General features: G+C 39.9%; 2 long non-coding RNA genes across 2 annotated transcripts; one reads left to right on the top strand and one right to left on the bottom strand.

Moving 5' to 3' along the window:
* Positions 1-22242: 22242 nt before the first annotated feature.
* Positions 22243-23147, bottom strand: LOC129652811 (uncharacterized). The gene is made up of 3 exons (XR_008714749.1): positions 23032-23147; positions 22857-22909; positions 22243-22358 (listed from the first exon to the last, which is right to left on the bottom strand). It is a non-coding gene; the product is annotated as an uncharacterized LOC129652811 (long non-coding RNA).
* Positions 23148-23412: 265 nt separating this feature from the next.
* Positions 23413-50766, top strand: LOC129652812 (uncharacterized). The gene is made up of 4 exons (XR_008714750.1): positions 23413-23548; positions 24290-24486; positions 49439-49506; positions 50004-50766. It is a non-coding gene; the product is annotated as an uncharacterized LOC129652812 (long non-coding RNA).
* The last annotated feature ends 18144 nt before the right edge of the window (positions 50767-68910 follow it).

Here is a 68910-nt window from a genome sequence, read left to right on the forward strand (position 1 = left end):
TAATTTTATCAAAAATAAAATTTTAGCTGTCAACCTTATTGGCATTTTCAGCATTGCATTTCTTAATGTTTTGTTTTTAACTTTTATTGAGAATTCATTTTCAGCAAGAGGGCTCGGGGTTTTTTTGTTTTTTTTTTTTTCCCCTCTCTCTCTTTCTCTTTTCTTCTGTTTAGCATTTTGAAATTATGTGCCTCATGAAAAATTACAGCCTTAAGACATGTTTGAGCGAGTGAGTGCTGAGTCACTCAATTGTGTCCAACACTTTGTGTCTCCATGGACTGTGCCAACCAGGCTGCTCTGTCCATGGAATTTTCCAGGCAAGAGTACTAGAGTGGGCTGACATTTCCTCTTCCAGGGGATCTTCAAAATCCAGGGAGATATGTTTAGTAGTATTTTTTTTTCCTTATTTTATTCACTGATAGAAGTAAAATACTGACCTCAAGCATTGAGTTAACCTGAGGTCCCCATAATCCTAACAAGTAAATTAGCATACCAACCAAGAAGGAGCAATACTCATGTGATAGAAAAATTCCCTGTTCTCAGAGAGTTATCTCATATATGAACCCAGATGTCTGTTTTAGTTTTCTTCATATTTATAGTTGCTCTAACTTTAAAGCAAAGGGCAACTCACCAGGCTCCTCTGTCTCAAAAATCTTCTGCTCTTTGATAAGTGCCTTAATCTTTTTCAGGGAATTAATGTAGTTTGCATCATTTCTCAGTCAGGCCTCTTGGTGTCCCTTTCACCTGTCTGGACCGGTGTGAGTCCTGACATTTTATAAGGTCTCTATAGGCACAGCAATCTTACAGAAAAAATATACCCTAGCTATCCTGGCAGAGAATTGTCGTGAGCCGCATTAGGCATTACTGACAAAATGGAGGCATGGCCCCAGATCCCTCTCCTCATTCCACAGGCACAGTCCTGGGATGAAGGAGTTAGGCCTTATAATTCTGACATGTCTTTTCCTCTCCTCGGCTGAGTTGACTGAACAGGAATATTAAGGTGCTTATTGTTCTTGAGAGGAGCATGAGAGGGCACAAAGCCTTTTGCAGCTGTGCTCAGAGAATAATTCATAAAGTTAATCATTGACATTTGTTTAAGGACTTTTACAAAAGAGTGTTCCAGGATGAGCAGGTAGGCTGTGGCTTGAGGCCATGGGAGGGATTGCTATCTGAAGCCTATTTGTGAGGAGAATGTTTATGGCAAAGGAGTTTACTGAATTTAGGGCTTAGAAATAATTAAAACAGTTAGAAGTTAAAGATTTAAGGAATGTTGTAAAGTTAGCATATTTTACTATAGCTTATAGAAGTTAGGAATTTTTAGGGACGATATAGCTAGAAGCCTTTTTAAGACATAGTGAGCTCAGGATGTTAGGGGCAAACAGGATTTAGGAAGATAAGTAGTAAACTGAGGAATGTAGCATGAGTAACAATGTAATCACAAGTTAACTATGGGACACATTAGATGAGGTAGATAATAGATAATAAGGCTGATTCCCAGAGAATCACTGAAGCAGGAACTCTGTTTGAAGAGCAACAATGATTTATGGAGATAATAAATCTGGGAGAAGGGGAACTGAAAATATCAAACCTCTGACCTAATGCTTTTGTAAAAGTATAAAAGAGAATCATAAGCTTGAAATAAACAGGCAGTCCAAGAAAACTTAGAGGCTGTCTCATTACTCGCCAACACCATCCATCTCTTCTGGTTGAATCCCTGGCTGCTGGAGCTGGACTCCAGCAGAGAAGCACAAGTGATTTTCTGTTCTTCTTGGTCACATTTCTGTCTTATATCAGAATGTTTTGGTTCATAGTCTGATCAATAGAAGTGATATTTATTATGCCTTATCAGTTTTTATTTTTCACCTTAAAAATGCAACTAATTATACTTACAAAGTTACTTGCTCACATATTTTCTGTATTGAAATCTAATTCTCTATTGTTTCTCTTTTATATTTTGTTTTGTCTTTGGGAGTAATAATAATAATTATATTTACAGCTGTTAGATGTACCAGCTATTTTAAACACACACATATAATTTATTCTTCACAACAACTCTACCAAATAGATGATATTATGTCTCAGATTAGAACGACAAGGTAGGAAAAGCATAGTTAATCATTCCTAGGATACAGACCAAGTACATGGTAAACTAAGGATTTGTACTCAAGAAGCCTGATTACAGAGTTCATATTTTAAAATTTATTTTATATCTCACATAGCATCTTAACTACTTTCTTCATTAAAATCACATATAACATAAAATAAAACAAAGTAAATTTTTTTCAAACAACTGATGGTGTGCTTACTTGTTGACAGTATCAAAATTAAGTGATTTTCACAATATAAAGCAGGTTCAGTAAAGAGCAATAAATATGGGATTTTTGTTGTTCAATTGCTCAGTCATGTCTGATTCTTTGTGAACCTATGGACTACAGCATGGGAGAATTCCCTGTCCTTCACCATCTCCTGGAGCATGCTCAAACTATGTCAATTGAGCCTAATGCCATCAAAAAGTCTCTTTCTCTGTCGTCCCCTTCTCCTCATGCCTTCAGTCCCTCCAAGCATCAGAGTCTTTTCTAATGAGCCAGGTCCCTCTGCATCAGGTGGCCAAATTATTGGAGTTTAAACCTCAACATCAGTCCTTCCAATAAATATTCAGGATTATATGATGTCCTTATAGTCCCAGGGACTCTCAAGAATCTTCTACAAATCCACAGTTCAAAAGCATGAATTCTTTGCTTCTCAGCTTTCTTTATGGTCCATCTTTCACATCTGTACATGACTACTAGAAAAACTATAGCTTTGACCAGATGAAACTTTGTTGGCAAAGTAATGTCTCTGCTTTTTAAAATGCTGTCTAGGTTTATCGTAGCTTTCCTCCAAGGAGCAAGCATCTTTTAATTTCATGATTGTGGTCACCAATTGCAGTGATTTTGGAGTCCAAGAATATGAAGTCTGTCATCATTTCCCCATTGTTTCCCCACATATTTGCCATGCAGTAATGGGACTGAATGCCATGATATTCATTTTTGAATGTTGAGTTTTAAGCTGGCTTTTTCACTCTCGTCTTTCACCTTCATCAGTAGACTCTAATTCCTCTTCTATTTCTGCCATAAGAGTGTTGTCATTTGCATATCTGAGGTTATTGATACTTTTCCTGGCAATCTTGATTTCATCTTTTGTTTCATCCACCCCAGCATATTACATGATATACTCTACATAGAAATTAAATAAGAAGGGTGAAAATATAGCCTTGACACACTCCTTTCCCAATCTGGAACCAGTCCGTGATTCTATGTTTGGCTCTAACTGTTGCTTCTTAACCTGCATAGAGGTTTCTCAGGAGGTAGGTAAGGTGGTCTGGTATTCCCATCTCTTTGAGAAATTTCCACAGTTTGTAGTGATTCACACAATCAGAGGCTTTTTCATAGTCAATGAAGCAAAAGTAGATGTTTTTTTCTGGAATTCTCTTGCTTTTTCTATGATCCAACAGATGTTGGCAATTTGAGCTCCAGTTCCTCTGCCTTTTTAAAATCCAGATTAAATTTCTGGAAGTTATAAGTTCATGTAATATTGAAGGCTCACTCTGAGGAATTTGAAAAATACTTTGTGAGCATGTGAAATGAGTGCAGTAGTGTGGTAGTTGAACATGGCAATGCCTTTCTTTGGGCTTGGAATGAAAACTGACCTTTTCCAGTCTTTTGCCACTGTTTCAGATTTCCAAATTTCCCAAAGTGGAAAAACAAGTAGTGTGAGAAATAAAATTGCCTAGAGACACAGTGGAGCTTCCCTAATAGCTCAATTGGTAAAGAATCCACCTGCAATGTAGGAGACCCCAGTTTGATTCCTGTATTGGAAAGATCCACTGGAGAAGGGATAGGCTATCCACCTCAGTATTCTTGGGCTACCCTTGTGGCTCACCTTGTATAGAATCTGCCTGCAATGCGGGAGACCTGGGCTCGATCCCCAGGTTGAGAAGATCCCCTGGAGAAAGGAAAGGCTACCCGCACTAGTATTCTGGCCTGGAGAATTCCATGGACTATAGAGTCCATGGGTCACAAAGAGTCAGACACCACTGAGCAACTTTCACTTCACTTTGCTTCACTTCAGAGACACATTACAGATCATAGTACATAGACAGAAATCGCAGGCAGAGGACAGTGATATCCCTGAGCTAAGCATACAGGTGAAAAATCCACCTGTGATGCAGGAGATGCGGGTTCAGTCCCTGGGTCAGTATGATCTCCTGGAAGAGGTCATCACAATCCACTCCAGTATTCTTAACTGGAACATCCCATGGACAGAAGAGCTGGGCAGGCCAGGGCCCATAGGGTCACAAAGAGTCAGACGTGACTCAAGTGACTGACCACAGATATGGAACATACAGAGATTAAAGTTTAGGTGCACTGAGGTAGTTGTAAGTTGCAAGGCAGGGTTCAACATAAGAGGAATCTATATAGAAAAAGAGCACCGAAACTCTGCATAGCAATTGCTCTGAGTCTTCACAGAATATAAAACTACATATGTGTAAAATGAAAGTTTATGAGACTAGGAAAAAGAACAATAAGGTGATGACATAAGCTAAATAGTTCTCAGATTACATGAAGTGCAGAGATATTAAAGATAACAAACAACAGTACAGGAAACTCAACTGTCAATAACCTATGGCATTCAATAAGGTTCCCTGGAGGTTAATATTTTAGTAGAAAAACAATGACAGTAGTAAGCCTAATTTGTCCAGGATAGAAGCAAGATAATAATATTATTAATAAGAAGAAGCCTAAATTGTCTCCAGAAAAATATCTGTTTTCCACTCACTATAGCAATCCTTAAAAATAACTCCAGAGGAAAATCAACCTGAGAATAATGGAATTGAATTCTAGAACAAAAGTCAGGCTTATTTTCAAGAAAAAGAAATAAATTCTAGACTTTCAGCAATGTAGTAGGTATAATGTTCAACACCCAATTAAGTGTTTCCCTGGTGGTTCAGAAGTAAAGATCCTGCCTGCAATGCAGGAGAGGCAGGTTTGATCCCAGGTCAGGGTGATCCCCTGGAGGAGGACATGGTAATTGGTCACAGTAATTGGACATGTCTTACTCACTAAACCACCACACCATCCAATTAAGAAAATTTCTACACATGCCAAGAAACAGGAAAATGTGACTCACTGGCAGAAGAATAATAGTAGAAACGATGAGAGTACCAAAACAGTACTTTGTGTATTTCTGTGATACAGGATTCAAGAAATTAAAGGAAAAATAGAAAGATGAAAACATAGCTGTAAAGAAGTCACTGCCAAAGAGAGGCTATTTGATGATACTAAAAGCATATTAGATACTGCAGCAAAGATGAACACACTTGGAAAATATCAATAGGGATTATCCAAACTTGAGTGCAGAGACAGGGCTTCCCCGATGCAATAGCTCTGTGGTAAAGAATTCGCTTGCAGTGCAAGAGACACAGGAGATGCAAGTTTGATTCCTGTGTTGGAAAATTCCCTTGGAATAGGAAATATCCAACCACTCCAGTATTCTTCCTGGGAAATTCCATGGATAGAGGAGTCTGGTGGGCTACAGTCCAAAGGGTTGCAAAGAGTCAGACACGACTGAGCATAGACCAGAGTGCAGACATGAAAAATAGACCAGTGGTTTCTAGTGGGTAAGTGAAGGAATAGTGGGAAGAGACTGCTAGTGGGCACTAAGTGTCTAAAAGTAAGATAGTGTGTGATGGACAAAACTTAATAAGGCTTGGGATTATAATGTCCATGAGCAGGGCATGTTACTAAATTACTAATGAGAATTATACCAAACATGCCAGTGGACTACTAACAATTATTTCTATATTGAAGAGATACTATTACAATATCAAATTAAAATAGTTTTCAGATAAAAAATAGTGTATGATTATGCCCCATACTTTCTGCGGCTAAATGCATGATTTACATTATTTACATACGTTGTTATGGGAATGTATTTTAGACTAGGTACAGGTTTAGTTAGGTTTAAAGTAACATAGGAATTAATAAAAATCTGTATTACTCACCACCTGGTGAATCAGCTCTGATCATGCACTAGCTCTCACATTATAATTAGCCCACACTTTAATAGTTTTAACTACTGCCTGTGTATGCATCAGTGGATTTGAACTCTGTGGGGTTGCAAAGAGTCAGACATGACTGAGCGACTAGCACAATATCAAGGAGACTATAATATGGGCTTCCCTCGTGGCTCAGAGGTTAAAGCGTCTGCCTGCAATGCGGGAGACCTGGGTTTGAACCCTGGGTTGGGAAGATCCCCTGGAGAAGGAAATGGCAACCCACTCCAGTATTCTTGCCTGGAGAATCCCATGGACAGAGGAGCCTCGTGGGCTACAGTCCACAGGGTATAGCTACACTTAAAAAAATAATTAAATGCAAATACAACTTTGGTAGATTTACTCTGTGAAATAGAAACAACACCTGAAGTTACACATATATTAATATTATTATATTATTTTTTATTTCATTCAAAGACATGCAAATAACTTTAAAAGCAACCTTTATTTATCATGGGTCCTATACATTGAATTGGGCTTCCCAGATGGCTCACTCACAAAGAAACTGCTGCCAACACAGGAACACAGGAGCTGCAGGAGACTCAGGTTCAATCCCTGGGTCAGGAATATTTCCCTGGAGGGGGAAATGGAACCCACTCCATTGGGAAATCCCATAGACAGAGGAGCCTGGTGGACTACACAGTCCATGGGGTCACAAAGAATTGGACAACTGAGCAACTGAGCAGGCAGCAGAGCATACATAGAATTAGGTAAAAATGAAGATTTGAAGGAAGTCAACAGTATTTGTCAAGAGCAAAGGAAGTTTGTTTGTAATTCTCTAGAAAATTACCAGATGCCAGAGAACTAAAATTATAGTTTAATTGCATGCATTTTTATACAGCATTTTTGGATTTCCTAAAATTACTCACATATCATTGAGACAGTCTCACAGAAGCCTTCTGATACCTAGCCTGTATGCAAATAAAAAGAAAATAATGATCACTATCATAAGCAACATTTTATATATATATATATATATATATATATATATACACACACACACACACATACATATATATATTAAAACAAAGGAATCAAGTACTCAGGAGTGATATATACCATTAAAACATGTAATTGTTGAAAGTTGATTGGATAAGTTTTAGCCTTTTGCCCAGTTCCTTTACCAAAAGCTTGGGTATTAATTGAACCAAATAAAAAAGATGCGTGGAGAACAGCCAGATAATTTATTAACTCCTAAACTGGGCCATAAGTCTGTTCAAAGGCTAATTAGATCAATCTGAGAATGTATCAATCACATAATGATGCAGACTATTTATATTAGTCATATATAATACATTCATGAGAAACTGCTAATATCTAACCTTGTGGTTTTGCAATGATGTTAGTTCAATGAGGAAATGAAATCCATGTATGATTCACTGAATCAGACAAAAGAGGGCTTCTTAAAGCACATGTATAGATAAAGCACATGTATAGACCTTTTAAAGCACATATAAACCCAAAATTGGTGAGATGAAATGAGTTTTAAAATATTTAATTATCAAGGTTTTGACCCAAATAAACAGTACTAGATACATCTCCATTAGGAGGTAATGAATGATGAGGTTATTTTGTGGTGATTTCTTTCTTCAGAACTCTGTGTCTATTGATGTGTGAACGTGTGCATACATGTATGTGTGTGTGTACATGTGCATCTTAGAAGTTACATATGTATGTGGGTAATTATTTTTATCAGCAACATATATAAAATTCAGATGAATTCAATACATTTATTTAAAGGGCCTGTGACACACCAGGCATTAATACTGTTGTTGCTTAGTAGCTGTCATGTCCAACTCCTATGCAACTCCAAGGATGGTAGCCTGCCAGGCTCCTCTGTCCATGGGATTCCCCAGGCAATAATACTGGAGTGGGTTGCCATTTTCCTCCTCTAGGGGATCTTTGCGACTCAGGGATCAAACTGCATTTCCTGAATCAGCAAGTAGATTTTCTAACACTGAGCCTCTACAGAAGCCCGGCATTAATATTAGATGGTAGGAAACTATGGGTGAAAAAGAAGCAGTTGCTTGAGGACAGCAATAGAAAACTACATAATAATAAGATGCAAAATAACTTACACATCGTATTTCTACTCACATATAAAAGCAATATTCATTAAAAGTCAGAGAATAGTCAACACCGAGCTGAAGCTTAATGTCTACAGGCAGCTGTCAGAACGGGAAGACTGCAGGAGACTGGGAGCCCAGGGGCACCAGCTGAAACTGCTCTGCCACTTAAGTCACATGGGTAAGCAGATCTAATGGTGCTCGAAGCATTATTGGCAGATAGAGAGGTTGTTCAGTGCCACTGGCAGGTCCCTATAGGTGAATCACATTTCCCACCCTTAGGGTTTTGGAGCAAAGCCCAGACATCATCTATGGAAAAGGAGTGTCCTTTTGAACATAGCTTTTGGCTTGTTTCTGGGTCTTGGTAAAGACTAAAGCTTAACGGTGGCCCACCGAGTTACCATGCGTCTTGAGTAGTCCATCATGAGGCAAGATATTGTGACCTACCGAGGCACAAAGTCAGGCCTGTGTGACAGTGCTCCATTATCAAAAGGAAGTGGGGATGAAGGAGACAGGGCTCGAGCAGGGCTGAGGGAAAAGTAGCTTGTGTGAGAAAGTAGCTCACATGTCCATGGCTCCTACTCATATATGACATTCTTGAACCCAATAAAGACAGTACTGCATGATATAAAGAGACCACCCAAAGCTGACAGCTGTGGCCATCTAGTTTCTGTCTGGGAATACCTGTAAAGGACAGGGGTGAATGGAGACTTGCCAAGGAGACTTATAACAGAGCACAGCCAAGTGCAGACCTCAGCACAGCCGTACCTGTGAGCTATTACTCTGCACCCTGTCACCAGGCAACAGGTCCTGTTCAGCCATTTGCAATGGGCTCCTCCCCCAAGGAAGCAACTGTCAGTGAGTGACCGTTAGTGAGGACATTCAGCCAAGTTCACTGGAGCAGGGATTGTCAAGTGGTCAGTGAGGTAAGAGTCAATCCCAGCTTTCCCCCCAAGGTGCTCCACTTCATCCAGCCGCAGGCCAGTGGGTGTTCTGGGGGAGCAGGGGACATGTCGGGGGCTGTGTCCTGCTGACCTCCAGAGCCCTTACTGTGGCCCCTACTGGCCGGGCCCAGGCCTTGAGGAGGCAATGACCCTCTCCCCTCCTCTGCCACCTCCTGGCAGCCCCGTCTGCCTGGGATGCCATCTGGAGGACCTGCTCCCATACCTCCCACCACATGGCTGGCCTGAGGAGCCTGAGGGCTAGTTGGGTGGGTGCCCAGCTCCCTCAGCACTGACGGCTGAGCGGGGTCTCAGGACCCAACCCTGAGGGTGCTGCCAGCTGAGCTCTGACTCAGCCAGGACTAGACCCTGGAGGGTAAGTCCTGCCTCAGGACCTGCCCTTTCTTGTCAGAACAGAGACTAACACTCATGAGGTATTTATGCAAACAGTTACCTGACGTTGACCTGACCCCCGGCAAAAGGGCTCTGACACCAAGATGTTTATAACTCACCACACCCCTCTTTAACCTTCCTAGGAAAGAGTTTTGATGAGAGCTTTCAGGGAGTTTAAGGTTTTTAAGGCATGAGCCACTCCTCTCCTTTCAGGGCCCTCAGTACACCTTTCTGGGCTCCATAGCCTGACCTTCTGTTTAGTGTTTTTGGAAACAGGATAGAAAGATATTTTTGTTCCATATGAATTTGTTAAAAAGAGAGAGAGAGAGAGAGACTCACTGTCTTTGCCCAGTGACTCATGAACAAAGCAGCCCTGGTGACAAGGATGGGGTCAGCATGAGCTTAGCAACGCTGAATTCTACTCCTGAAGCTGGCCTGGCTATAGACACTGCTGAGTGTCCATATCCCAACAAGGGAGACTGACCCTGAGTTCTCTGAGGTAATTAGCCATCTACACGGTGGCACTTTCTTTATACAATTGGGTAATATCTTGGTTTTACTGGAAAATACAGTCACTCAGAAAATGAATTTGCTTTCCTTGTCCACAGTGCTTCCCCCCAGACTACCATGACTGCTATATCCACTGTCATCGTTTCCCACACAGCTTTGCTTCTGAACTAAATACTGCAGAATTCCCTTTCTAGTGTGTTTCTACATTGGGTAGGCTACAAGAGCTACACTCCTGTGAAACTTCAAGGAGGCTTTGAAAGAACTATTTTATAGTGCACATACACCTCCTAATGACTCAGTTACACACTCATTTTGCACTGCTCTGTAGGAATTTTGCAGCTGTAATTAAATTGATTTAATGAATCAGTCCTAAGCAGTCAATTTTATTGAAAGATATATCATCCTGGCTGGCCCAAACTTAATTAATCATAAGGTCTTTAAGAGAGGGTGTGTGCATGCTGAGTTGCTAAGTCATGTCTGACTCTTTTGTGACCCCATAGATGGTAGCCACCAGGCTCCTCTGTCCATGGGGTTTCCCAGGCAAGAATCCTGGAGCAGATTGTTATTTCCTTTTCCAGGGGATCTTCCTGACCCAGGGATCGAAGCCACATCTCCTGCATTGGCAGGCTGGTTCTTTACTATTGAGCCACCTGGGAAGCCCTGTTAAAAGAGGATCAATGAGTCAATGAAGTCGCTTAGTCGTGTTGGACTCTTGGCAACCCCATAGACTGTAGCCAAACAGGCTTCTTCGTCCATGGGATTTTCCAGGCAAGAGTACTGGAGTGGGTTGCCAACTCCTTCTCCAGGGGATTTTCCCAACCCAGGGATCAAATCTGGGTCTCCTGCATTGCAGGCAGACTCTTTACCATCTGAGGAAGCCCCTACAAGAGGATAGACCCTTTCTATGTCCAGAGATTCCTGGCTTCAGTTCATATAGTTCCAGCCATGATTTTTAGTTCCTGACTGTATGCCTCGCCAGCTTTCTGTTCTTTAATTAGCCAGCACAGATGTGTGAACCAATCCCTTGTAATAAATGTTGCTTCTTTATTGAATTTCTGTGCACAAAAGTAATACATTTTACCACACCACAAAAAAGTATTTTAAACACCATTTTAAACACCACACAAAATATTTTTATTAATTACATTTCTTTATTATTTATTTTATTTTTTACAACTGATGGACCAACGTTGTCACATGATTATTAAGTAAGCACCATAATTTATGTAAGGAGTTACTCTTTCTTTTGTACAGTTCTATGGGTTTTGACAAATGCATCATACCACGTGTCCACCATTATAATATTTTATGAATAGTTTTAAGACCCTAAAGACCCCTGGGCTCCACTTATTCATCCCTGCTTCCCCTCCCCTTCCACCAAGCTCTTCCACCAAACTTCTGGAAAGCCCTGATCTTTTTAACACCTGTAGAGCTTTGCCTTTTCCAGAATGTCATATAGGTGAAAGCATGCATTTTTATTCAGGCTTTTGAGACTGACCTCTTTCACTTAGTAATATCTGTTTAAAATTTCTCAATTTCTATTGAGGCTCAGTAACTCATTTCTTTTTATTTCCAAATAATAATCTTTTGTATGGATGTATCACAGTTTATTCACTTATTGAGGGAAAACTTGATTAGTTTCAATTTTTGGCAATTATGAATAAAGTTGCTCTAAACATCTGTGTGAAGGGTTTCATGTTTTCAGTGCATTTGGATAATTTACATGGAGTGTGATTGCTGTATTATATGGTAGGCAACCTATATTTAGCTTCATAAGAAACCCACAAGGTGCTTGTACCATTTTACATTCCAACAACAGTTAATGTATTGAGTTTCTCTTGCTCTGTATCTTCACCAATATTTGGTGGTATCTGTGTTTTTGGAGTTTAGTCATTGTGATAATTGCATAGTATTTCTGCTTTATTGACTATGCCAAAGCCTTTCACTGTGTGGATCACAATAAACTGTGGAAAATTCTGAAAGAGATGGGGATATCAGACCACCTGACCTGCCTCTTCCTATATGCAGGTCAGGAAGCAACAGTTAGAACTGGACATGGAACAACAGACTGGTTCCAAATAGGAAAAGGAGTATGTCAAGGCTGTATATTGTCACCCTGATTATTTAACTTCTATGCAGAGTACATCATGAGAAACACAGGGCTGGAAGAAGCACAAGCTGGAATCAAGATTGCCGGGAGAAATATCAATAACCTCAGATATGCAGAAGACACCACCCTCATGGCATAAAGTGAAGAGGAACTAAAAAGCCTCTTGATGAAAGTGAAATAGGAGAGTGAAAAAGTTGGCTTAAAGCTTAACATTCAGAAAACGAAGATCATGGTATCTGGTCCCATCAGTTCATGGGAAATAGATGGGGAAACAGTGGAAACAGTGTCAGACTTTATTTTGGGGGACTCCAAAATCACTGCAGATGGTGATTGCAGCCATAAAATTAAAAGACACTTAACTCCTTGGAAGGAAAGTTATGACCAACATAGATAGCATATTAAAAAGCAGAGACATTACTTTGCCAATAAACGTCCATCTAGTCAAGGCTATGGTTTTTCCATGGTGATGTATGGATGTGAGAGTTAGAGTGTGAAGAAAGCTGAGCACTAAAAAATTGGTGCTTTGGAACTGTGGTGTTGGAGAAGACTCTTGAGAGTCCCTTGGACTTCAAGGAGATCCAACCAGTCCATCCTAAAGGAGATCAGTCCTGGGTGTTCGTTGGAAGGACTTATGCTGAGGCTGAAACTCCAATACTTTGGCCACCTCATGAGAAGAGTTGACTCATTGGAAAAGACCCTGATGATGGGAGGGATTGGAGGCAGGAGGAGAAGAGGATGATGGAGGATGAGATGGCTGGTTGGCATCACCGACTTGATGGACATAAGCTTGGTTAGACTCTGGGAGTTGGTGGTGAACAGGGAGGCCTGGTGTGCTGTGATTCATGGAGTCACAAAGAGTTGGACAGGACTGAGTGACTGAACTGAACTGAACTGATCCCCTTTTAACAGAAATGTTGATGTATGGCCAAACCAATACAGTATTGTCAAGTAATTAGCCTCCAATAAATTTATATTAAGAAAAGCAAAAAAAAAAAAAAGAAAGAAATTGATTTTTCATTCTTTCTTACTTTACTTTAGACCATACTTTTGTATTTATTTATTTAGTAGTGTAGTGATAGTGTAGTACCTGAAAACTTTAATCCTAGAACCAGGTTTCTTAGATTCAAATTCCAACTCTACCTTTTACTGCTTGGTGACATAGGTTAACTACCTAAAATATGTTTCAGTAACCTTATGGGCTTCCGCAGTAAGGAGCTCAAGTGCTAAAGAATTCACCTGCAATGCAGGAGACCTGGGTTTGATCCCTTGGTCTGAATGATCCCCTGGAGGAGAGAATGGCAACCCACTCCAGAATTCTTTCATGAATCCAGTGTACAGAGGTTTTAGTCCATGGGGTCACAAAGAGTTGGACAGAAATGAATGATTTTCACTTTTATCAGTGATCTTATGGATAAGATACACCTTACAGAGTTGTTACAGTAATTAAGCTTACATTTTTATGGAACATATAAATAACAATGAGTATCTTGCCTGTACTAAACTCTTTTGTTGTTTAATTGTATAAAATAAATTCATTTTTATCAGAGGGAAGGTATTTAGAATGTAATCAATTCCAAATTGATAGAGTAATGGTAATTATTTTAATTTTAAATGACTGTTTAGGAAAACTCATTCACATAATGATAGCAATCTTCAATTGCTATATCGATACCATATTCAGCTATTAGTACACTATTTAAATTATAATTCAGTAACTTCACAGCCATAGGTCTTTTCACAAACCTTCAATATTAGGAAGGGCAACCTAAGGTATTTTTAATTTTTGTTTTGTTTTAATGAAAGGGAGAAAGATATGTTTTAACCACCACTATTTTGTAATTTTGTTTGGTCATGACTATGACTTGATGAAACTGAGTTCAGTACAATAAACGAAGTTGCATGTTCAAGATTTTAATCCTATATTTATTGTTACCTATTCAATAAACTGAATTCTTAAAATTTCAATTCTCTCTAGAAGATGCCACAGCTAAGTATCTTAATTTCAATATATAAGCAGATTGTTATTGGTACTCTGATTCACATACCACAACTGAATAGCCTGTGGCCTGACCCTAGGAGGGTACAAAGTTCAGAGACTTAATTATTACAAAGAGTATGTCTTCTGTTTTAAGTTTCTAGTGGAGAGTAACTCTAAGTCACTTATGCAAGGAACTGACTTAAGTTTCATGACTTTGAAAAATGCTGCTACCTCCATTTAGGTTAAAGGTCTAATAGCTTTGACCATTTTGGGAGAACTGTCAGTAGTTATATGTCCTAAATTTGGCCGGTTTCATATGAGCATTGTTAAGACATTACAGGACTTCCACAGTATTCCAATGGTTAGGACTCTGGATTTTCACTACCCAGGCCCAGGGTTCAGTCTTTGGTCAGGAAACTAAGATCCTGAAAGCCTCAAGGTATGGAGAAAAGAAATAAAGGAAGAAAATCCCACCTCCCTTCCAAAATATTATTAAACCCCAGAACTAAGTTGTGCTTGTCATGAGCATCATGATTAAGAACTTTTCTATCTCATCAAAATTTTTGAGACCTGATGTGAGCAGACTTGGTGACTGGGGAATTCACTGATGTTCTGTGCTGATTTCTGAAAATAGCTGAAAATTCTGCAGCTTAGCTGGGCCCCAGTCTTCTCCTGGATAGCATATTCAAAAGCAGAGACATTACTTTGCCAACAAAGGTCCGTCTAGTCAAGGCTATGATTTTTCCAGTGGTCATGGATTGATGTGAGAGTTGGACTGTGAAGAAAGCTGAGCATAGAAGAATTGATGTTTTTGAACTGTGGTGTTGGAGAAGACTCTTGAGAGTCCCTTGGATTGCAAGGAGATCCAACCAGTCCATTCTAAAGGAGATCAGCCCTGGGTGTTCTTTGGAAGGAATGATGCTAAAGCTGAAACTCCAGTACTTTGGCCACCTCATGCGCAGAGTTTTCGCATTGGAAAAGACTCTAATTCTGGGAGGGATTGGGGGCAGGAGGAAAAGGGGACAACAGAGGATGAGATGGCTGAATGGCATCACCGACTCGATGGACGTGAGTGTGAGTGAGCTCCGGGACTTGGTGATGGACAGGGAGGCCTGGCCTGCTGTGATTCACGGGGTCGCAAAGGGTTGGATACGACTGAGCGAGTGAATTGAACTGAACTGAAGTCTTCTCCTGAGAGCCTGCTGCTAGCGGGAAGCACTGTTTCCCTCTTCTGCCAGCTCTGCCCCAGAAGAGACAGGTGAAGACTGGTGGGAAGGTGAGAGCTTCTGTGACTAACAGAGTGGGAACTGCCTCTTCCTCAACCTGGACCTCAGCAAATGAACTGGCGTCAAGGAGAAAAGACAAGTATATCTTTTCTTATTGCTTTTCTCCTCACTGCCTTCAACCCCAATGTGATACAGCATCATGCTTAAGATCAAAGGTATGAGATCAAGCCCTGAGTCTTTGGAGTGTGAGCACTGACTCCAAGACCCTACACTACCAGAGAACTAAACCTAGGGAGTGTCAAATTGTGAGAACTCACACAAAGGAAACCAATTGAGTACAAGACCCAGTATCACACAATCACCAGTAGCACCCTGTGCAGGATGCCTCATTCAAACAACAAACAAGACAAAAATACAAAGCTAATCATCAGCAGACAGGATTACCACCTCACTCAGCCCTGACCATCAGAGGGAAAAAAAGAAAACACTCAGTGCAAATCTCACCTGTAGGAAGCTTAGACAAACCACTGGACCAAACTTCAGAGGGCAGAAACCAAAAGGAAGAAATAATTCAACCTTGAAGCCTGGGAAAAGGAGACCTCAAACACAATAAGTTAAAAAAAAAAAAAAATTAAAAGGCAGAGGAGTATTGCACAAATGATGACCAATCAGGAAACAAAGAATTCCAAATAATTGAAGAGGAAATAGGCAAACTACCTGAAAAAGAATTCAGAAAATGATAGTAAAGATGATCAAAATCCTTGCCAACACAATGGAGAAAATGCAAGTATCAATTAACAAAGAGCCAGGAGAATTAAAGAATAAACATACAGAGACAAAAGGATTACTGAAATTAAAAATGCTGTAGAAGGAATCAATGGCAGAATATCTGAAGCAGAAGAATGGATCAATGAACTGGAAGATAAAATGGTGGAAATAATTGCTTGAAGAGCAGAATAAAGTAAAAAGAATGAAAAGAACTGAAGTTAGTCTCAGAGAACTCTGGAACAATATTAAATGCACCAACATTTTATTATAGGGGTCCAAGAAGAGAAGAGAAAAAGAAAGGATATGAGAAAATTTCTGAAGAGATTATAGTTGAAAATTTTCCCAACATGGAAAAGGAAATAGTCAATCAAGTCCACAAAGTGCAGACAGTCTCATCTGGATAAACCCAAGGAGAAACACACCAAGACACATACTAATCAAACTAACAAAGATTAAACACAAAGAAAGAATATTAAAAGCAGTAAGGGAAAAGCAACAAGTAACATACAAGGGAAACCCCATATGTTTAACAGCTGATCTTTGAGCAGAAGCTCTGCATGCCAAAGGAAGTGGCAGGATATATTTAAAATGCTGAAAGGGAAAAAAAAAAAAAATCTACAACCAAAATTACTCTACCCAGCAAGAATATCATTCAAAATTGATGGAAATTAAAATGCTTTTCAGACAAGTCAAAGTTAAGAGAATTCAGTACCACCAAACCAGCTTTCAACAAATGTTAAAGGAACTTATGTAGTTGGGAAATAAAAGTGAAGAAAAAGATCTACAAATGCAAACCACAAACAATTAAGAAAATGGCAGTAGAAATATAATATAAATAATTACTTTAAATATAAATGAATTAAATGCGTCAACCAAAATACACACACTGGATCAATGGATACAAAAACAAGACACATATATATTCTGTCTAAAAGAAACCCACTTCAGACCTAAAGACACATATAGACTGAAAGTGAGAGGATGGAAAAATACATTTCATGCAAATGGAAAGCAAAAGAAAGCTCAATTAGCAATCCTCATATCAGACAAAGTAGACCTTAAAGAATGTTACAAGAGATAAGGAAGGACACCACATAATGATCAAGGGACAGATTCAAGAGGAAGACGTACAATTGTAAATATCTATGCACCCAACATAGGAGCACCTCAATACATAAGACAAACACTAACAGACATAAAAAGAGAAATTGACAGAAACACAATAATAGTAGGAGACTTTAACATCCCACTTACACCAATAGACAGATCATCAAAACAGAAAATTAATAAGGAGACACAAGTCTTAAATGATACATTAGATGAGATGGATCTCATTGATATCCTCAGGACATTACATCCAAATGCAGAAGAATTCACCTTCTTCTCAAGTGCCTGTGGAGCATTCTCCAGGATAGGAAACCCAGGGTCACAAATCAAGCCTCAGTAAATTTAAGAAAATTGAAATTGTATCAAGCACCTTTTCCGACCACAACACTATGAGACTAGATATCAATTATGAGAAAAAATACTGTAAAAAACACAAACACATGGAGATTAAACAATATGCTTGTAAATAATGAACCAGTTACTGAAGAAAGCAAAAGGGAAATACAAAAATTCCTAGAAACAAATGACAATGAAAGCACAACTCAAAACCTATGGGATGCAGCAGTTCAAAGAAGAAAGTTTATGGAAATATGATCCTACCTCAAGAAACATCAAATAGACAACCTAAATTTATACCTAAAGAAACTGAAAAAGAAGAACAAAACCAATAACTAGAAGGAAAGAAATCACAAAGATCAGAGCAGAAATAAGTGAAAAAGAAATGAAACAATAATAAAGATTAATAGAAGTAAAATCTGTTTCTTTGAGAAGATAAACAAAATTGACAAACCTTTAGCCAGACTCATCAAGCATAAAAGAGAGAATAGTCAAATCAACAAAATTAAAAATGAAAAAGGAGAGCTTACAACAGACAATGCAGAAATACAAAGGATTATGAGACTATTATTAACAACTAAGGGACATATTTTTAGAAAAGTTCAATCTTCCAATACTGAACCAGGAAGAAATAGAAATTATGAACAATCCAATTATGAGCACTGCAATCAAAGCTGTGATCAAAAATCTACCCAAAAACCAAAAGCCCAGGACCAGATGGCTTCACAGGTGAATTCTATCAAACGTTCAGAGATGAACTAATGCCTAGTATTCTAAAACTCGTTCAGAAAACTGCAGAGGAAGGAACATTCCCAAACTCATCCTACAACGCTACTATCACTCTGATACCAAAACCAGACAGAGAAAACAAAACAAAACACTACATGCCAATATCAGTGGTGAACATAGATGTAAAAATCCTCAAAAAAAATTCTAGTAAAAAGAATTCAACGGCATATTAAAGAGCTCATACACCTTGATCAAGTTGGGTTTATTCCATGGATGCAAGGATTCTCAGTATATGCAAATCAATCAATGTGATACATTATGTTAACAAATTGAAGGTAAAAAACAATATGACAATCTCAATAGATGCACAAAAATCCTTTGAGAAAAGTTAGCACTCACGTATGATTACAAGTCTTCAAAAAATAGACATAGAAGGAACCTACCTCAACATCAGTTCAGTTCAGTCCAGTTCAGTCACTCAGTCATGTCTGACTCTTTGCGACCCCATGAATCTCAGCATGCCAGGCCTCCCTGTCCATCACCAAGTCCCGGAGTTCACTCAGACTCACGGGCATCGAGTCAGTGATGCCATCCAGCCATCTCATCCTCTGTCGTCCCCTTCTCCTCCTGACCCCAATCCCTCCCAGCATCAGAGTCTTTTCCAATGAGACAACCCTTCGCATGAGGTGGCCAAAGTACTGGAGTTCCAGCTTTAGCATCATTCCTTCCAAAGAAACCCCAGGGCCGATCTCCTTCAGAATGGACTGGTTGGATCTCCTTGCAGTCCAAGGGACTCTCAAATGTCTTCTCCAACACCACAGTTCCAAAGCATAAATTCTTTGGTGCTCAGCCTTCTTCACAGTCCAACCTCAACATAGCAAAGGCCAACATAGCAAAGGCCAACATGACAACAGCAAACATTATTCTCAATGGTGAAAACCTGAAAGCATTGCCCGTAAGATCAGGAACAAGACAAGGGTGTCCACTTTCACCACTATTATTCAACATAGTTTTGAAAGTCCTAGCTACAGCAATCAGAGAAGAAAAAGAAAGAAACACAATCCAGATTATAAAAAAAAAAAAAGAAGAAGAAGAAGAAATAAAGCTCTCACTGTTTGGCAGATGACATGATACTACATATAGAAAACCCTATAAATATTATCAGAAAATTACTAGAGATAATCAGTGATAGCAAAGTCACAGGATACAAAATAAACACACAATTCACTTGCATTTGTATATACTAACAATGAAATGTCAGAAAAATAAGAAATCAATCCCATTCACCATTGCAAAAAAAAAAAAAAAATTATCTAGGGATAAACTTACCTAAGGAGACAAAATAGCTGTATACAGAAAATTATAAGACACTGATGAAACAAATCCAAGATGACATAAATGGATCAAGAGATATTCTATATTCCTGGGTAGGAAGAATCAATATTGTGAAAATGACTATCCTACAGAATCAATGTGATCCCTATCAAATTATCAATGGCATTTTTCACAGAACTACAAGAAAATATTTCACAATTCATATGGAAACTCAAAAGACCCCAAATAGCCAAAGCAGTCTTGAGAAAGAAGAATGGAGCTGGAGGAATCAACCTTCCTGACTTCAGATTATACTACAAAGCTACAGTCATCAAGACAGTATGGTACTGGCACAAAAACAGAAATATAACCCAATGGAACACGATAGAAAGCCCAGAAATAAACCAATGCACCTATGGGTGCCTTATTTTTGGCAAAGGAGGTAAGAATATACAATGGAGCAAAGACAGCAACTTCAATAAGTGGTGTTGGGAAAACTGGAATGCTACATGTAAAAGAATGAAATTAGAACCTTTCCTAACACCATTCACAAAGCAAAACTCAAAATGGATTAAATACCTAAATGCAAGACCAGAAACTCTAAAACTCTTAGAGGAAAACATAGGTAGAACACTTGATGACATAAATCAAAAGAAGATCCTCTATGAACCATCTCCTAGATAATGGAAACAAATGCAAAAGTGAACAAGTGGGACCTGATTAAACTCAAAAACTTTTGCACAGGAAAGGACACTATAAGCAACATGAGAAGACAACCCTTAGAATGGAAGAAAATAGCAGCAAATGAAAGAACTGACAAAGGATTAATTTCCAAAATATACAAGCAACTCATACAACTCAATACTAGAAAAACAATCAACCAATGAAAAATTGGGGAAAAGACCTAAAGAGACATTACTCCAAAGAAGACATACAGATGGCTGACAAACACATGAAAAGATGCTCAACATCGCTCATAATTAGAGAAATGTAAAGCAAAATTACAATGAAATATCACCTCACACCAGTCAGAATGGCTGTCATCAAAAAGTCTGCAAACAGTAAATGCTGGAGAGGGTGTGGAGAAAACGGAATATTCTTGCACTGGTGGTAGGAATGCAAATTGATATAGCCACTATGGAAGATGGTATGGAGAATCATTGGAAAAGTAGGAATAAAACTATCATATGACCCAGCAATCCCAGTCCTAGTCATACACCCTGAGGAATCCAAAAATGAAACAGACACATGTACCCCAGTGTTTATTGCATCACTGTTGACAATAGCTAGAACATGGAAGCAACTTAGATGACCATCAACAGATGAATGGATAAAGAAGTTGTGGTACATATAAACAATATAATATTATCCAGCCATAAAAAGGAATGCATCTGAGTCATTTCTAATGAGATGGATGATACTAGAACCTTTTATACAGAGTGAAGGAAGTCAGAAAGAGAAAGCTAAATACTGTATACTAACACATGCATACGGGATCTAGAAAGATGATACCAAAGGATTTATTTACAGGGCATCAATAGAGAAACAGAGACACACACATATATATGTGTGTGTGTGTGTGTGTAAGGCATAAATGGCTTAACTTTTCCACACAATTTGTCCTGTAAATTGTCAGCCTTATCATTACACTGAGTAATGCTGTTTGTCTTCAGTAATGTTATTTTTGGTAATGGAGTGTGTGGCATGATTTTTCTCCAGCATTCAAGAGATAATCCCTTATAAACTTTCCATTCCTAAAAAGTTTTAATGAAGAGAGGATATTTTTTCAATTCTTATGTAATTTGATTGTACATTATAATTATTTATTATATTTTTGATACTATTTTATTAATCTGGGGAATTTCCAGGTACCTCACGGGAAAAAAATACCACTGGAAAGAAAAATATAATCAAATAAAAGTCCCTGTACTACTCTGTGCTCTTATCTTGGCAGTGGAAAGCACATTTCTAAGAAAAGACTTAATTTCAACAAGTCAAATATCTTCAAGGTAAATGTTGCCCTAAAACTTGCCTTGTTTTACAGCCATAGAAAAAGTAGATTTTTAAAAAAGCAGCCAAAATTTTTCTCTAATTGATCAGAGCCAAAGGGTTCATGATTCTTTTTTTTTTTTTTAATATTGAACTATTATAAAAAATAGAGTGAAACATACTTTTGTGGTTTGTAAGTCAAAGCCAGTCCTTAAATGATATTCAATTTATCATATTAAATTATAAAACCCTGTTTTTCAAACAATATTGAAAAAGAGAGATCAAGAAAAATTACCAACAACTTTTTGAGTATTTTCTTTTTTAAAATGATAAATGGTATTTTACTAAGTTTTTAACAAATTGTGTACAATTTAGAAATACTTGCCAAGTACACCATTCTTGAACCTTTTCTTATAATTGTAAATATTTAGATCACTTCACTATATTCCATAATGGCATTTTAAAGTTTATTTTCCATAAAGGAACAACTGTGAAAAAGATCAAACAGTATCAATTTTATGTTTTATTGCCTTCCAAAGCAATCTGTGGAATTATATAGCTAAAATTTTCACTTCTATTGCAAATGATCAATCACCTGAGACATATTAGAAGCTCTTAATATGACAGACAAAAGAAGACACAATTGGCCAATGAAATGACCAAAGATTTATTGATCTTATTTTTTTTAACATCTTTATTTGCACAACAACAGATATAAATCTTTGACTCTTTCATTAACTTTATACAATAAAGAATTATGGTCTTCCTAGTGGTCATGTACAGTTGTGAGAGCTGGCCTGTAACAAAGGCAGAGGAAGCAGAGGTCAAATTGCCAACATCCGTTTGATCTTTGATAAAGCAAGAGAGTTCCAGAAAAACATCTACTTCTGCTTTATTGACTATGTCAAAGCTTTTGCCTTTGTGGATCACAATTAGCTGTGGAAAATTCTGAAAGACATGGGAATACCAGACCACCTGACCGGGCTCCAGAGAACTCTGTATGCAGGTCAAGAAGCAACAATTAGAGCCAGACTTGGAAGAACAGACTGGTTCCAAACTGGGAAAGGAGTACATCAAGGCTGTATATAGTCACTCTACTTATTTAACTTCTATGCAGAGTACATCATGCGAAATGCTGGGATGGATGAAATGCAAGCTGGAATCAAGATTGCCGGGAGAAATATCAACAACCTCAGATAAGCAGATAACACCACCCTTATGGCAGAAAGCAAAGAACTAAAGAGTCTCTTGATGAAAGTGAAAGAGAAGAGTGGAAAAGCTGGCTTAAAACTCACCATTCAGAAAATGAAGATCATGGCATCCAGTCCCATCACTTCATGGCAAATAGCTGGGGAAACAATGGAAACAGTGACAGACTTTATTTTCTTGGGCTCCAAAATCACTGCAGATGGTGACTGCAGCCATGAAATTAAAAGATGCTTGCTCCTTCAAAGAAAAGCTATGACAAACCTAGACAGCATATTCAAAAGCAGAGCCATTACTTTGCCAACACAGGTCCATCTAGTCAAAGCTATGGTTCTTCCAGTAGTCATGTATGGATGTGAGAGCAGGACCATAAAGAAGTCTGAGCACCAAAACACTAATGCTTTTGAACTGTGGTGTTGGAGAAGACTCTTGAGAATCCCTTGGACTGCAAGGAGATCCAACCAGGCCATCCGAAAGGAAATCAGTCCTGAATATTCATTGGAAGGACTGATCCTGAAGCTGAAATTCTCATACTTTGGCCACCTGATGCAAATGAGTGACTCATTTGAAAATACCCTAATGCTGGGAAACATTAAAAGCATGAGAAGAAGGGGACCACAGAGGATGAGATGGTTGGATGGCATCACTGACTCAACGGACATGAGTTTGAGCAAGCTCTGGGAGTTGGTGATGGACAGGGAAGCCTGGAGTGCTACAGTCCATGGGGTTGCAAACAGTCAGACACGACTGAGTGACTGAACTGAACTGAATGAGAAAGAGGGTAAGGGAAGTAGCGAGGTGTGTATCTGTGTGTGTGTGTTCTTAGTCTTTCCTAGTAATGGTGCTAACTTCTTTATCTGGGTTCTTTGATTTAATTAAAGAACTCTCCATGTTAGAAATGTTTATTTCTGTTTTAATATGAAGATATGGTCTTCAAATTCTGCCTTTTTCTGCTTCCTAAACACATCCTTTTACTACCTGCCAGAATGGTCATTCCGGAATAGCAGTGAGGCCAATGAGAAGTGCTAAAGAATGTCTTCAAGGCAGCATGTGGTAGATGGGGTGTGGAAATTAGCCTAAGAGTTATCTGGGTTTGAATCCCAGTGCTGCTACTAGTTAGCTAGATTAACACTTGTTCAGAGTTATACAAATACTCCAGATGCTCATTGGTTTCATTGTCTGTTAAATGAATGTAATAAGTTCATGTACATAAAGATGGGCTTCCCAGGGGATGCAGAGGTAAAGAATCTGCCTTTCATTGTAGAAGAGGCAAGAGACTCAGGTTCAGTCCCTGGGCTAGGAAGATCCCCTAGAGAAGGAAATAGAAGCCCACTCCAGTATTCTTGCCTGGAGAAATCCATGGACACAGGACCCTTGTGGGCTACACTCCAAGGGATCGCAAAGAGGTGGACACGACTGAGTGCATGTGTGCGTGGGCACACACACAAGTAAAAACTTAACGAGTCTAGAATCGCCAGATGTATTTAATATCAGTTCCTTTCTTCTCCCTACCTCTAATTAGAGACAATGGTGATCAAGTGCGGAGTCAGCTGGCTTTGGGGAAATTGATGGAAGAAAAGAGCATGTGTGGGACCGTCCTGAGAGGTAAAGCTCCCTTGCTGGAGGAGAGTTGAGGTGTGTGGCCTGATCCTTTGCAGGGTTCCTGGTTCAAGGACTGAAAAGAACATAACGTAAGGAAGGAGTGAGAAAGAGGGAAAGGTCGGTAACAGATGTGTATGTATTAAAATAGTTAAGTTAATGTAATTAAAATAATTCAGGGGAGATTTGAATCAGAACTGGTGGAGATGGAGGTGGGGTGGGTGGTCAGATTCTGAATGTTGATCTGCTGCTGCTGCTGCTAAGTCACCTCAGTCGTGTCCGACTCTGTGTGACCCCATGGACGGCAGCCCACCAGGCTCCCCCGTCCCTGGGATTCTCCAGGCAAGAACACTGGAGTGGGTTGCCATTTCCTTCTCCAATGCATGAAAGTGAAAAGTGAAAGTGAAGTCGCTCAGTCGTGTCCGACTCTTCGCGACCCCATGGACTGCCGCAGATGTTAAATGGGAAAGGAAAGAAAGTGGGGGATTAATCATGATTATCAGCTTTTTGTCAAGAAAAAACTGTAAGGAGTCTATGGGATTATGAAGTGAGGCAAATTGGGGCAGAGAAAGATCTCTTCTCTTGAGTTGTTGGCACACTTCAATGTAACTCACAAGTTCCAGGCAGAATATTTGGGAGACCCAACAAAGTGATATTGAAATATGAGACCAAACATCCATTAATTGCCTATACAAGATGAAGTCATTTTCATTTTATATTTACTTACATTGTAATACTGTAAGAATTTCTAAGGGTGTTATTCATTTCAAAATTTTTCATTTAAAGATAAAATTAATATTCTAACAGACATATTCTTGAAGAATAGTATTACCAGAACTAGAGGAAAGTAAAAATAAAATGATATTATTTGAATAATATTTTGTAAATGTTATGCAAGTGAACTTTCTGTAGATGCCTTTGATTATCAACTTTTTCTCTTCTCATTTTCTGCCCTTATATTTATAACATGAACCACCGATGGGATTGAGTTTGTTGTTGTTTAGTTGCTAAGTTGTACCTGACTCTTTGCAACCCCATGGACTAGAGCCCTCCAGGCTCCTCTGTCTGTGGGATTTCCCAGGCAAGAATACTGGGGCGGGTTGCCTTTTCCTTCTTCAGGGGGTCTTCCTGACCCAGAGATAAAACCCCTATCTCCTGAATTGGCATGTTGTTTCTTTACCTCTGAGTCACCAGGGAAGCCCTGGGAATGAGTTCAATGGAACTGGAAGTCCCAGGAAAAACATACTGGGAGAAAATAAGATTTATGGGTATGTACATCATTGTTTCTAGATTATTTCACATGTTAATCAATACAATCTGTTGTCATTATAAGGTATATAAATAGTTAAAGTAATTTAGATTCAAAGATGTTTTAGGGTCTTGTCTTAGTTTACTAGGGCTGCCATCACAAAACACCACAGACAGAATGTTATTCTCTCATGTTCTGGAGGCTAGGAGTTAAGATCAAGTTGGTTTTTCTTGAGAAGTCTGTCCTTGGCTTTGAGATGACTGCCTTCTCACTGGGCTCTCTCATGGCTTTCTTTCTGTGTAGATATGGAATTAAGACTCCAACAGAAAAGTGTAGGAGGACAAAATTAAGTTCATAACACTCAAATGGCTATTAAACAAGAAAACTGGGATTTTCCTTCTCCCAGACTCCACAATGCAAGTTGTGCACATGTAGTGTTTGACGTCAGACTAAGGCCTGAGACTAGAGATAGAGGTAGGAGCATACAGTGGGAAGGGAGCAGGGGTCACTTGAAGAGTCTTATGTAATGGAGATATATAAATGCTGATACTTAAATTATTGCTTACTTTTCTTGGAGTCAAATTACCTGTAGGCCATTTAAAAAATTTGGTTTTTGAATTAATATTTCATTTTTATTGAAGTCGAGTTGATTTACAATGTTGTGTTAATTTCAGGTGTACAGCAAAGTTGTATATATATATATATATATATATATATATATATATATATCTCCATATGTATCTCTGGGTTTCCCTGGTGGCTCCACAGTAAAGAATCTGTCTGCCAATGCAGGAGGTGAGGGTTCAAGCCCTGGGTGGGGAAAATGCCCTGGAGATGGAACTGGCAACCTGATCCAATATTCTTGCCTGGGAAATCCCATGGACAGAGGAGCTTGGTGGACTGCAGTCCATGGGTTTATAAAGAATCGGACATGACTTAGCAACTAAACACACACACACACACACACCTCTATTTTTTTCAGATTCTTTTCCCTTAGAGGATATTGCAAAATATTGAGTATAATTCCTGGTGCTATACTGTAGGTCTTTGTCAGTTTTATATTTTATATATAGTATTGTGTACATTTTAATCCCAAACTCCTAAGTTATCCCCCTTGCTTTTCCCCTTTGGTAACCATATATTTGTTTTCCATGTCTTTTGGTTTGTTTTGTATGTAAGTTTTTCTGTATCTCTCTCTCTCCCTTTTTTTTGTTTTTAAAGAATCAACATATACACAATACCATACGATGTTTGTCTTTGTCTGTCTTACTTCACTTAGTATGATAATGTCTAGGTCCATCTATGTTGCTGCAAGTGGCATTATTTCATTCTTTTTTATGACTGAATAATATACCCTTGTATACATGTCCCACCTCTTCTTTATCCATTCCTCTTTTGATGGACATTTAGGTTGCTTCCATGTCTCAGTTGTTGTAAAAGTGTTGCACTGAACATCGGGGTGCCTGTATCTTTGTAAATTATGGTTTCCTCTGGATGTATGCCCAGGAGAGGTATTGCTGGGTCATATGGTAGCTCTATTGTTAGTTTTTTAAGAACCTCCTTACTGTTCTCCATGCTGGTTGTAGCAGTTTACATTCCCACCAATAGTTTAGAAGGGTTCTCTTTTCTCCACACCCTTTCCAATCTTTATTATTTGTACATTTTTTGATAATGGAATATTGGACTGGTGTGAAGTGGTATCTCACTATAGTTTTGATTTGCATTTCTCTAATAATTAGAAATGTTGGGCATCTTTTCATGTGTCTGTTGGCCATGTGTATGTCTGCTTCAGAGAAATGCACATTTAGATCTTCTGCCCATTTTGGGATTGGGTTGTTGTTTTTATTTTTTATATTAAGCTTCATAAGCTGTTTTTATATTTTAGAGATTAATCCCTGGAGGTTAATCACATCATTCACAAATATTTTCCCCATTCTGTAGGTTGTCATTTCTTTGTTTTTGGTTTCTTTTGCTGAGCAGAACTTTTTAAGTTTAACTAGGTCCCATTTGTTTATTTCCATTACTCTAGGAGTCAAATTCATAAAGATATTGCCGTGATTTACATCAAAGTGGTTCTGTGTATGTTTTCCTCTAGTTTTATAGTATCCAGTCTTACATTTAGGCTTTTAATTCCTTTTGAGTTTATTTGTATGTGTGTGTGTTGTTAGAAAATGTTTTAGTTTCATTCTTTTACATGTAGTTATCTAGCTTCCCAGCATCATTTATTGAGGAGACTGTTTTTGTTCATTGTATATTCTTAACTCCTTTGTTGTAGATTAATTCACTGAATGTGCATGTGTTTATTTCTGGGCTCTCTATCTTGTTCCATTGATCTGTATTTTCATTTTTGTACCTGTGTGTCATTTTTAAATTAAAATATAATGCTTCTTGCAAAACCCCTAATTAGTCTTCTGGGAAAAGGCAAAATATAGCAGTAGTGTAGAAGACTGCAAAATTGACCATCATCATCAAGCTATAGCAATGTTGTGCTTCTCTTCAGTCACAAATATAAATCTTAAATATTTAGAGCAAACTTAAAAATTTGTAAGAGAATAAAGGTTTACAAAAAATGCAAACTGTGCCTTGGGACCTCTGATATTCCAAACTTTCTTTTTACATATTCATGATCCTATTTCTTATATCTCTGAACACTGGATTCATTTTTCTGCTTTAACTTTTAAATAAAATGTGAAACTATTTACACTAAAGAGTATGAGATAAACACTGGCCTAAAAAAAAAAAAAAGCTGTTTGTGCATGTATGTGCATGTGTGTATTTCTGTGTTGAATTAAACAATGCTTTCATTAGATGAATTGAGATCCAAAGAAAAAATTTTGGTTTTGTCCAGTAGATAAAATTAGGTACTTTGAGAGACAGGAGGCCTTTACTAACTTGCTGATAGTATGTCAAGTGAACAATAACTTTTAATGCCTGCATTCAGTGGTCTTTTCCTCTTCAGGAGATACAAACACAGATTTAGATGTAGATATAGAAATGGTGAGATATCCATGAATATTCTGACCTATCATAAGATGTACAGATCAGATCAGATCAGTCGCTCAGTTGTGTCCGACTCTTTGCGACCCCAAAATCGCAGCACGCCAGGCCTCCCTGTCCATCACCAACTCCCAGAGTTCACTCAGACTCACGTGCATCGAGTCAGTGATGCCATCCAGCCATCTCATCCTCCATCGTCCCCTTCACCTCCTGCCCCCAATCCCTCCCAGCATCAGAGTCTTTTCCAATGAGTCAACTCTTCGCATGAGGTGGCCAAAGTACTGGAGTTTCAGCTTTAGTATCATTCCTTCCAAAGAAATCCCAGGGCTGATCTCATTCAGAATGGACTGGTTGGATCTCCTCGCAGTCCAAGGGACTCTCAAGAGTCTTCTCCAACACCGCAGTTCAAAAGCATCAATTCTTCAGTGCTCAGCCTTCTTCACAGTCCAACTCTCACATCCATACATGACCACAGGAAAAACCATAGCCTTGACGAGACGGACCTTTGTTGGCAAAGTAATGTCTCTGCTTTTAAATATGCTATCTAGGTTTCTCATAACTTTCCTTCCAAGGAGTAAGCGTCTTTTAATTTCATGGCTGCAGTCACCATCTGCAGTGATTTTGGAGCCCAGAAAAATAAAATCTGACACTGTTTCCACTGTTTCCCCATTTATTTCCCATGAAGTGATGGGACTGGATGCCATGATCTTCGTTTTCTGAATGTTGAGCTTTAAGCCAAATTTTTCACTCTTACCTTCACTTTCATCAAGAGGCTTTTTAGTTCCTCTTCACTTTCTGCCATAAGGGTGGTGTCATCTGCATATCTGAGGTGATTGATATTTCTCCCGGCAATCTTGATTCCAGCTTGTTTCTTCCAGTCCAGCATTTCTCATGATGTGCTCTGCATATAAGTTAAATAAACAGGGTGACAATATACAGCCTTGACGTACTCCTTTTCCTATTTGGAACCAGTCTGTTGTTCCATGTCCAGTTCTAACTGTTCCTTCCTGACCTGCATATAGGTTTCTCAAGGGGCAGGTCAGGTGGTCTGGTATTCCCATCTCTTTCAGAATTTCCCACAGTTTATTGTGATCCACACAGTCAAAGGCTTTGGCATAGTCAATAATACAGAAATAGATGTTTTTCTGGAACTCTCTTGCTTTTTCCATGATCCAGTGGATGTTGGCAATTTGATCTCTGGTTCCTCTGCCTTTTCTAAAACCAGCTTGAATATCAGGAAGTTCACGGTTCACATATTGCTGAAGCCTGGCTTGGAGAATTTTGAGCATTACTTTACTAGCTTGTGAGATGAGTGCAATTGTGTGGTAGTTTGAGCATTCTTTGGCGTTGCCTTTCTTTGGGATTGGCATGAAAACTGACCTTTTCCAGTCCTGTGGCCACTGCTGAGTTTTCCAAATGTGCTGGCATATTGAGTGCAGCACTTTCACAGCATCATCTTTCAGGATTCTCAATAGCTCAACTGGAATTCCATCACCTCCACTAGCTTTGTTCATAGAGATGCTTTCTAAGGCCCACTTGACTTCACATTCCAGCATGTCTGACTGTAGGTCAGTGATCACACTATCGTGATTATCTGGGTCGTGAAGATCTTTTTTGTACAGTTCTTCTGTGTAATCTTGCCATCTCTTCTTAATATCTTCTGCTTCTGTTAGGTTCATACCATTTCTGTCCTTTATCGAGCCCATCTTTGCATGAAATTTTCCTTTGGTATCTCTGATTTTCTTGAAGAGATCTTTAGTCTTTCCCATTCTGTTGTTTTCCTCTATTTCTTTGCATTGATCGTGAAGAAGGCTTTGTTATCTCTTCCTACTATTCTTTGGAACTCTGCATACAGATGTTTATATCTTTCCTTTTCTCCTTTGCTTTTCCCTTCTCTTCTTTTCACAGCTATTTGTAAGGCCTCCCCAGACAGCCATTTTGCTTTTTTTGCATTTCTTTTCCATGGGAATGGTCTTGATCCCTGTCTCCTGTATAATGTCACAAACCTCATTCCATCTATATGTGTATATATATATATATATATACATATATATATATATATATATTTGTATATTTTAGTGGTCCTTATTTGATTTAATTTTAAAATAGAGCTTGCTATTGTTGATCATAGAATCTTCCATGCATAGAAATAAATAGTTTGGCCTTAGAGAATTTTTGCACAGCTTCATCACACAGAAAACTAAGTGACACCAGGGACTCATTCAGTAGTAGAGCACTCAGTAACAGACAAGTAACAAAGCAAACACCCTTAACATATATATATATTTACTGGACAAGAGAAAAAATGTCAGAAGACTTTCTCTACAGGGAATAAAAATCCTTTTATTTTATTATATGCTATAATAACATCTCTCCCATTTTCCTGGGAATTTTAATGCTCTCAGTAGTAAGGTAAGAGGGGTATTCTTTCAGCAAAAGACCTAGAAAGCTAGATTTTACAAAAATGGTTCAGGTCATTCTTTTTAAGATTTTTAGTAGGGCAGCCTTAACATCAGTGTTCTGGTTGATTTTTAAAGCTCTTTTTGTATTGCTTTTGAGTTTTAATATTAAAGAATTTGTGAAATTTGGAACAGATGTAGTTTATAAGCACTGAATTTGTTTCATTTAGATATAATGCCTACACATATACCTGAGAGACAAAAAAAATTCAAACACTATATGGAAAGTCTTTGAATTTCATTTATAGAAAAAAAAAAAAACTGAAGTAGCAATCATACCTGCATATTTAAATGACATGGTGTACTTTCAATGTTTCTGATGTTTACACCTAATTTTATAATTAAATTTTTGTAATTACTCATACTTTTAGGGCACTGCATTTTGCTTACCATTTGTTTTATATACATTTTTTTTTTCTTTTTGACCACACCTTAGAGCATGTGGGGTTTTAGTTCCCCCACCAGGGATCAAACCTGAATCCCTAGCATTGGAAGCACAGAGTCCTAACTACTGGACAACCAGGGAAGTCATTGCTTTATGTATTTTAATTGAAAACTCTATATGTTTTAGCTAAAAAATATTTAAGACAAAAAAATTGAAATTCCATTTCATCCCATTAGGTTTCACTTCTTTCCCAAGGATATGCCCTTGTTTCTATATGCTCTTTTAGCCATTTTCCTATGTTTCCATAGTAATTATGCATATTCTTTTTGTTTTCATAAACGTCATCATGCTATGCATACTATTATCATCATGTTCCCTTTCTAATGGCAATGCTATGCTATGCTATGCTAAGTCACTTCAGTCGTGTCCGACTCTGTGTGACCCCAGAGATGGCAGCACACCAGGCTCCCCTGTCCCTGGGATTCTCCAGGCAAGAACACTGGAGTGGGTTGCCATTTCCTTCTGCAATGCATGAAAGTGAAAAGAGAAAGTGAAGTCACTCAGTCGTGTCCGACTCCTAGCAACCCCATGGACTGCAGCCCACCAGGCTCCTCCGTCCATGGGATTTTCCAGGCAAGTGTACTGGAGTGGGATGCCATTGCCTTCTCCGTCTAATGGCAGTACCATTATTTATTTAATGTTTCACTTCATAGGAAAAGGTAAAACTATAAGATACTGACTTTAGGATATTCTGGTATTTAAAAATGCAGTAATCAAGGCTAGTAGGAAAGGGTTGCAGACTTAAAAAATATTCACAACCTAAAAATTGAGAGTTCTGTTTTATGTGGTACAAATTCTTAGGGCCTCAAGACCAAGGGCTAGCATCTCAAGTGACCCTGAGAGAAATGCTTCCAGGACATGAGAGAAAGAGCCAGGTGATATAGAAGTTTTGTAACAAAGGGCAGGTAGTCTTAACATCAAAAGATTATTGCTAAAGAAAACCAGCTATCTCAAGTTAAAGAATTTAGCACTTTTTCTGTATATGAGTAGATGTAAGAGACTGGGGTCACTGAAATCATTTCTTTGATATGCATCTCAGCTATTCTGGGGCCAGAATCCTGTGTTTTTCACATCCTGAGCTGGCATGGCGCTCACTCACTGTAGGGAGTGGCTACAATCTGATAGCTGGCATTCTTCTCCTTCCTAAGTGCTGTTAGGACTCACCAGCTCACCATCTGTGGTGGCTACAATTGCTGGTGACTGTGACATCCTTCGGAGAAGGCAATGGCACCCCACTCCAGTACTCTTGCCTGGGAAATCCCACGGAGGGAGGAGCCTGGTAGGCTGCAGTCCATGGGGTCGCTGAGGGTCGGACACGACTGCCGGGAGCCGGCGAGAGACATTCCACTCGTGACAAAGGTCATGAGGAAGGAGGCTCGGCATACGCAAAGGCGGGATCGAGCCTCAGGAGTCCCCCCGGATATTCTCGAGCATCTACCCCCAATAAACCAGAGTCTGCCTACTTTATTGCTTTGTGCTCTCACCTCTGACTTTACTGGGGGCTGTCCCCCACCACCATTTCGCTCTCTCTGTCAAAGAGCTAACTTATGGCTCCAATTAATACAGTTCCTGGGCAATTAGGAGTGTTTAAATCCAAACCCCTCAGATGGCTCTCTAACTCGCCTGACAAGTTTACCCGGACACCTACAGCTATGCATAAGATTGTTGACAGTCTCCCAGCCTCAAGAGGCACGGGAAGCTTAAGATATTCAAATAGCTTAGAGCCTCTCAGAGAGTTAGAAACTGTCAGAATAAAACTAGTAAAAGATTTCATTGATGAGCCAATGTTTGTTGCCAAGTTTTCACATCCCCTGAATTGTATCCTTGAATGTGTATTCATTAATATAGTTGGTATGTAGAAAAAATAAGTAGTGGCCTTGGTGTTAGTAACTTTAGACCCTTAAGGTAATAAATTCTTTCCTTTGTAAACCCATTACACATCCGCCCTATAGGAATGTAATTTTATCTTCGAAAGATGGCGCCAAACCTTAAAATAATTACTCTTAGAGAAAATAAGTCTTTGTTGATAAGTCCTTGTCAAGAGTCATAAAATGTTAATAGGCCTTCTGGCCAGAAGATGATGTAAATCACCTAAACCATTTGTATACGATAAATTTGCAGGAAAGAAACACTGGTTTTTGATAAGGATCAAAAACTGCTGACTTTGCATCCCCTATTATCCTCTATGTGTAACTTAGGGTATAAAAGCCCCTGTTGAAAATAAAGCTATGGGCCTTCCTCACCAACGCTTGGTCTCCCCATGTCATTCTTCCCCTCAACCTCCAGCTGAGTATCCATCTGGAGCGCGGATATCCTCTGCGACCATTTATTTGCCTGGGCTTCTAAGACCCACTCGAGAAGGTGTCTAAGGTGGGGCACCTTCCGCTATTCGAGAGGGCGCCTGTGGCCTCCGTGGTCAGAGCTAACCTGGTGTCACGGGTTATATTGATTTTCCGCGTAAACCAAGCTACTCAGCTTCTTTTCTCCACTGAATTTTCCTACTGAGCTATCCTCATTCTATTCCTCTTTATATCTCTGAATAAATAAATAAATAAATAAATAAATAGGTCGCCTACGCCGTCTCCCCTTCGAATACCCTGGATCAGCCAGGGCTGGACCTCGGCACACGACTGAGCGACTTCACTTTCACTTTTCACTTTCATGCATTGGAGAAGGAAATGGCAACCCACTCCAGTGTTCTTGCCTGGAGAATCCCAGGGATGGGGGAGCCTGGTGGGCTGCCATCTCTGGGGTCGCACAGAGTCAGACACGACTGAAGCGGCTTAGCAGCAGCAGCAGCAGCAACAGTGACATCCTGGCCTAATGATATGACAGGGCATATTACATCTCTCAGGTGAGTTGGAGATTCAGAGCTCAGGGCTGGCTTGGAGGCTAGGTGTGCTGGCCCACCACATTCCATCACTGGAAAAACAAAGTCTTGTGATTGAAATCAGTGGCAAGGGAAACAAGTTGAACGTCACACCTTTTCAAATTTATGCAGTGAATACTGTCTTCCTATATACGGTGCATCGATTTGAAAGTCTTTTACAAAGTTCTAGGTACTGAATTCTTATTTTTGTTTTGCTAATTATGTTTAATTTTCTGTCCTGCCAAACTATATCAAGGAAATAATATGTACAAATAAGCACAGGATGCTAAAGTTTATTCTTCTTCCCAGATCTATTTCCTCCCATACAAGAACATCAATCGTTACATAATTTCTATAAGATTCTGGAGTTGAAAGCCCATCCTGGGTATTATACAAATGTTCTTTTATAACCCTTTATGCCATTTCTGATTAAGGTAATTCACTCTTTTCATTACTGTTTTTCTTTTATTAAAATACCATCACTAATTAGGTGACAATGACTTAAAGGAAAGAAGTAGGAGAAAGGCCTGACTATGCTGCTGGACACACTAGCTACTTCTATTGGTCTGAGGTTTAAGCAGGAACCCCAAATTAAACATTATTCCTAGGAATGCAGTGATGAAATTCAAACATACTTTCCCCATCCCATACTGTGGGAAATTGTCCAATTCTTGTCCAATTTGAATATTCTACTAGGATATTTTATATCAGAGGAGTTCTGAAATATTGATATATAAACATTCTGAGCATATTTAATGCAATAAAATCCCAAATTATTACCACACATAAAATTCTTCCTGCATTTATATTAGTCTTCTCAAGTGGGTACGATTTATCTTTCTCCAATAAAAATTATCCTTTTTGTTATTTAACTCACACTGCAATATCTTGTAGTCCATAATAAATTATAAATCCTCTTTTTGCTGGTGGACATCTAGGTTACTTCCATGTCCTGGCTATTATAAACAGTGCTGCGATGAACACTGGGGTACACGTGTCTCTTTCCCTTCTGGTTTCCTCAGTGTGTATGCCCAGCAGTGGGATTGCTGGATCATAAGGCAGTTCTATTTCCAGTTTTTTAAGGAATCTCCACACTGTTCTCCATAGTGGCTGTACTAGTTTGCATTCCCACCAGCAGTGTAAGACGGTTCCCTTTTCTCCACACCCTCTCCAGCATTTATTACTTGTAGACTTTTGGATCGCAGCTAAATCCTCTTTTTGAATGTACAAGCTGAGAGTCACACCAGAAACAAACTATACCTTACTGAGTTCTTTAAAGACATAGAAAGCTTTGGAAAAGAATAAATGTCTCTGGAGAAATATCCTGACAAAGCAGTAATAAAAAGGTCACACTACGTTTCATGCAGCATTTGCCTTGTTTAATAAGAATTATATCCCCAAATGTGTTTTAACGACTGATAATTAGAAACATTATAGTTAAAGAAGGAATCAAGACTACCTTAATACTAGGTTAAGCACACTGGTCTAAATTTTTTATCAAAATGGCAACTCTCTGATACGGGCATTCAGATTTATTCTCAAAGCTTTTTAACTTTTCCTAAATATCAGGGGCAGAGTGTTTTGCAGTTCTTATTTTATTATAACTCGAGACCAGTTTTTAACAGTTATTACTTTAAGAATCATGGCTTATGTCTGAAGGCTGAAATAAGAACAGATCATAAGCATATGAGAGCATGAATTTAAATGGATATATGGAGAATAAAAGAGGTATAGAGTTTACCATAAAATCAGTGGCATATTTATTAAAATACTTGATCACATTCCTTTCAAGAAAAAAATATTTAAATTTTAAGTTGTATGAGAGAGAAAAAGAGAAAGGAAACGCCTTCATGTGCTTTGCATTGAACTTTCTTGCAAGAGTTCATTTAAATACCATCGCATGTAGATGAAAGACAGCTGATATGCCAATGACATTCTTATTCCTGCTGAGAACTTATTTTCAGTAATATTCAATCAGTTTAAAACAACTTCAAACTATCAGTCTGATACAATGACAAGCTCAAAAAAGAAAAGGGCTAGTCACTCAGTCCTGTCTGACTCTTTGCAACCGCATGCACTGGAGGCTGCGAGGCTCCTCTGTCCATGGGATTCTCTAAGCAAGAATACTGGAGTGGGTTGACATTCCCCTTTCCAGGGTATCTTCCTGACCCAGGGATTGAACTTGAGTCTCCTACATTAAAGGCAGATTCTTTACCTTCTGGCCAACTCAAATATACAGCTGGATAAAAATTTCAACAGTGTTGCTTACTAAAGGCAGACTCCTTAATGTCTTTTAATTCATAGATCTTCATCTCTAAAACTGGAAAAATCCTGTCTCCTTTGGAGGGATCTTGTGATGTGTCAGGGAGGTGCTAAGCTGCATCAGGACAGCGTCTCAGTAAATACTGTCTTATCCTGTCACTAGAGATTCTGGAAATGTCTATCCATTGGGTCGAGGGGTTCAGTCTATTTGATGATTCAGTGACTTTGTTATAGTCTAAATGAGCCCAATGCAAACTACTGAATAAAAAGACATCATCAATATGTTAAATATCTAATCTTAAAGAACCCATCTGCCAATGCAGGAGACCTAAGAATTGCAGATTTGATCCCTGGCCTGGAAAGATCTCCAGTAGCATATTGGGCACCTAACGCAGAGTTCCAAAGAATAGCAAGAAGAGATAACAAAGCCTTCTTCAGCGATCAGTGCAAAGAAATAGAGGAAAACAACAGAATGGGAAAGAATAGGGATCTCTTCAAGAAAATCAGAGATACCGAAGGAACATTTCACACAAAGATGAGCTCGATAAAGGACAGAAATGGTATGGACCTGACAGAAGCAAAAGATATTAAGAAGAGATGGCAAGAATACACAAAAGAACTGTACAAAAAAGATCTTCATGACCCAGATAATCACGATGGTGTGATCACTGCCCTAGAGCCAGAGATGCTGGAATGTGAAGTCAAGTGGGCCTTAGAAAGCATCACTACGAATAAAGCTAGTGGAGGTGATGGAATTCCAGTTGAGCTATTGAAAATCCTGAAAGATGATGCTGTGAAAGTGCTGCACTCAACATGCCAGCACATTTGGAAAACTCAGCAGTGGCCACAGGACTGGAAACGGTCAGTTTTCATGCCAATCCCAAAGAAAGCCAATGCCAAAGAATGCGCAAACTACCGCACAATTGCACTCATCTCACACGCTAGTAAAGTAATGCTCAAAATTCTCCAAGCCAGGCTTCAGCAATACGTAAACCGTGAGCTTCCAGATGTTAAAGCTGGTTTTAGAAAAGGCAGAGGAACCAGAGATCACATTGCCAACATCTGGTGGATCATGGAAAAAGCAAGAGAGTTCCAGAAAAACATCTATTTCTGCTTTATTGACTATGCCAAAGCCTTTCACTGTGTGGATCACAATAAACTGTGGAAAATTCTGAAAGAGATGGGCATACCAGACCATCTGACCTGCCTCTTGAGAAATCTGTATGCAGGTCAGGAAGCAACAGTTAGAACTGGACATGGAAAAACAGACTGGTTCCAAATAGGAAAAGGAGTTCGTCAAGGCTATATATTGTCACCCTGTTTGTTTAACTTATATGCAGAGTACATCATGAGAAACGCTGGACTGGAAGAAACACAAGCTAGAATCAAGAATGCCCTAAGAAATATCAATAACCTCAGATACGCAGATGACACCACCCTTATGGCAGAAAGTGAAGAGGAACTAAAAAGCCTCTTGATGAAAGTGAAAGTGGACAAAGGTCAACAAAAACGCAAGGCAAAAACAAAGCCCAGTTGATTAAGAGCACTTGGTAAGAAAGGGGTATTAAAATGATGCAATACAAGCAAGTAGCCCTCACTTGTCTACCAACTCATCAATTCATTTTGTAGGATCTAGAAGTTCTAATGAGGTGGATGAAACTGGAGCCGATTATACAGAGTGAAGTAAGCCAGAAAGAAAAACACCAATACAGTATACTAACGCATATATATGGAATTTAGAAAGATGGTAATAATAACCCTGTATGTGAGGCAGCAAAAGAGACACAGATGTATAGAACAGTCTTTTGGACTCTGTGGGAGAGGGAGAGGGTAGGATGATTTGGGAGAATGGCATTGTAACATGTATAATATCATATAAGAAACAAATCGCCAGTCCAGGTTCGATGCAGGATACAGGATGCTTGAGGCTGGTGCACTGGGATGACCCAGAGGGATGGTATGGGGAGGGAGGTGGGAGGAGTGTTCAGGATTGGGAACATGTGTATACCCATGGCAGATTCATGTTGATGTATGGCAAACCAATACAATATTGTAAAGTAATTAGCCTCCAGTTAAAATAAATAAATTTAAATTAAAAAGAAAAAAAAAAGAAACTGAAAGTGGAGAGTGAAAAAATTCGCTTAAAGCTCAACATTCAGAAAACGAAGATCATGGCATCTGGTCCCACCACTTCATGGGAAATAGATGGGGCAACAGTGGAAACAGTGTCAGACTTTATTTTTCTGGGCTCCCAAATCACTGCAGATGGTGACTGCAGCCATAAAATTAAAAGACGCTTACTCCTTGGAAGGAAAGTTATGACCAACCTAGATAGCATATTCAAAAGCAGAGACATTACTTTGCCAACAAAGGTCCGTCTACTCAAGGCTATGGTTTTTCCTGTGGTCGTGTATGGATGTGAGAGTTGGACTGTGAAGAAAGCTGAGCACCGAAGAATTGATGCTTTTGAACTGTGGTGTTGGAGAAGACTCTTGAGAGTCCCTTGGAATGCAAGGAGATCCAACCAGTCCATTCTGAAGGAGACTGTCCCTGGGATTTCTTTGGAAGGAATGATACTAAAGCTGAAACTCCAGTACTTTGGCCACCTGATGCGAAGAGTTGACTCATTTGAAAAGAGTCTGATGCTGGGAGGGATTGGGGGCAGGAGGAGAAGGGGACGCCAGAGGATGAGATGGCTGGATGGCATCACTAACTCGATGCACGTGAGTCTGAGTGAACTCCGGGAGTTGGTGATGGACAGGGCGGCCTGGCGTGCTGCGATCCATGGGGTGGCAAAGAGTGGGACATGACTGAGTGGCTGATCTGATATGAATGACCTGGGGAGTTCCTCTTTCAGTATCCTATCATTTTGCTTTTTCATACTGTTCATGGGGTTCTCAAGGCAAGAATACTGAAGTGGTTTGCCATTCCCTTCTCCAGTGGACCACATTCTGTCAGACCTCTCCACCATGACCCGCCCGTCTTGGGTGGCCCCACACGGCATGGCTTAGTTTCATTGAGTTTCATGGCATGGCTTAGTTTCATTGAGTTAGACAAGGCTGTGGACCGTGTGATTAGATTGACTAGTTTTCTGTGATTATGGTTTCAGTGTGTCTGCCCTCTGATGCCCTCTCGCAACACCTACCGTCTTACTTGGGTTTCTCTTACCTTGGACGTGGGGTATCTCTTCACAGCAGCTCCAGCAAAGCGCAGCCACTGCTTATTACCTTGGACGAGGATTATCTCCTCTCCAGAAAGAATGAAGGGATGGAGGCAAACCAAAAATAGTACCCAGTTGTGGATGTGCCTGGTGATGGAAGCAAGGTCCAATGCTGTATAGCGCAATATTACATAGGAACCTGGAATGTTAGGTCCATGAATCAAGGCAAATTGGAAGTGGTCAAACAGGAGATGGCAAGAGTGAACGTCAACATTCTAGGAATCAGTGAACTAAAATGGACTGGAATGGGTGAATTTAACTCAGATGACCATTATATCTACTACTGTGGGCAGGAATCCCTTAGAAGAAATGGAGTAGCCATCATGGGCAACAAAAGAGTTTGAAATGCCTTATTGCCTTATTGCCAAATTCAGACTGAAATTGAAGAAAGTAGGGAAAACTACTAGACCATTCAGGTATGACCTAAATCAAATCCCTGATGATTATACAGTGGAAGTGAGAAATAGATTTAACGGACTAGATCTGATAGATAGAGTGCCTGATGAACTATGGATGGAGGTTTGTGACATTGTACAGGAGACAGGGATCAAGACCATCCCCATGGAAAAGAAATGCAAAAAAGCAAAAATGGCTATCTGGGGAGGCCTTACAAATAGCTGTGAAAAGAAGAGAAATGAAAAGCAAAAGAGAAAAGGAAAGATATAAGCAGCTGAATGCAGAGTTCCAAAGAAGAGCAAGGGGAGATAAGAAAGCCTGCCTCACCGATCAATGCAAAAACATAGAGTTAAACAACAGAATGGGCAAGACTAGAGATCTCTTCAAGAAAATTAGAGATACCAAGGGAACATTTCATGCAAAGATGGGCTCGATAAAGGACAGAAATGGTATGGACCTAACAGAAGCAGAAGATATTAAGAAGAGTTGGCAAGAATACACAGAAGAACTATACAAAAAAATCTTCACGACCAAGATAATCACGATGGTATGATCACTCACCTAGAGCCAGACATGCTGGAATGCAAAGTCAAGTGGGCCTTAGAAAGCATCAGTACAAGCAAAGCTAGTGGAGGTGATGGAATTCCAGTTGGGCTATTGAAAATCCTGAAAGATGATGCTGTGAAAGTGCTGCACTCAGTATGCCAGCAGATTTGGAAAACTCAGCAGTGGCCTCCGGACTGGAAAAGGTCAGTTTTCATTCCAATCCCAAAGAAAGGCAATGCCAAAGAATGCTCAAACAACCGCACAATTGCACTCATCTCACACACTAGTAAAGTAATACTCAAAATTCTCCAAGCCAGGCTTCAACGATATGTGAACCATGAACTTCCAGATGATCAAGCTGGTTTTAGAAAAGGCAGAGGAACCACCAGAGATCAAATTTCCAACATGTGCTGGATCATGGAAAAAGCAAGAGAGTTCCAGAAAAACATCTATTTCTGCCTTATTGACCATGCAAAGCCTTTGACTGTGTGGATCACAATAAAATGTGGGAAATTCTGAAAGAGATGGGAATACCAGACCACCTCGGCTGCCTCTTGCAAAACTTGTATGCAGGTCAGGAAGCAACAGTTAGAACTGGACATGGAACAACTGACTGTTTCCAAATAGAAAAAGGAGTACATCAAGGCTGTATATTGTCACCTTGCTTATTTAAATTCTATGCAGAGTATATCATGAGAAATCTGGGCTGAAAGAAGCACAAGCTGGAATCAAGATTGCCAGGAGAAATATCAATCACCTCAGATATGCAGATGACACTACCCTTAAGGCAGAAAGCAAAGAGGAACTATAAAGCCTCTTGATGAAAGTGAAAGAGGAGAGTGAAAAAGTTGGCTTAAAACTCCACATTCAGAAAACTAAGATCATGGTATCTGGTCCCATCACTTCATGTGGGATAGCTGAGGAAACAGTGGAAACAGTGTCAGGCTTTATTTTATTGCGCTCTGAAATCACTGCAAATTGTGACTGCAGCCTTGAAATTAAAAGAGGCTTACTCCTTGGAAGGAAAGTTATGACCAACCTAGATAGCATATTGAAAGGCAGAGACATTACTTTGCCAACAAAGGCCTGTGTACTCAAGGCTATGGTTTTTCCAGTGATCATGTATGGATGTGAGAGTGGGACAGTGAAGAAAGCTGAGTGACGAAGAATTGATGCTTTTGAACTGTGGTGTTGGAGAAGACTCTTGAGAGTCCCTTGGACTGCAAGGAGATCCAACCAGTCCATTCTAAAGGAGATCAGCCCTTCTTTGGAAGGAATGATGCTAAATCTGGAAAAAAAAAAAAAAAAGTCCAGTACTTTGGCTACCTCATAGGAAGAGTTGACTCATTGGAAAAGACTCTGATGCTGGGAGGGATTGGGGGCAGGAGGAGAAGGGGACGACAGTGGAAGAGATGGCTGGATGGCATCACCGACTCAATGGACATTAGTTTGAGTGAACTCCGGGAATTGGTGATGGACAAGGAGGCCTGGCATGCTGCCATTCATGGAGTCGCAAAGAGTCGGACATGACTGAGCAACTGAACTGAACTGAACTTAGACAGATCTCCTGGAAAAGGAAATGCAACCCAGTCCACTAATTTTGCCTGGAGAGTCCCATGGATAGAGGAATCTGGAGGGCTACAGTCCATAGGTTGGCAAAGAGTTGGACAGAAGTAAAGTGACTAAGCACAAACATGTTACCAGTTTGTTTACTATAATGATTGACTCTGAGATTGGAACAAAAGAATGGTTTCAGTGTGGAACCATCTTTAGAAGTGAAGGGAAATTTGTGTCAAAAATATTGAACACCCTCTGGCTAAAACAATGGATCTAGAAGGTTTTCAGTTCAGTCACTAAGTCCTGTCTCACTCTTTGTGACCCCATGGACTGCATCAGGCCAGGCCTCCCTGTCCATTACCAACTCCCAGAGTTTACTCAAACTCATGTCCATTGAGTCAGTGATGCCATCCACCATTCTCATCCTTTGTGGTCCTCTTCTTCTCCCACCTTCAGGGTCTCCCTTCCAGCATCAGGGTCTTTTCAAATATGTCAGTTCTTCCCATCAGGTGGCCAAAGTATTGGAGTTTCAGCTTCAACGTCAGTCCTTCCAATGAATATTCAGGACTGATTTCCTTTAGGATGGACCGGTTGGATCTCCTTTCAGTCCAAGGGACTCTCAAGAGTCTTCTCTAACACCACAATTCAAAAGCATCGATTCTTTGGCACTCAGCTTTCTTTATAGTCCAACTCCCATATCCATACATGACTACTGGAAAAACCATAGCCTTGACTAGGCGGACCTTTGTTGGCAAAGTAATGTCTCTGCTTTTTAATATGCTGTCTAGATTGCTCATAACTTTTCTTCCAAGGAATAAGTGTCTTTTAATTTCGTGGTTGCAATCACCATCTGCAGTAATTTTGGAGCCCCCAAAAAATAAAATCTGCCATGGTTTCCCCATCTACTTGCCATGAAGTGATGGGACCGGATTCCATGATCTTCATTTTCTGAATGTTGAGTTTGAAGACAACTTTTTCACTCTCCTCTTTCAGTTTTATCAAGAGGCTTTTTAGTTCCTCTTCACTTTCTGCCATAAGGGTGGTGTCATCTGCATATCTGAGGTTATTGAAATTTCTCCCGCCAATCTTGATTCCAGCTTGTGCTTCATCCAGCCCAGCATTTCTCATGATGTACTCTGTGTATAAGTTAAATAAACAGGGTGACAACATAAAGCTGTGACGTACTCCTTTTCCTATTTGGAACCAATCTTTAGTTCCATGTCCAGTTCTAACTGTTGCTTCCTGACCTGCATACAGATTTCTCAAGAGGCTGTCAGGTGATCTGGTATTCCCATGTCTTTCAGAATTTTCCACAGTTTATGGTGATCCACAGAGTCAAAGGCATCAGTATAGTGAATAAAGCAGAAATAGATGTCTTTCTGGAACTCTCTTGCTTTTTTGATGATCCAATGGATGTTGGCAATTTGATCTCTGGTTCCTCTGCCTTTTCTAAAACCAGTGGTTTACATATAAAATCCCACGATTTGCATGTTGAAAGAGGGAGGAGTTGGTGGAAACTATTAGATAAGAAATTGATCTTCCTGAGTTTAGCGTTTTATCAGTTGATGCAATTAATTAATTGTTCTTTGTCTGTTGCTGCTGCTGCTGCATTGCTTCAGTCCTGTCTGACTCTGTATGACCCCATAGATGGCAGCCCACCTGGCTCCGATGTCCCTGGGATTCTCCTGGCAAGAACACTGGAGTGGGTTGCCATTTCCTTCTCCAATGCATGAAAGTGAAAAGTGAAAGTGAATTCGCTCAGTGGTGGCCGACTCTTAGCGACCCCATGGACTGCAGCCTACCAGGCTCCTCTGTCCATGGGATTTTCCAGACAAGAGTACTGGAGTGTGTCACCATTGCCTTCTCCAGTTCCTAGTCGGTGTGTGTAAAAATATATACATATATCTCATAAGAATATATAAATACATGTTTTAAAATATATAATCAATATATGTAAGAAAATATAACATTTTTACATTGAAAAAGGGGAAATTGGTAAAGAACAACTATTGTTTAATTAAACTTATATAAAAGTATACCCTAAAAATGGTAAAGAACCTGCCTGCCAATACTAGACTCATAAGAGACACAGGTTCAATCCCTGGGTTGGGAAGATCCCCTAGAGAAGGAAATGGCAACTCACTCCAGTATTGTTGCCTGGAAAGTCCCATGGACAGAGGAGCCTGGCAGACTACAGTCCATGGGGTGATAAAGGGTGAGACACAACTGAGCCCATGATGGATGTTTACCCTAGGAAAAAGATAAATTTATATTTGTGTGGACATGTGTATAAGAAAATTATTACATGTCTTACATAGAAAATTTACTCCTCTTGAAGCAGTATTTAACATGTTTGGAACCAAAATGATTTGAAATGACTTGACTATTGTATGAAAATTGCCCTTTGAACATGATATATACTTTGTAATTTTTACCACTGTGAGAAATGTATCACTGGTAGTGTAAGCACATAAGCATTTTTATTGTAAATTAATGTTTTAAATCCAATTTTGCATAAAACAATGCATTACTGGGCACTGAGAGAGAATTCCAGATGATGAGAGAAGACCCCCTTAAGCATTTGGCTGCATACTGACCAGTATATGTGCCTGAGGTCAGGGAAAACCACTTGGAGGATTGGGTGTGACAGGGCAGAGCCTCCGCACAAGGACAGTCATGTGCGTGTTCCCATCCCCCAGATTGGAAAATCTCAAAGTTTACAGGGTATTGTACATGGAGGGTTTTTCCACAGTAGTAGGAAATAATTAGTCTAAAGCAAAACACTTCAAAAGTTCCAAATAACAAGTCCTATTAACTAGATCCAGAGGATCAAAAGGAATTTCTTATAAACTAGATCCAGAGGATCAAAAGTTTCAAAGGAATTTTAATAAGCCTCAAATTCAAGTATGAGAATATTTGTAGAAGTCAGTATATATACTATCCACTATGTAAAATTTACAGTGTCAGAGAACCAGTGAAAAATTACCAAGCAAGTATTAGAAATAGTAAGCACTGACATTAAAAGAATTATTATATTGTTATTGCCTCTGTCCAAAAAGTAGATACAAAGAAGATCAAAAGGAATGCAAATCAGAGTTTCAGACTTCTAGAGATGAAAATTAAATGTCCAAGTTGAAAATAAATTGGATGTAACTAAAAATAAATTAATATTGTAAGAAAAACTTAATGAAAGACATTACTTTGCCAACAAAGGTCCGTCTAGTCAAGGCTATGGTTTTTCCTGTGGTCTTGTATGGATGTGAGAGTTGGACACATTTCCACATGTGATGGATGAAGAAGGCTGAGTGCCAAAGAATTGATGCTTTTGAATTGTCGTGTTGGAGAAGACTCTTGAGAGTCCCTTGGACTGCGAGGAGGTCCAACCAGTCCATTCTGAAGGAGATTGGCCCTGGGATTTCTTTGGAAGGCATGATGCTAAAGCTGAAACTCCAGTACTTTGGCCACCTCATGCAAAGAGTTGACTCATTGGAAAAGACTCTGATGCTGGGAGGGATTTGGGGGCAGGAGGAGAAGGGGACGACAGAGGATGAGATGGCCGGATGGCATCACTGACTCGATGGACATGAGTCTGAGTGAACTCCGGGAGTTGGTGATGGACACGGAGGCCTTGCGCGCTGCGATTCTTCGGGTCACAAAGAGTCGGACACGAGTGAGTGACTGAACTGAACTGAACTGAATTAAACTAAATATTGTAAGAAAAATTTAACAAACAATAGTGCATCCATGTGTGTTCTCACTCATGGCTCACTTTTTGTGACGCCATGAATTGTAGCCTGCCAGGCTTCTTTGTCCTGGGATTCTCCAGGCAAGAATACTGGGGTGGGTTGTCATTTCCTCCTCCATAAGCAAAGGGGTAAATAAACTTTACTGTTTTCATATAAAGTAATAGAAGAGTACCAAGGAATGAACGATTAACCTATGCAACATGAACAAATCTCAGATATGCCTAAAGAAAGAAGATAGACAAAAAGGATATTTATGCGTAGTTGAACATATACAAAATTAGAGAAAAATGCAGAATAATTCATGGTGACAACAGATTAGTTGTTGCCTGGCATTAGAGGGGTAGGTAAATATGTAAAGCATACATTAAAAAAAAACCATGAGGAAAGTTTTTGTCAATAGAAAGTATAAATACTTCCATGAGGAAAGTTTTTGTCAATAGAAAGTATAAGTACTTTCATATATATATAATTCATAGGATTTTCCTATGAATTACATTAGGATTTTCCTATCTCTTCAAACTTGTTTTCTAAAGACTTGAAATTACTGGTGTAATGTTCAAAGGAGCATTTTTACAGTTTACCACTTTAAAGATTTATATAACCTCATTTTTTATATAATGGCATTGATTTAATGGCAAGACTGCGAGTTCATCATTATTATCTGTAACATTGCAACCATATATGATTGAAAAAAATTTTTTCTTTGGGTCACTTACATATTTTCTGATCTTTATATCAGGGATTATAACTTCTGTTCATCCAGATTATCTCTTCAAAGACTCAGCACTCAGTCTAAGAACTGAATATGATGCTTACCTTCAGGTCACTTGCTTGACTCTGGTGACCATTCCTCTTTGCTGATCCTTTCAGGGGTAACCGCTATCTTGAATTTTGCATTGAAAATTCATTTACCATTAATTTAAGCTTTTCCAAATGAACTGAGAAATTTTATATGATTTTTCTGTTTTTTGACATATCTCCTAGTGTTATATGTTTGTGCTAAGTCACTTCAGTTGTATCTAACTCTTTGAAGCCCTGTGGACTGTTGCCTGCCAGGCTCCTCTGTCCATGAGATTCTCCAAGCAAGAACACTGGTGTGGGTTGCCATGCCCTCCTCCAGGGTATCTTCCCGACCCAGGTATTGAACCCATGTCTCATATCTCTTGCTTTGGCAGGTGGGTTCTTTACCACGAGCACCACCTGGGAAGCCCTGTTGTTACATGTATAAAAACAACTTGGCAAATAACTAATAACTTAATACCTGCATTGTAGGGTGATGTTTTCAGTTTTATAAAATTGGGTTGGGCCAAATTATCTTTCTAATCACTTGGACCTCCATACACACCCAACAGAAAACTAATGAGTGTAAATTAGTGCTCTATTTCTCTGCCATCTCTTAGTGTTGTCTGACTTGATTTGCTCCACCAATTTGCAAAGTGTAAAATTAGAGCTCTCTGTATTTTCAGCCTGTACTTTCCTGATCACTAGTGATGCTAATCGCTTTTTTGTGTGTGTGTGTGTGCTCTTTGTTTCTTTATTTTTTTTTTAATTTTATTTTATTTTTAAACTTTACAAAACTGTATTAGTTTTGCCAAATATCTAAATGAATCTGCCACAGGTATACATGTGTTCCCCATCCTGAACCCTCCTCCCTCCTCCCTCCCCATACCATCCCTCTGGGTCGTCCCAGTGCACTAGCCCCAAGCATCCAGTATCGTGCATTGAACCTGGACTGGCAACTCGTTTCATACGTGATATTTTACATGTTTCAATGCCATTCTCCCAAATCTCCCCACCCTCTCCCTCTCCCACAGAGTCCATAAGACTGTTCTATACATCAGTGTCTCTTTTGCTGTCTCGTACACAGGGTTATTGTTACCATCTTTCTAAATTCCATATATATGCGTTAGTATACTGTATTGGTGTTTTTCTTTCTGGCTGACTTCACTCTGTATAATAGGCTCCAGTTTCATCCACCTCATTAGAACTGATTCAAATGTATTCTTTCTAATGGCTGAGTAATACTCCATTGTGTATATGTACCATAGCTTTCTTATCCATTCATCTGCTGATGGACATCTAGGTTGCTTCCATGTCCTGGCTATTATAAACAGTGCTGCGATGAACATTGGGGTACACGTGTCTCTTTCCCTTCCTGTTTCCTCAGTGTGTATGCCCAGCAGTGGGATTGCTGGATCATAAGGCAGTTCTATTTCCAGTTTTTTAAGGAATCTCCACACTGTTCTCCATAGTGGCTGTACTAGTTTGCATTCCCACCAACAGTGTAAGAGGGTTCCCTTTTCTCCACACCCTCTCCAGCATTTATTGCTTGTAGACTTTTGGATCGCAGCCATTCTGACTGGTGTGAAATGGTACCTCATAGTGGTTTTGATTTGCATTTCTCTGATAATGAGTGATGTTGAGCATCTTTTCACGTGTTTGTTAGCCATCCGTATGTCTTCTTTGGTGAAATGTCTATTTAGTTCTTTGGCCCATTTTTTGATTGGGTCATTTATTTTTCTGGAGTTGAGCTGTAGGAGTTGCTTGTATATTTTTGAGATTAGTTGTTTGTCAGTTGCTTCATTTGCTATTATTTTCTCCCATTCTGAAGGCTGTCTTTTCACCTTGTTAATAGTTTCCTTTGATGTGCAGAAGCTTTTAAGTTTAATTAGGTCCCATTTGTTTATTTTTGTTTTTATTTCCAATATTCTGGAAGGTAGGTCATAGAGGATCCTGCTGTGATGTATGTCAGAGAGTGTTTTGCCTATGTTCTCCTCTAGGAGTTTTATAGTTTATGGTCTTACATTTAGATCTTTAATCCATTTTGAGTGTATTTTTGTGTATGGTGTTAGAAAGTGTTCTAGTTTCATTCTTTTACAAGTGGTTGACCAGATTTCCCAGCACCACTTGCTTTTTTATAAGGTCATGATCTTTTCAAATTTTCTTCTCGAAATCCTAGATCAAGTTTTCCCCCACATTTTTCTAATTTTAAAGTTTAAAACCTTTGTTCCTGGATGCTGGTACTAAGCCTTTGTCAGGGCTTCCCTGGTGGCTCAGTGGTAAAGAATCTACCTTCAATGCAGGAGACATGGGTTTGATCTTTGTGTTCAGAAGATCCCCCAGAGAAAGGAATGGAAACCCACTCCAGTATTATTGCCTGGGACATCCCATAGACAGATGAGCCTGGTGGGCTACAGTCCATGGGATTGCAAAAGAGTTAGACATTGACTTAGTGACTAAACAACAACAAAAGCCTTTGTCAGTTTAGTGAATTCCAAATACATTCTCCCACTTGACAGATTCTCTTCCTCTTTCCTTATAAAAAGGAAGACAACAGCTGCATAGCGAGAGGGTGCCAGAGATCTGCATGAGGTCACCTCCAGCCCCAAGCAAGGTATTGATTTAGGCTGAGGAAAGAACCACCTCAATGGTGAGAGGAAATGGTACTTGGAGTTCACATAAGGTTGGGAATAGTGTCTACCCCCAAGAGCCACGCTGGCAATCTTGTAATTCATTTGTCTTTGGGTAAACCCTGGAGAAGGAAATGGCTACCCATTCCAGTATTCTTGCCTGGAGAACTCCATGGCCTGGCAGGCTACAATCCATGGGGGCGCAAAGACTCTGACATGACTGAATCACTAACAATTATACTACTTAGTGTAAGTAAGACATAGTGACTAAACAACAAAACAGGGTACTCAGAAGAGTCTGGTTTCAGCACTAGGGCATCCTTTTAGCTTTAAACTAAATCCTGCCTATGGTTCTGCGTGTGTGTTAGTTGCTGTCATGTCCAGCTCTTTGCAATCCCATGGACTGTAGCCTGCCAGGCTCCTCTGTCCATGGAATTTCCCAAGCAAGAATACTGCAGTAGATTGCCATTTCCTTCCCCAGGTGATCTTCCTTACCCAGGGATTGAACCCAGCTCTCCTGCATTGCAAGTAGACGCTTCACCATGGAGTCACCAGGGAAGCCCGTGATTCTCCAAAACCAATGTAAAAGCAAGAACTGAAAGCTGAACACATCACATTTTCAAGAAAACCAACTACATTCTAGTTAAAAAACAAACAAACAAACAAAAATCCTTCCCTTGGCATTTATGGGACACAGACAGATACAGTCTACAATACAGTGAAATTCACAAGGTCTGATGAAATAAAAACTGTTTTACATGTACACAAGCTTAAGGAATTTGTAACCAGCAGACCTGCACTTCATGAAGTCTTAAATGAATTGCTTCAGATGTAAAGTTAATATTAATCATGTGGGTAAGTACATAATACTGTTTCTTCATTAAAAACCCTTTAACAAATATTAACTATTTGAATAACAATGGTAACAACAAAATGTGAGGTTTCTAACCAAAGTAGAACTAAATGTGTGAAAGTAATGGCAAAATGACCAGGAAAAGAGACAGGGAGGTACATTATGAGAAGTTCCTTTTACTATATGTGAAAAGTAATATTACTTGAAGGCAAACAGTTATATGTTGAATATACATATTATTAAAGCAAAGCAACCACTAAAATAGCAAAACCCAAACTGACAGCTAATAAGGAAAAAAGAAAAAAAAGGAAGATGAAGATAAAGTGGAATTGTAAAAAATAGAAAAACAAAAAATGTTAGTTCTAAAGGAGGGAGGAGAGGATAAATAGTAAAGCACAGAGCAAAAAAAAAATAAATAAATATAAAAACACAAAAATGAATGTATCCTATATGATTTTATTCATGCAAACTTCTGGAAAATGCAAACTAACTGACAGTGATGAAACCAGATCATTGATGTTCTGGGCAGGAAGGGAAAGGCAAGAATGAGGATTACCAAGGAGCACAGGAAACTTTGGAGGGTGATGGTATGGTCATATCTTGATTGTGATGTTGGTGTTATATTTATGTAGATGACCAACCTTGGCAGTGGTTAGAATCACTTTAAGAAGGGGCTGGTGCACTGGGACGACCCAGAGGGATGGAATGGGGAGGGAGGAGGGAGGAGGGTTCAGGATGGGGAACACATGTAAACCTGTGGCGGATTCATTTTGATATTTGGCAAATCTAATACAGTTATGTAAAGTTTAAAAATAAAATAAAAAAAAAAAAAATAAAAAAAAAAAGAAAACATTGTTGTTGTTCAGTTGCTAAGTAGTGGCTGACTCTTTCACAACCCCATGGACTGTAGCCCTTCAGGCTCCTCTGCCCATGGGATTTCCGAGGCAAGAATACTGGAGTGGGTTGCCATTTCCTTCTCCACAGGATCTTCCTGACCCAGGGATCAAACCCACATCTCTTAGGTCTCCTGTGTTGGCAGGTGGATTCTTTATCACTAAGCCACTTCAGATCAGATCAGTCGCTCAGTCGTGTCCGACTCTTTGCGACTCCATGAATCGCAGCACGCCAGGCCTCCCTGTCCATCACCAACTCCCGGAGTTCACTCAGACTCATGTCCATCGAGTCAGTGATGCCATCCGGCCATCTCATCCTCTGTCGTCCCCTTCTCCTCTTGCTGCCAATCCCTCTCAGCATCAGAGTCTTTTCCAATGAGTCAACTTTTCGCATGAGGTGGCCAAAGTACTGGAGTTTTAGCTTTAGCTTCATTCCTTCCAAAGAAATCCCAGGGCCGATCTCCTTCAGAATGGACTGGTTGGATCTCCTTGCAGTCCAAGGGACTCTCAAGAGTCTTCTCCAACACCACAGTTCAAAAGCATCAATTCTTCGGCACTCAGCCTTCTTCATCCATCACATGTGGAAATGTGTCCAACTCTCACATCCATACATGACCACAGGAAAAACCATAGCCTTGACTAGACGAACCTTTGTTGGCAAAGAAATGTCTCTGCTTTTGAATATGCTATCTAGGTTGGTCATAACTTTCCTTCCAAGGAGTAAGCTTCTTTTAATTTCATGGCTGCAGTCACCATCTGCAGTGATTTTGGAGCCCAGAAAAATAAAGTCTGACACTGTTTCCACTGTTTCCCCATCTATTTTCCATGAAGTGATGGGACTGGATGCCACTAAGCCACTTAGGGATGCCCTTAAGCTTGTATAAAATACTGGAAAAACAGTATCATACATTAATCCTGAATAGTTACAGATCAGCAGTTCCCTTTATAAAATCGTTAATTATGCAGTATATTTAAATCACATTTTATTTTTATAATATATCCTAGTTATTGAACAAATGCCATGTTGTAATCAGCTTGTTGTATGATTAATACATATTCCTTGACCTAATAGCACACTTTCAAATAATGTATTATTTTTCTAATATTAAAAAATGGAATTTGTATCTTATGGAATGAGTTTACACTATCTTCATTTATTACTTATATATATTTTTTTAAATTTAGTGCTAGACACAGAATTTTTAGTAATTAAATAATCCTTTGATAAAAGAGGAATAAACATGTTTATTTATCATTAGATACTAGGTGTACATGATTTTAGATTAAAAAAAGGAGTATAGTAAGAAAGGCTTCAAGAAACTTACTTTGTTTTCAGTGTTAGGTAATGCAGTGTTCCATACACATCAGAGACTCATGACTGCCTATGTTTTATCTCACTCTCTTTAGTGTGTGTCTTATATTTCTAGTGATACCAGAATGCCTGCTGGAGCTCTAGCCATCAATTTCAAATCCCAGGTGGCAGAAATAAGGAATATGAAAGATATCTGCTTTTAAGGAGCATAAGCTCTCTGTGTTTGATTTCATTGGTCAGAATAAACCCATAGGGTGAAATGAGAGACTGGAAAATGTAGTGCTTTATTGGGCATTTTATTGCCTCCCATAAGATTGGGATCTATTACTAAGAATAGGAAAATCAACATGCACAACTACTGGTCTCTATCTCATTACACAGTTAAAATTATTTTTTTCCAGATAACATCAGAAGCAACTTGTAATTTTTAGACCTGAGGTTAAGGTTGTTAATTTGAGTTTTTTAATGTTATTTTATTGTGGCAGTAACTCTTAGTATTAGATCTGCCTTCTTCACAAATCTTTAAGTCTATCATACATTACTGTTGACAATAGGTACAGTGTTGTACAGAAGATCTCTAGAGCTTAAAGATTTTAATAGCAAGGATAGAATAGACGTGCAAATAAAAGGTGACCAGATTTTAAATTAGAAGACAAAAGTCAGAGGCTCAAACTTAAGGAAAATGGAAGATAATTTTAACTTTATAATTTTAATGTTATTACTATTAGCATTAACCATATCCTTAGGTTGCATTATGTTGACTGGTTTACCAGTCTATAAATATTTATCTTCTTTTTAAAGTAATTTTAAAACCAGTTGATGAAAATTTAATTTTTCTATTGACTCAAAAATTTTCAAAGCCTTGGTGAAGGATCAGAAGCTAGTGGGTTTGTGTAGGGTGGAAATCATCTCTCATTCTTCTTGACATATCCAGAACCTATGAGTGCCTGAGTGCCTGATTCATAAATTAGGTGCCCACTAAATTCAAGTTGAAGAGACAATGTTTGCAAAAAGTGGTCTTACCAAAAATGCACACGGACAAAAACATTTTTGTTTTTCCTGAGAAAAGTGAATACTGTAAAAGTGACAAGTGTAAGGAGGATAGAAAGGAAAGTCATTAGAGGCATGAGTGCCTTTTTTTATATAAGTATAAAACTGTGTATGCTTAAGATATAGAGCTTGATGATTTGATAGATGTACATATTGTAAAAAGATCATGATCAAGCCACATGTTTATCATCTCTACATAGTTACTTTTTAAAATGTGTGTATGTGTGTGTGTGTATGTGGAAAAGATTTAAGATCCTTTTAGAAAATGTCATATTTACAACTGAGTATGAACATTGGGCAGCATGCCCTTAAGGTAGATCCCCAGAACTCATTGATCCTGTGTAAGTGAATCTCTGTACCTGCGAGGAGCAGCTCCCCATTTCCTGCCAGCAAACACATTATGCTCTGGGCTTCAGTGAGTCTCTTTTAGATCCCGTGTGTAAGTGAGCTGGCATCGTCTTTATCCTCTGGGGCTTATTTCACTTAGCATAGTGAGTTCTGGGTTTCTCCATCTTGTTCCAAATGACAGAATTTCCCTCTTTCTAAGCTGGAATAATGAAGTGCAGATACATCTTTCAGATTCGACTTTAATTTCGTTTAGACATACCCTTGATCCTTGAATAATGCATGTCTTCGGGGCGCCCACCCTCCCTCTAGTCAAAAATCCACATGAAATTCAAAATCTGGATCTCCTAATAGGCAGGTGATTCCCCCCAGTTCAGGTTCCCCATGTGTGGATGCAACTGACCACAGACCTGATAGCCCTGGAGTATTTACTACTGAAAAAATAATCCATGTGTAAGTTCAGTTCACCTCAGTTGCTTAGTTGTCTCCGATTCTTTGCAACCCCATGGACTTCAGCATGCCAGGCTCCCTGTCCATCACCAACTCTCTGAGTTTACTCAAACTCATGTCCATTGAGTCGGTGATGCCATCCAACCATCTCATCTTCTGTCGGCCCCGTCTCCTCCCACCTTCAATCTTTCCCAGCATCAGGGTCTTTTCAAAAGAGTCAGTTCTTCGCATCAGGTGGTCAAAGTATTGAAGTCTCAGCTTCATCATCAATCCTTCCAATGAATATTCAGGACTGATTTCCTTTAAGATGGACTGGTTGGATCACTTTGCAGTTCAAGGGACTCTCAAGAGTCTTCCCCAACACCACAGTTCAAAAGCATCAATTCTTCGGCACTCAGCTTTCTTTATAGTACAACTCTGGAAAACCCATAGCTTTGACTAGATGGACCTTTGTTGGCAAAGTAATGTCTCTGCTTTTTAATATGTTGGCTAGGTTGGTCATAACTTTCCTTCCCAGTAGTAAGCATCTTTTAATTTCATGGCTGCAGTCACCATTTGCAGTGATTTTGGACCCCCCACCCCCCGCCCCACCCCGCCCCCAGCCCCCCCCGACCCCCGCCAAAAAAAAATCTGCCACTGTTTCCACTGTTTCCCCATCTATTTGTCATGAAGTGGTGGGGCCGAATGTCATGATCTTAGTTTTCTGAATGTCTTTAAACTAACACATAACTCAACAAGCACACTTTTATACATTTTTGAGTTACAGTTGTCAAAATACATGCACACATTGGACAAACACTGTGTATATCAATATTTTGAGTTTTAATGTGACAAATGGGCTTGTTTAATGTTTGCACATAGGTAGTTAAGATGAGGAATCACTGTTTTCTTCATTTAATACTGCAGGAGGCAAACAATCAACTGTAAAAGCAATTATCCTTGCATAGTTTCCATAGCAATGTATAAAATGTTTGTACTTTGTTCCTATCATATTTATCTTGAATATATTTACTGTAATGTGATTTTCTTTCTTGTTTCTAATAAAAATAGATTTTGCATTTTATATGTCTTCATTGTTTATATTTTTCTAGTGCTTTATACCTGTTGCATTTTACAAAATTAGTTTTCCACATTAAATTGTGCAGGAGGTGATGACAGATTCTAGATAGTTTGGGAAGTACTGAGCTTCATGAAAATTTCAGAAGACAAATAGAATATCTTTTAAAATATAGTAAGGTATTTGGAGTGGTATTAGTATGTAGAAACTTAAACAGTGACTTAATCAATATTTGACTGCTGCTAAGTCACTTCAGTCGTGTCCAACTCTGTGCGACCCCATAGAGCAGCCCAGCAGGCTCCCCCGTCCCTGGGATTCTCCGGGCAAGAACACTGGAGTGGGTTGCCATTTCCTTCTCCAATGCATGAAAGTGAAAAGTGAAAGTGAAGTCGCTCAGTCTCAGTCGTGTCTGACTCTTAGCGACCCCATGGACTGCAGCCTACCAGGCTCCTCTGCCCATGGGATTTTCCAGGCAAGAGTACTGGAGTGGGGTGCCATTGCCTTCTCCAAATATTTGACTAACAAAAGACAAAAGTATGAAGTTCGAGTTTTGAATTGTTGTAGTTGAGTGAATAGTGAGACACTCAATTTTCTGGGAAATTCAGGAGAAGACACAAGTTCGAAAAGGCACGAGGAGCTAGCAAGATAGTTTATAAGTATTTTAAATGTTTGATAGATCTTTTCTGTATTTCAGTTCAGTTCAGTTCAGTCGCTCAGTCGTGTCCGACTCTTTGCGACTCCATGAATCACAGCATGCCAGGCCTCCCTGTCCATCACCAACTCCCGGAGTTCACTCAGACTCACGTCCATCGAGTCAGTGATGCCATCCAGCCATCTCATCCTCTGTCGTCCCCTTCTCCTCTTGCCCCCAATCCCTCCCAGCATCAGAGTCTTTTCCAATGAGTCAACTTTTCGCATGAGGTGGCCAAAGTACTGGAGTTTCAGCTTTAGCATCATTCCTTCCAAAGAAATCCCAGGGCTGATCTCCTTCAGAATTTCCATCATAGTTAAAATTTTCAGAGATAACTGAAAAATCATGGCATCCTTTCCTTCCCCTGAGTTTGCATGACATGGGATCATAAAATGTCATTTAGCCTCAGGTGTTTCACTAGTTATCAACGGAGAATTTCTTTCTGTTTCTCATACTCCACTGCCTCCCAGGAGTCCTGTGTATATTTTTAAAGATTTAGCCTGAGGATAAATTTGAATGGCATTGTATTTAGAATCATCATTATCTTGAAAAATACAAAATTCTTTTTTGGAGATCAAATTGTATTTTATGAACATAGGTTTCTACCAAGATGACAGTTTGCATGTCTCTCACATGTCTGAACTCCACCAGTGGAGTGTATCTCTAGCATGATGTTTCAGATGATCTTTATTTCTCAGATGTCCCTGGAGTGATGAATAACCAATAAATTAACAGGCAAATAAACATAGCTATTAACATATTTAAGAAAGGAAACATACTATACTATCAGATTTTACAGGGATAGTTCTGACCCCTTTGACTAAGTAAATCAATATATCTTATTGTTTATTTTTCAGTTTTCATGATGGTTTATGACTGTCATCTGTCACACTGTTCAGATATTTTGCATTTATTTGTATAATTATATATATAAATATATATATATATATATATATATATATATATATATATATATATATATAATCTCTGTCTTCTCACAATACTGTATATCCCTGTATTTATTCCTGTTTAGTGACTAGCATTCAGCCTGACAAGATTAGGGGCTAAATAAACATGAGTAAATGAAAGATGGACTTTATTAAACATACAGTCTGGCCAGAACAAAATGCTTATTAATTACCGAGTTCCATTTGCTTGTCAGTAGCCTTCTGCCTAGGGACACTAAAAAGATTTGAAATGTCTGTTGTTATTATCTTTAGGCACGGCTGTTCGGTGATTCTGTTATTAAAAGAAAATTAATTTTCTTCTCATGCAAAAATGAAGTAACTTGCCCATTCTTAGAATGCATTTTGAATTTCCTAGAAGAAAATGCACTTTGAAACGCTCGTTTCTTCTTTCTACAGTTATTTGAAATATGGCAGAGAGGGTTTCTCTTGCAGAGAAGTCTCTTAACCACTCTACTCCAATAATTCTAGTAACCCAGGTCTCTAAAATAATCTTCTCTGAGAGGCTCCTTCCGTTCCACTAACCTGTGAACATCTGCTTTCCAGCAAATATCTGTATTTTAGAGAACAGTGAGGCTTACACTGTGATTTGTTTTCCTCCCTATGAAACTAAGCAAAAGCATTTTTCATTCAAAATGGTATAAATAATCTTGTCCAACAGGGCTTCCCCTGGTGGTTCAGACAGTAAAGAATCCACCCGCATTGCGGGAGACCTGGGTTCCATCCCTGGTTGTCAAGATCCGCTGGGGAAGCGAAAGGCTCCATTGTTCTAACCTGGAGAATTCCATGGACTGTATAGTCCATGGGGTAGCAAAGAGTCGGACACGAGTGCGCGACTTTCACTTTTATATTGTTTTAACACTTTCATGCAAAATTATATCTGAGAGCATTTACCAGTTCTTGAAGACTAGCTCTGTCGCCCTGGCGGGCCGCCCTCCTGTCCCACGCGGCGGGGCAGCGCCGGCCTCAACCCAGGAGAGCGTCCGGGGAGTCCGCGGGCGGCTGGCCCCTGCCGCGCGGGCTGGCGGGCGGCGGCGACGGGCGGCTCCGCGGGGCGGGGACCCCACGCCGCCTGCCCGCGCCCGGCCCCTTGTCCTCGCGCGGCGAAGGTCCCGCGCGGCGGCGCTAGCGGCGGGACACGGTGGGCCCTGCGCGAGTTATAGGCGCTCCTTCTGAGGCGCCCTGTTAAGCCTCTAGATCTGTGGCGGCCGCACCCGCGGAAAACGACGGGAGGCGCAGACGGAGCAAAGTCAGAGGAGCAGCTCGGTCCCCGTCGAGCCTCCAACGCAGGCCGAGGATGGCCGGACTCCCGCCGCGGGAGGAGCCAGTTCCGCTGAGGCGCTTGTGCGCCCCTTTCCTCACCCTTCCGAGGCTGCTCCCGCTCCGGAGCCAGACCTCGGCGCGGGCGCGCGGTCCCGGCGGCGGCCCAGGGCTGGAGACGCCGCAGCCCGAGGCGCGGGGTGTGGGCCGGGGGCGCCGTGGGCGGCGGAGGCAGTCCGCAGCCTGAGGGCGGAGAGCGGCGGCCTGCCCGGGTCCAGTGGCGCGGCTCCCTGGGGCCCCGAGGTGCGGCTTTCGGGGACTGGGTGCCGCGAGGGCGCGTCCGGGAGCTCGGGGGCCCGCGGGGTCGGGGGGCTGCGGTGTTCGTCCCGGGCTCCGGCCGCGGCTGAGTTTGCGGGAGAGCGAGCCTGCGCCCCGGGGGGCGGCGGGGTGGGGACCGGGGCATTTTGGTGACTAATTTTCTCTCAGGTTGAGGAGTCAAGAACTGAAAAATAGATGGTTTTTTTGGATTTGAGGATCTGGAAGATCCTATGATTCCTCATGTGAGTTAACTATTTGGACCTTAATGTCCGACGACGAGTCTCTCAGCGTTTAACTTTGTTAATTATGGCTTTCTCTTTATAAATTTAGATTTCTTTTCTCTCTCTCTGTAGGCAGATCTGTCAATGTTATTTTTATTTTTTAAATTAAATTTATTTTAATTAGAGGCTAATTACCTTACAATATTGTATTGGTTTTGCCATACATCAATATTTTTAAAGTTCCTGGCTGGGATGTCATTCTGAGAAAACGCCTGTTCGCCTCAGCTGAACATAGTTTCCCATCCTTTCCTCTGGTCTGAGTTTTGATTTGCTTCGGTGCTCCTTCTGACCTTCTTTTGTCCTGCTGGTGAGAGCAGGGCTCCCAGCTCTTCGCAATGATTTCCATCTCCGGCTCTCTATTGAGACCCCTGCTCTGCTCCTGCTAGGTGGAGGTAGTGTCTGGGCTCTCCAAGCAGTCTCTGTTGACAGACCATGGTGGGAGGGACCCCTCCTTACCATGGTGGGAGTGGGGGTTCCAGCTCCCCATTTTCTTATTAATAAGGTTTGCGAAAGGGTCATTCATCCATAACATCATTGGCCACCCACCAGGGGATACACTTTCAGTTGGTGAATTTAAAAAAGACATACTCTTTGCTCTCAAGCAGTTAAAAGGATGTAACACCAGAAGTGGAAATGTGCATTTTTATAAACATTTATAAATGGCTGAAATGTGTACTAAAATTGTATGCATGGTTATACTGCAAAACTGCAAATATGTTCCTTAATGTTTAGTTAAAAACCAGCTGGGGAGCTTATATCACAAAAGAATAAAGGTAAATAAATATGATAGGATATAATTAAAAATTAAATAATGCAGTGTTGATTTTAGCGTGATTCATTATAGTCTATTCATATTAAAATTTTCATAAAGTATATATAAATTTAACACATACTGAAAACCTATGGTGATATTAAAGATTCGATCCATTATTCAACATTTTATTTTCAGAACATATTAATATAAAATTTGATGATTTAAGAAAGTATAATCTTGATAAAGATTATAAAGAACAATTTACTAATGAAAATAAACATAACAAGGGTCAGAATTGCAAATGATGTCCTTGAAGTACAGATATGTTTGTTGAAAAAAAATCTTCCACATTTCTTAGTTTAAACTTGTAGACATTGTCACTAAAATCCATTAAAATAGTTTAGCTCCTTAACCAGGATCTGTATTTCACTATACATTAGTTGCTGCTGCTGCTACTGCTGCTACTGCTGCTCAGTCGACTCTGTGTGACCCCCACAGACGGCAGCCCACCAGGCTCCCCCTTCCCTGGGATTCTCCAGGCAAGAACACTGGAGTGGGTTGCCATTTCCTTCTCCAATGCATGAAAGTGAAAAGTGAAAGTGAAGCCGCTCAGTCATGTCCAACCCTTAGCGACCCCATGGACTGCAGCCCACCAGGCTCCTCTGTCCAAGGGATTTTCCAGGCCAGAGTACTGGAGTGAGGTGCCATTGCCTTCTCTGGTTATGATCATGAAAAACACATTTTCTAATTCAATAATTCTAAAGCTATTTGTCTCTTTACCACAAATGTGATGGCGAGTGGAAATTTTGGCTGAAAGTATCAATATGTAGCTCTTAAGTCTGCACTTAAACAAGACCTGGAAGCAGTTCAACCTCCCTTCAATTTATGCCATCTCCCTTCCTTCCCATTCCTATCACAAAGCAGTTTCACAGTCTAGGGGAGGATTAATATTGGTGTAAGTAGATAAATAATTTGCATATAAGAAATAATGAATTAATGTGTTCTACTTATACACTTCCCCATTCAAATTATGTTTCATTCAACCCCTAGCTTCAAATACACTGGTTGTTCATGGCCAAGGATTTTGAAGAAACAAAATGTGATGGCTTTAAAGGACTAAGCTTGCAAAGTACAAATAGCAATTTTTCCTCTATACAACTCTTCAGTTAATTAAGGCCTAGATAAGAGGTTGGACTGAAAACAACTCATCATAGGGGAAATTATGTCACATTGTAACCCAAAGAAGATGGAAAATGGGATCAAAAAGTATAGCCATTCAACTTCTTAATCTTAGATTGGGCTTCCCTAGTGGCTCCGACTATAAAGAATCTGCCTGCAATGCGGGAGACCCATGTTCCATCCCTGGGTTGGATAGATCCCCTGGAAAAAGGAATGGCTACCCACTCCAGTATTCTTCCCTGGAGAAGTCCATGGATGGAGGAGCCTGATGGGCTAAAGTCCATGGGGTTGCAAAGAGTTGGATACCACGGAGTGATTATGAATAAATGTAAAAAGTCTAAGCTGTATGGGACAAGACCTAGAGTTCAGTTGCTCAGTGGTGTACAAGTCTTTGAGACCCCATGGACTGCAGTGTACAAGGATTTCCTATCCATCACCAACTCTCAGAGATTGCTCAAACCTATGTCCACCGCCTTGGTGATGCCATCCAACCACTCATCCTCTGTCCACCCTTTCTGTCTTCAATCTGTCACAGCATCAGGGTATTTTTTTTTTTTATCAGTGAGTCAGTTCTTCACATCAGGTGGCCAAAGTATTGGAGCTGAAGCTTCAGCATCAGTCCTTCCAATAAATATTCAAGATTCATTTCCTTTAGGATTGACTGATCTGATCTCCTTGCAGTCCAAGGGACTCTCAGGAGTGTTCTCAAACACCACAGTTCAAAAGCATCAGTTCTTTGGCACTCAGCTATCTTTATGGTCCCAATTCTCACATCCATGCATGCCTACTGGAAAAACAATAGCATTGACTAGACTGATGTTTGTTGGCAAAGTAATGTCTCTGCTTTGGAATATGCTGTCTAGGTTGAAACATAGTTTTTCTTCCAAGGAGCAAGCATCTTTTAATTTCATGGCTGCAGTCACCATCTGCAGTGATTTTGGAGCCCAAGAAAATAGTCTGTCACTGTTTCCATTCCTTCCCCAACGATTTGCCATGAAGTGATGGGACCAGATATGAAGATCTTCGTTTTTTGAATGTTACATTTTAAGCCAGCTTTTTCACTCTCTTCTTTCACTTTCATCAAGAGGCTCTTTAGTTCCTTTTTACTTTCTGCCATAAAGGTGATGTCATCTGCATATTTGAGCTTATTGATATTTCTCCTTGCAATCTTGATTCCAGCTTGTGCTTCATCAAGCTCGGCATTTTGCATGATGTACTCTGCATCAGTTCAGTTCACTCGCTCAGTCATATCAGACTGTGAGCCCATGGCCTGCAGCATGCCAGGCCTCCCTGTCCATCACCAACTCCCAGAGTTTACTCAAACTCAGGTCCATTGAGTAGGGACTTTTCAAATGAGTCAGTTCTTTGCATCAAGTGGCCAAAGTATTGGAGTTTTAGCTTCAGCATCAGTCCTTCCAATTAATATTCAGGACTGATTTCCTTTAGTTACATAAGCAGAGGGACAATAGGCAGCCTTGATGTACTCCTTTCCCAGTATGGAACCAGTCCATTGTTCCATGCCCTGTTCTAAATATTGTTGTTCCTGCATACAAATTTCTCTGGACGCAGGTAAGGCGGTCTGGTAATCCCATGTCTTTTAAGAATTTTCCACAGTTTTTTGTGATCCACAAAGTCAAAGGGTTTGGCATAGTCAATAAAGCAGACGTAAATGTTTTTCTGGAACTCTCTTGCTTTTTCTGTGATCCAGCAGATGTTGGCAATTTGCTCTCTAGTTCCTCTGCCTTTTCTAAATCCAGCTTGAGCATCTGCAAGTTCACAGTTCATGTTCTGTTGAAGCCTGCTTGGAGAATTTTGAGTGTTACTTCACTAGCATGTGAAATGAGTGCAATTGTGTGGTAGTTGGAACACTTTTGGCATTGCCTTCCTTTGGGAATTGGAATGAAAACTGACCTTTTCCAATCCTTTGGCCACTGCTGAGTTTCCAATTTTGCTGGCATGTTGAGTGCAGCACTTTCACAGCATCATCTCTTAGCATTTGAAATAGCTCAGCTGGAATCCCATTATCTCCACTAGCTTTGTTCGTAGTGATGCTTCCTAGGGCTCACTTGACTTCACAACTCCAAGATGTCTGGCTCTGGGTGAGTGATCACACCATTGTAGTTATCTGGGACATGAAGATCTTTTTGTACAGTTCTTCTGTGTATTCTTGCCACCTCTTCTTAACATCTTCTGCTTCTGTTAGGTCCATACCATTTCTGTCCTTTATTTTGCCCATCTTTGCCTGAAAGGATCCCTTGGTATCTCTAACGTTCTTGAAGAGTTCTCTCCCATTCTATTATCTCCTCTATTTCTTTGGATTGCTCACTGAGGACTGCTTTCTTATCTCTCCTTTCTATTCCTTGGAACTCTGCATTCAGATGGGCATTGCTTTCCTTTTCTCCTTTGCCTTTTGTTTCTCTTCTTTTCTCAGCTATTTCTAAGGCCTCCTCAGAGGCCTTTCTGCATTTTGCAAAAATGACTTTTTTTGCCTTTTTGCATTTCTTTTTCATGGGGATGCATTGATCATCGCCTCCTGTACAATGTCCCAAACCTCTATCCTCTATTCTTCAGGCACTCTCAGATCTGGTCCCTTGAATCTATTTTCACTTCCACTGTATACTTGTGAGGGATTTGATTTAGGTCATAACTGAATGGGCTAGTGGTTTTCACTCGCCTCTTCAATTTACGTCTGAATTTTGTGAAAAAGAGTTCATGAGCTGAGCCACAGTTAGCTCCTTTTCTTGTTTTTGCTGACGGTATAGAGCTTCTCCATCTTTGGCTGCCAAGACTAAAATCAATCTGATTTTGGTATTGACCATCTGGTGATGTCCATGTGTAGAGTCATCTCTTGTGTTGTTAGAAGAGGGTGTTTGCTAGGACCAGTGCATTCTTTTTGCAAAACTCTGTTACCTTTGCCCTGCTTCATTTTGTACTCCAAGGCTATGTTTGCCTGTTACTCTAGGTATCTCTTGACTTCCTACTTTTGCATTCCAATCTCCGATGATGAAAAGGACTGCTTTTTGGGGGTGTTAGTTCTAGAAGGTCTTGTAGATCTTCATAGAACTGTTCAATTTCAGTTCTGTTCAATTTCTTCAGCATTACTGGTTGGGGCATAGACCTGAATTACTGTGATACTGAGTGGCTTGCCTTTGAAAGGAACAGAGATCATTCTGTCATTTTTGAGATTGCACCTCAGTACTGCATTTTGAACTTTTGTTGACTATGCAGGGTACTCCATTTCTTCTGAGGGATTCTTGCCCACAGTAGTAGATATAATGGTCCTCTGAATCAGATTCGCCCATTCAAGTCCATTTTAGTTCACTGATTCCTAAAATGTCGATGTTCACCCTTTCCATCTCCTGTTTGACCACTTCCAATTTACCCTGAATCATGGGCCAAATATTCCAGGTTCCTTTGCAATGTTGTTCTTTGCAGTATCTGACTTTACTTCCATCACCAGTCACCTCTACAGCTGGGTGTTTTTTTTCTTTTTGGCTGTTTCTCTTCATTCCTTCTGGAGTTATATCTCCACTCATCTCCAGCAGCATATTGTGTACCTACTATCCTTGGAAGTTCATCTTTCAATGCCATGTCTTTTTGCCTTTTCATATTGTTCATGGAGTTCTCAAGGCAAGAATACTGGTTTGCCATTCCTTTCTCCAGCGGACCACATTTTGTTGAACTCTCCACTATGACCCGTCCATCTTGGGCGGCTCTACATGGCTCATAGTTTCATTGAGTTAGACAAGGCTATGGTCTATGTGATCAATTTGGTTAGTTTTCTGCGATTGTGTTTTCATTCTGTCTGCCCTCTGAGGGATAAAGATAAGAGGTTTATGGAAGCTACCTGATAGGAGAGATTGATTTCGGGGGAAACTGGGTCTTTTTCTTATGTGCGGGGTCATGTTTAATCAGTCTTTGATCTAATTTTCTCTTTATTTGGGTTTCTTTGTTCTTTCCGCGTTGTTTGGTCTGAGGCCAAACTATGGTAAGGGTAATGAAGATAATGGCAACTTCCTTCAAAAGGAGTTATGCATGCACTGTTGTATTCAGTGCCCCTGACCCTGCAGCAAGCCACTGTGGACCCATGCCTCCACCAGAGATTATTGGTCACTCACAGGCAAGTCTGGCACAGTCTCTTGTGGGGACGCTGTTCCTTTCTCCTGGCTCCTGGTGTGCAAAAGATTTTCTTTGTGCCCTCCAAGAGACTGTTTCCCCAGTCCGGTGCAAGTTCTGTAATCAAATTCCACTGGCCTCCAAAGTCAAATTCCCTGGGGTTCTCAGTACCTTTGCCAGACCCCCAGGTTGGAAAATCTGCTGTGGGTCCTAGACTTTCTTAACAGTTCTAGAAGACTTAGAGTGTTAGTGTATTTGTTAAAATTTAAGATTAACTCATAGAAAATTTAAATATAATAAAACACACAGCATGTGTCTCTGGGAAGGAAGATGGTAATATTTATGTGTATATAATACTGTGTTTCCAGCTTGTGTTGAGCCACCCAGCATTTCTGTGATGTCCTCAGCATATAAGTTGAACAGACCGGGTGACCACAGACAGCTGTGTGGTACTCCTGTCTCAGTCTTGAACCAATCAGTTTCACACACAGGGTTCTCACTGCTGTTTCTTGAACCACATTCAGGTTTCTCAGGAGACAGGTAAGATGGTCTGGTATTCCCATCTCTCTAAGAGCTTTCCACAGTTTGTCATGATCCACACAGTCAAAGGCTTTAGTGTAGTTGATGAAAAAGGGATAGATGTTTTACTGAAATTCCCTTACTTTCTCTATAATCCAGTGAGTGTTGGCAGTTTGATCTCTAGTTCCTCTTCCTTTTCTAAACCCGGCTTGGACATCTGGAATTTCTTGGTTCACATAATGCTGAAGCCTAGCATGCAGGATTTTAAGCATGTCCTTACTAGCATGGGAGATGAGAGCAACTGTCTGATGGCTAGCACATTCTTTGGTACTATCCTTCTTGGCAATTATGATGAAGATTGACCTTTTCCAGTCCTGTGGCCACTGCTGGGTCTTCCAGATCTGCTGATATAAGGAATGCAAAACCTTGCTGGCATCATCCTTTAGGAGTTTGAATTGTTCTTCTGGAATTTCGTTACAACCACTAGCTTTATTAACAGCACTGCTTCTTACAGCCCACTTGACTTTGAAGTCTAGAATGTCTGGCTCTAGGTCACTAACCACACCATCATAGCAATCTGGTTCATTACCATCTTTTTTTGTACAGTTTTTCCATGTAATGTTTCCATCTTGATCTCTTCAGTGTCTACTAGGTCTCTGCCATTTTTATCCTTCATGTGCCCATCTTTGGATATAATGGTCCCTTGATGTTTCCAATTTTCCTGAAGAGATCTCTAGTCTTCCCCTTTTGCTGTCTTGTTTTATTATTAATAACTGTTCATTGAAGAAGGCCTTCTTGTCTCTGCTAGCTATTCTTTGAAACTCTGCATTTAATTGGATTTACCTTTCCCTCTTTTGCTTGCTTTTCACTTCTCCATTCTTCTGCTGTTTGTAAAGCCTCAGATAACCACTTTGCCTTCTTGCTTTTCTTTTTCCTTGGGATAGTTTTGTTTTCTGCTTCCTGTACAATATTACAAATCTCTGTTCATAGTTCTTCAGGCACACAGTTAAGTAGATCTAATCCCTTGAATCTATTTGTTACCTCTGTTGTGAATTCATACAGGATTTGATTTAAGTCATGCCTGACTGACCTAGTATTTTCCCCAGTTTTCTTTAGTTTAAGCCTGAAGTTTTCTACGAACAGCTGATCATCTGAGCCACAGTTAGATCCGGCCCTTGTTTGTGCTCACTGTACAGTTTCTCCATCTTCGGCTACAAAGAATGTAATCAGTTTGATTTTGGTATCGATCATTTGGTGATATCAATGTGTAAAGTCATCTCTTGTGTTGTTTAAAAAGGGTATTTGCTATGTCTAGTGCATTCTCTTGACAGAATTCAAGAGCCTCTTGATGAAGGTGACAGAGAGGAGTGGACGAGCCAGCTTAAGATTAAGTATTTAAGAAACTAAGATCATCACATCTGGGCCCATTACTGCACAGCAAATAGAAGGGGAAAAGGTGGAAGTAGTGATAGATTTCCTCTTCCTGTGCTCCAAAATCACTGCAGATGGTGACTGCAGCCATGACATCATAAGATGATTGCTTCTTGGCAGGAAAGCAATGACAAACCTAGATTCTGTGTTGAATAGCAGACAATACTCTGCCGACAAAATCTGTATAGTCCAGGCTATGGTCTTCCCAGTGGTCATGTACAGTTATGAGAGCTGAACCTTAAGGAAGGCAGAACACCAACGAATTGATGCCTTTGAATGGTGGTGCTGGAAGACATCTGAAAGTCCCTTGAACAGCAAGGAGATCAAACCAGTCAATTTTATGGCAGATCAACCCTGAGCATTCACTAGAAGAACTGAAGCTCCAGTGATTTGGTCATCTAATGCAAACATGACTTGTTGGAAAAGCCCCTGATACTGCGAAAGATTGTGGGTAGAAGGAGAACAGGGCATCAAGGGATGAGATGCCTGCACAGCATCACGGATGCAATGAACATGAACTTGGGCAAACTCTGGGAAATGGTGAGGGACAGGGAGGCCTGTTGTGCTGCAACCCATGGGGTTGCAAAGAGTTGGACACAACTGGAAACAAATTCTATGCTAGTATATATATATATATATATATATATAAATATATATATATATATATATATGTTTGTTTAAACACACATACATTTTCAGACATATTTGCTGCTGCTGCTAAGTCTATTTACATATATATGCTACAGGTCATTCAAATACTGAAGCATTTGAATCTGCCAATCAGAATGTTTGTGATTTTGGAATTGTCATTGGGTATTTTATTCTAAATATAAATAACAAGCTCTTTTTTCCTATATTTAGGCCTTAAGAGACTATTTGAAAAATAGCTCAAGCTAATTAGCAATGACCCAAAAGTAGAGGAAAAAATAAGTCTTAGACTATGTTGGTCACTGCAGTACCTCTGAAGAGTCCAGAGGCATCCATACAAAATACTTAGTACTGGAATTTTTTTGTTTTTGAGTGCAGCACTTTCACAGCATCATCTTCCAGGATTTGAAGTAGCTCAACTGGAATTCCATCACCTCCACTAGCTTTGTGTGTAGTGATGCTTTCTAAGGCCCACTTGACTTCACATTCCAGGATGTCTGGCTCTAGGTGAGTGATCACCCCGTCGTGATTATCTGGGCCATGAAGCTCTTTTTTGTATAGTTCTTCAGTGTATTCTTGCCACCTCTTCTTAATACCTTCTGCTTCTGTTAGGTCCATACCATTTCTGTCCTTTATCAAGCCCATCTTTGCATGAACTGTTCCCTTGGTATCTCTAATTTTCTTGAAGCGATCTCTAGTCTTTTGCAGTCTGTTGTTTTCCTCTATTTCTTTGTACTGATCGCGGAGGAAGCCTTTCTTATCTCTTCTTGCTATTCTTTGGAACTCTGCATTAAGAAGAGGTGGCAAGAATACACAGAAGAACTGCACAAAAAGGATCTTCACGACCAAGATAATCACGATGGTGTGATCACTCACCTAGGGTCAGACATCCTGGAATGTGAAGTCAAGTGGGCCTTAAAAGCATCACTGCACACAAAGCTAGTGGAGGTGATGGAATTCCAGTTGAGCTATTGAAAATCCTGAAAGATGATGCTGTGAAAGTGCTATCCTCAATACGCCAGCAAATTTGGAAAACTCAGCAGTGGCCACAGGACTGGAAAAGGTCAGTTTTCATCCCAATCTCAAAGAAAGGTAATGCCAAAGAATGTTCAAACTACTGCACAATTGCATTCATCTCACACGCTACTAAAGTAATGCTCAAAATTCTCCAAGCCAGGCTTCAGCAATATGTGAACCGTGAACTTCCAGATGTTCAAGCTGGTTTTAGAAAAGGCAGAGGAACCAGAGGTCAAATTGACAACATCT

This window comes from Bubalus kerabau, chromosome 5, assembly GCF_029407905.1.
Source record: "Bubalus kerabau isolate K-KA32 ecotype Philippines breed swamp buffalo chromosome 5, PCC_UOA_SB_1v2, whole genome shotgun sequence".
Taxonomy (NCBI): domain Eukaryota; kingdom Metazoa; phylum Chordata; class Mammalia; order Artiodactyla; family Bovidae; genus Bubalus; species Bubalus kerabau.